Source organism: Salminus brasiliensis, chromosome 14, assembly GCF_030463535.1.
Source record: "Salminus brasiliensis chromosome 14, fSalBra1.hap2, whole genome shotgun sequence".
Taxonomy (NCBI): Eukaryota; Metazoa; Chordata; class Actinopteri; order Characiformes; family Bryconidae; genus Salminus; species Salminus brasiliensis.
Window position 1 is genome coordinate 27,462,957 of NC_132891.1, and position 72,089 is coordinate 27,535,045.

Here is a 72,089-nt window from a genome sequence, read left to right on the forward strand (position 1 = left end):
AATCTGATTGGCCACCCCTGACTTTCACGTTAACTGGCTGATTAGAATGCACCCACCCACACATCTTGGAGACAGCAGTTTAGTGCATGAATTAACATGCAGTTTGACACCAGCAGAGCAAAGCAAAAGTAAGTTTTGCAAAAAGCAACATTGTTACAATGATTAGTCCATTTCCTCCCTGAATGAATGAGAGATAGTATGAGAAGTAGTTTCTATTTTTCCCAATAAACTGTTGGAATTTTGCTTGTTATCGGCTGCCCTTTTAAAATATGATCTTTGCCACAATGTCACAATATATTACCTTAAGGTTAACCTTAATTAACCTTCACTAAAAATATGATCAAGCTGAAGAGCTCAGCTAGGTAGCTACTAGTAAAGGTTAGCCACTCTGTCAGCAGCATGTAGAGACTTACTGATTTATTTAGTTGTGTATGTGTGTATTAGCTGTGTGAAAGACAGAATATATGTAAGCGTGGATGCAAGTGTTGTGGATCATGACAAAGCTGACATGATCAAAACAATTTTCCCCCTTATTATTATTACTTTATAGGCATGTATAGGCAGAACATACCTGCTGCACCATTATAAAAGAGATAGAAGTAAAAATTTAGCCAAATCTCATTTCAGCTTTGGTAGATCATGTTCATAATTTTGTGTAGAGTGCTGTTTAAAAGTGTGTAAATGCTGTAATTTATGCTGTAGTATTAATTTCTGTGCCATTTGTTGGTTAGAATCCCCTACACCCAAAGGTCATCTCATTTACATTGAAGTACTCAATCATTTTATTTGACCTGAGCCTTTTTTATTCATGCTCACATTGTTTTAATGTATATTTTTCCAACCTTTTCTAACCTAACCCTCTACTGTAGCCATCTGCCATAAAAACAATTACTATTAGAAACTGTCTAGCTGGTGTGAAAATCACTTTCATATTGATTTTTAATTTATCATGAAGGAGGAGGTTAACACCGTTCTCTGAATGCAATGTTGTAAATGCCACAGTGAATTGATACTGTACAGTCTAGTGTCCATCTCCTGGATATAACTGCTTCTTGTCTGCAACATGCAGTACATCACAATTTAAATGTTTCTGACAGTTCCGGAAAGATGTGAAACAAAGAGACAGGGCAAATAGAAGTAATTGATGCAGATATAATGGTATACTGTTGGAACCATCTGCAACCTTCCACCTTTAAATCAGCTCCAGCTGAATGTCTTGTGCTGTTTTGGGGAAATTGTTACCCCACAGCTCAACAAAGTGCATGTAGTCACTTGTGCGTAATATTACAGAATGTATTAACATTGTTTGGGTGGGGAGGAATTCTGTATGCTTCATGCATTTACCATTATGAGTACCTTCCAGAAAGAAGTGGGCTCACATTAATTCATTTTATGATATTTCACAGTAAGGAAAGATTAATAAAGGCCTGTATGTAATTACCTCTAAAGCCTGTAGGGATATAAACTTGCTCAAAGCAGAACGGGTTACATGATGGATCATGACGTTCTTATGAAGTGTATGTTACATTCGTCCATTATATTATATAAAGCTAATAGCTGGGATGTCAATTTATTAGAAAATGGCCTATTTGAGATGACTTGGCTTGCACTGTCTTCTTGCCAAAATACCACAACCTACCTACATTCTATGAGTCAGACATTGTTTTTCTGCTTTTTCACTCCTATAATGAATTAAGTTGATTGGAGGACTTTATTCTACAGTTTTGTTTACGGTTTGTAATTCTGGGGTGCACAGTATATCAGTGGATGATATATGTTATTAGTCAATTAATGGCAAATGAGCATTTGCATTGTTTTCAAACTAAAAGGTTAACATAGTGGGTTCCACCAGAGGTCTATACACAGAATGTCACAGCTGTACTCCTTAGGAAGAAGTTCTGGAGATGAATGAGAAAAGTTACTAAAATCCACTAAGATCTTTTGAGACATAGAAAAGAGCTGTATAAGACAATGATCAGATCTTACTTTATGTATGAAAATATTCAGCTAAAACTACAGAAAGATATTCAGACGCTTAATTAATTAGTTAAACATTTTTTGAGACAATCTTTAGATAAAGTTAATAAATTTAAGGGTTGGTTCTCATCAAACAAAATCCAGAAATTAAGATTTGCTAAGAAAAATAAAGATGACTAAAAGGAGATCTTATTTAGAATATCTTTTTCATCTCGCAATGTATCTTTGACTATTCTGATTAAAACATCGCTGATTAGCTACTGTATGTCAATGTCATTATAGTATCCTTCTTCCTCACCCTACATTATTTACAGTTTTTATAAAACCTTTAAAATGAAAATCAAAAAACAATATTACAAAATACAAATCCATTTCAAAAGAAGTCCTGGAAGGTTCTGTAGTGGTAGTCACAGTCGCCTCAACAAAAGGCCTGCCGTCAGATCTCGCTTCTCCACTTCCCTGCCATCTCTCTTGCCAATGTCCACGAGTTCACAGGGGTGGAGTGCTTGTAATTGGCTTGGTTTACACCTCCTTAAGAACAAGTGCAGGCCAGACAGACAGCTGTGTGCAGAGTCTGTGTGTAGGTTAAAAGCAAAGCAGTCTGCTGAGGCTGCCTTTTTATTTTAAAATGCATAGTGTGAGCTCTACTGCCTTTTTCAGGGAAACTGGGGTGAAGGGATTGCTCAGCTGTCTGTTTGAACAGCTTTCAGAATCATTTCCCATAAAACCAGTGCTGGGTTAGATTAATGTGAACAACATAGATTTCCTGGGAACTCCCCAGATGCCAGTGAACAAACTGTTCTCTAGCCCTGGTGATATTTCCATAAGTCAGTGTATCTGTGTCTCTTTTTTAACATGAAAGGCTTAACATAACATCTTGGGAGATTTAAATTAATATAGTCAGGCAAAATGTTTTTCATTTAAAAAAAAAAAGACTTCTAGGCATAAAAGATATTCTGAATATTCTGATTTCCAAAAGTAAAAAAATAGCAATGGGTTCATTGCTGCCACTGTCTCTGTGCCTCTATCCATGATTAATGAAATCCATAAGGTTCTCCTGCCCTTTTGTATAGATTTATGGACTTCACGGCACAATAACTTAGTGTTTCAATGTGTAGCAGCTTTCTTTGCATTGATATTTGTTAGAAGAAGGGTTCACACTCTGCCCTTTGCCTGCCCTGTGTCCTCAGAAAGGCCACATCTTATAGACAATCAGTCTATCAGACTCACTACTGACTCACCCTGGGGTTGGCTTAAGCAATATTCAATGTGGATTAGTTTTACCAAAGGAGGTTCTGTAATGTCATTTGCAAATAATTTAACTGGCTAATTCATACAGCATAAGAAATATCAATTTTCCCAAATTGATGCTTTGCTGCATCTGGACCTGAATGCATTGCTATCACTGAAATAACTACAAAAATGCTTCATATAAAACTAAATCTTATTAAAAGCTGCTAAGGTGTGTGTGTAACCACATATTTAAAAGAAGTGTGCAAGCAACGTTTCACACAATATGAATAAGGTTTCTATAAAACATGTAAACTGTCTGTTACATAATTGTATTTTTGTTACCTCAAGGTCCCGTTTATGAAATTTTAGGTTTCATAAAATCATAAAATAAATTTCAGAAAATCAGAAAATTCATATTATGTTCATATTACTGTAAATAAAGTACAGCTGGGTTCTTCAGTTCCTTGCACAGTGTCCAGCACAGCTTTATGATTTCCCTGGAACCTATGATTCATTTATGATTAAACATGGAAATTAACAGATGGCTTGAACCAGGTGTATAATAATAATAATAATAACAATAATAATAATAATAATAATAATAATAATAATAATGACCACCAGTGTACTTTCCACATTTTCTCCACACTTTATATTTTCACATCTAGAAAAAAAGGGAAACACTGGATCTCTGTGTCAGCTATTTTTCCACCTTCCCCATGCAAACAAACGAAACATACACACACATGCAGTGTGGCTGCTGTCCTCTAACCCCTGAGACCAGCACTCCTATTGGCCAGTTTAGGAGCCAGAGGAGTCCCTGACTGCTCTGGGCACTCATCAACTCTGGTTAGTGTCATGCTTGTGTAAGAAGCAGTTGCATTGCCACAGGCGACAGTGCTTCAGTTCTTCTCCACTGTCTTTGTTTTCTAAGTCTGGAATGGTACGGAGAGCAAAAAAACATGTTTGGATTTTACTGGTGTGAGGACCATGCAGGGAATAGTGCACCAGCAGATCATTTGGATCCCCAAAATCACTACATTGCAATCCTATTAGTTGAAATGCTTCAATCTTATGTGGTTCGGAATACTACAAATGGCAGATGAATGCAGAAACAGGCAGAGTATTTTGGAATATATATGTATTGTATGTAGTATGTCCACTGGAATAATTTAAATAGTGGACCTACATCTATGAAATATACAAACTCAATCAAATGCATTATCTTTTCAATTAATCTTCATGTCAGACTCACCATAAAGTTGAGCAGACTAACTGTGAAATGTATTGGAACATATCTCATAGATTTACTGAAAGTAAATTTGCCCAAGTTAAAAACATGTTGAACAAGTTAAAGCCTCTTGAGCCAGGAGAGAATGCAATTTTTCCTGATACTGTCAGACACTCAGACAATATTGCTGGTTGCTTGGCCTTTAAAAAGAGGAAAGTAATGAATCATTTTTGTTTTTCCTTACTCAGAATGAAAGATATTTGGTTTGAAGTCTAAGGGGAACTTTGTTTCCTACCCTGGGATATTAAAGTAAATTTATGAAACTGACACAAAAATAACCCTTAATAGAAATCTGCTTGGGTTTAGACAAAACAAATTTGTAGAACATCCTGTTGAGATGAAACAGAACAGGATGTTTAAAAAAGGTGCATATTAATTACATGTTTCAGTGTTTACAGGGTAAAAAAGCTATAGGGAAAATAGTCCTTATAACATATAGTTCTCATACATAGATGGTGCACCTGCTTTTTTGTTTTTGAAAAATCATGGACACAAATTGGAAGCAAATTCCTGCTGTGCATATTGCTAGGAATGCATGTGAGGATTGAGGTGGAGACTATTTTTGTTACAGTGGACTATTTGAGCAATTGGTCCCCTTTGTAATTTCATTTTTTAAGCCACATATCACCATTTATTTTATTGTAAACTCTTGGTCAAAACAGTACTCCCCTGTGTTAAAATCACAGCTATTGGAAAATACACTGTGGAAAACAAAAATGTCCACCATAATTCATAAGTATCCATTGAAGGTTCATCTTTTAATATTTCATCACAACACACAAATATGAATATACATAGTTTCTGACTAAAACACAACTGAAAGTTCAGAACATTCTACCTCACGATTGCAGCTGAAAAAAATGCTGTAATGGTCATAGTATAAAATAGCATTTTCCCTTGAAATCTAAACAGCTTCAAAATTATTGTGAAGTTGGTAAAGCAGGCAGCATCATGCTTTAAGAACTGTATAATGCTAGTCATATTTGTGCAAAATTATGTAATATTATTCTATACCACAGTCTACATGCTTCTTTTTTTAATGGGGGAGGCTCAAAGTTTAAATTACACTCCCAGACTGTAGGGAGTGTGAGTCAGGGAGCAAGAAATACACATTCTCCATAATACTGCATTAAGTTAATGGACTAAGTTAATAGGATTATAGGTATTACTTGAATAATTTCCTTTATTAATCAATGTAAAACTTTGACTACAGTAGTAGTAGTTGAGAACAGGAGGACACACCCACATGTGTAGTTTCCCATCTACTCAGATTATCACTGACCAGAACCACCCTAACTGATACATACCTCAATGTGCGTCCAACAAGAGAAATCTGCTTTAACAACGAGTGAAGCAATTCCATCCTGAACTGCTCAACAAGATGAAAAGCCTTCAGTTTTGCTGACGACGAGGCCATACGCGGCCGAGTGCGGGTCGCTCTCCATCAGGGTGAGTGAGTGAGGCTGGCGCTCAGGCAGACACCGTGAAATGGGCCCAGCCGTGGTTCACAGCACTGGGCCCGGCCCATTTGCCAAGGGCCATTAGTGTGATCATGCCTTACCCTGGCCTGCTGCAGTCTGCCATTCAGTCCAGCATCCCCCCCTTTCCTCTCCACTCCGTGCCTGCAGCCGCAGGCACCTGGACCTGCGCCGTTGTAATAAAGAAAAGCTCTGGGAAGAGCTGACATGGAGGATTGATGATGTTTATTAACCCTGGATTTAAAAGGTTGGGGGGTGACATTCATTATATTCTCTAAAATAACCTGCAAAATCAGAACTGTACTGTGGAGCATGTTAAATTGGATATTTGCATTTTTTATATTTAGCATTGTTACTTGTTAAGTTCATAAATTTCAATAACATAAAAATAGAAAAATATAATGAGAGTATAATATAGTAAGAAAATCTGCAGTTTAGCACTCCCTTTGGAGGACCCTTAAATTGGTAGATTTCGACTGACAGGCACATCTAAAACACACACATTAAGTTCTACAGCAGTTGCACTTGACTGTCTGTCAGTACTGAATGTTTTATTTTTAAGTGCTAATAACATTAACACCTACACATTTTTGTATTTTAAACACATTTTGTCTTCATTTTTGTCTTGGAAATACATTTCTTTTCCAGTTATTTGAATTTTATGTATGTTTATATTTTAAGCAATATCTTTTTATTGTTGTATATAGATTTACATTGTTATGGTGCTAGAACATTGTAATTTTGTATGCTATGAGCTACATGGTATGTGCTAGTTGTGTGCTAGTCAAATATTAACATGAAATTGATATAAACATTGTGAAACAAGTGATAATTTACCAGAAAGACAACTCCTTAGTCTATGTTTGTTTGCATTTCATGTTGTCTATATAAAAATGGTACATAATGTTTTGATGTTTTGCATAAACATCCTACTATGGGAACTGAAAGGTATAGTAAAATAATCCAGGTGTTTAACATCTGGTGTGGTCACTGAGGCCTGTCAGTACTGATGTATTTTAAAGTGTCGAGCCTTCCAGCCAGGCTATACATATCTCCCGGTCCCAGGAGTCACACTGAATGCTCCAGTTACATCCATTATCATCATCCAAAACTACAGTGTTTGATTGGAAATAGGTGCACATTTAACATAAACAACCTACTATGAACAGCCAAAAGGTGCAGCATATAAACCAGGTCCAGTTATATAGAAGAAAGTCAGTTAAGGCCAATAAGACCTGTCATTTCTCTGATTTATTATAAAACCAGAAACCCGCCAAAGCACACATATCTTCCGTCCCCAGCATTCACACTGTTTAGCCCAATCACATCTATAATCATCTTCCGCAATATTGCTTTGTTCCATCTCACCACACACAGCTGACAGCGATAGATTTACTGGACATGGTATGGCTGAATTGTTGCATTAGAGGTCACCGTTTGGACTCGCAGGGTTAATATAGAAATAGATTAATCCCAAAAGGCAGTATTTTATAGCTTCAAAGTAGTGAAGCCCACGCCATACGTGTCTATCGACAAAGACGTGTTTGCATCTTCGCACAATGAAGACAGATTTGGAATCGATGGCCATGAGAGATGGATGTTTTGTTCTCGTCAACTTTCTAGCTGGCTAATGGTGTACAGTTCACTTGAGCTGGCCCATTTGCTCAAAGAGCTGAACTTCTCTCAACTCTCAGGCTTTTGTGTCTGAAAATAGTCACTGGATATGAACTAATCAGATGTGTGCAGAGCGTATCGGCAGTGTTCCGTGAAGAGGAGGTTGCATAAACTGGGTTGCACAGAATGCCTGTGTCTTTCAGTAGCCTCTGCAATGAGAGACAGTGCCATGTTAGTGTTAGTCATTTCTCAAAAATAGCCCACTCCACCTCACATTTTGGGATGACATGCACAGAGGTCAAGAAAAAGACAGAGCTACTGGGGGGTAACAAAACAGGCAGCATCGTTCTCCAGTTTTCAAACAGACAATGGTGAAATTCACTGTATGCTCATGAGTTTCTTAGCCCGTCAATAATTTAGAGAGGCGTTGTATTGCTCCATTGTGCCCCAGCGCTTTTCAGGCTCAAAATAACAAATAAAGGAGATTTGCATTTAGCGTGTGGGCAGTCTCCACATGTCGTCATTTCTACTGTGTGTGGATGCTAATGCCTAATAATCTGCCTAGTGAGGCTTAAGCAGAATTGAACCTGGCAGAATGTTCCAGTCTGATTGATTGACCCAGTGCAGAAGCCCAGGTGCAGCAACCCAAAGATGCATCCATCATCTTGGTTTCACTGCACCCACTGTTTTAGATTTAGATGGTTCAGAAAACATAATATCAAGATGCTTTGTGTTTTCTCTACATGTTAGACAGTGTTATTATTACAGTTTTATGCAACGGTTTGGCCAAAATTATACATTTTGTATTTGTTTTATTGAGAATTAATAAACAACACTAGTTTCCAGATGTTCTTGAGTTGGCTTGCATACACAGCTTATTTAAGGTTTATTATATTTGTCTATGATGTTTAGGTCAGGGGACTGTAAGGGCTGTTGTTTACTTGTATTTACATGCAGATAAGAAGTTAGCTGGAGACTGGTGCAGAAATGAAGTTGTTTAATTTGTCTGTGCAGGAGCTCTTAGTTCACAGTGCTTCCTGCAGGCAGCTCAACTCTAAGTTCCCCAAGTTCCCCCATATAGTATTAGATTAATAGTCAGTTTGCTGCTTTTGGGAGGGGCAAAATGTGTATTCTTTAAATAGATGGTCAATCTTTAGGAATTTTACAATCTAGGCAGTTGCAACAGGCTATATGACTGACCCTGAAACTTCTGACCCTTTAACCTATAGGCTATTATTATCTCCAGGAAGTCTGCATTCCTGGTACACTTAGTCACCTAGCACAACCCCAAAGCTTGATCGCCCCCACACTCATGTTTCATAGTTAGCAAAGTGTTTACAATGTAGTTCCTGTTGTTTTCCATGTAACTTTTCTGGTTGTGAAGTTCCATGTTGACTTCATCAGTCCACAGCACTTGTTTCTCATCTGATTTTACATCAGTATAAAAACTTAAATCAACATCAGGGTTTTTTTTTTTTGATGGGGTCACAGTTAGGCTTTTCTACTTATATACTCTTTCACAATGATTATGTTTGTGCAAGCAATGCTGCACAATGCACTTTCTTTACTCAGCTAAACCTTCCAGCAGATTCCTGGTAGTCATATGGGGTTTGGATTTGCCTGTCTTTTCAAAATATGAGCAACGTTTTCTGAGAATCTTATTATGGTCTTCCCCTTCCTTGTGGTCATGTGCCAGATCTTTAGACAGTTGCTCAAAATTGAAAAAAAAATATTCAACTATCATTCCCTTATTGCAAACTAATTGGTTACATGCCTCTGGTCTGATTTATCATTTAAGGTCTTTAATCTGAGCAATGCTTAGGGTTCCAAACCTTTGCACAGGTCACATTAGTGATTTCTTTCATTTTATTATCACGATTATTAAAAATATTGTTGGCCCTACATTTCAGTCAAAGTGGGTTACATGACTAAAATGCATGCACAACGGTCAAGGGAATAAGTTAATTTAGAGTTATGTGCTAGTTGCGTTGAAACAAATTATTTATTTGAAACAAATAATAGGTAACAACAGTCATACTATAAATATAGATCATCGCTCACTGATTGGTTGCATGCAATCCTAATATTTGTCTTGCTCTTACCTCCATCTTTTAAACAGTGATTTCTAGAGATGGGCTGATACTGATATCCAGTATTTGTTCTGTACAAATCTGCCAATGCTGATCTGTAAACATGTAGGAATTTTGACTAAATTAACTTCAGAAAGTCAGTTGTCATTTGCCAGTTCTCAGGCTTATTTAGGTGTCATGTGTTATAAATGGTGCCCTACAATAAAATGTTCCATTTTAAAAATGTTTAAAGGATCCATACATTCCTTTAAACAATTATCTGCCAGTATGATTCTGATCTCATTCCTTGCAATTCAGTGTATTGGTTACCTGAGGACGCAACATGACGGAATGCACATCGCCATAAAAAGCTATGCGAGACAAGATGAAGACTTTTTCTGCTTAGTTGTTTCCAGTGCTCTTGCTTCAGTTTTTGTATTTCTCTGGCAAATTAAAATTAATTTAAAAAATATGGCCGCTTCCCTGAATCTGCTAGAATTTGCAATAAAGGTACGATTTTCACTCAGATCACTTTCGTCTCTGTTTTAGGTGCCTTGTTTGTGTTACTAACTGCCAGATTTGCTTATGTGTGTTCTGGTTGAGAGGTCTAAAAAAAGTCCCTTGAAATCAATCCCTCATCAGGTCAGTGTTCCAGAAGCAATGATCTAAAGCATATGTCCTCTAATTACTCTAACGAGAGCTTGCTAATGGGCACAGAGTCAGCCCTCTGTGCACCGCAGAGGCTTGTTAATGTCACTGTCGCAACGTGGATCCCCAGGCCCTGAGATCAAGGCCAGGGAGCATGGATGATCCCTCACCGCCCTGGTACTACCCCTCCCCCGCACCCCAAATGCTGTACATTACACTCTCTCACACCCTCACAAGCTAATTGGTCTCTAAATTATTAACCTCAATAAAAGGAGGACAACGTCTCGCTTGACCCTGGTTATATGACTGAAGGGCTGGGACTGAGTTCTTCATAGGGAGGGTGTGCAGATGCATACATATTTAACCATCTGTAGAGGACTTGCCATTTGTGCAGGTTATTACTGATTTTGACCTCCTTCTGTTCCCTCCATTTTTTTTAGAGCTTCATCCACTCTGATTGAATGGAAACATTCAGAATGAGAGTCCCTTCCAACAAATTTAATTAGCTTGTGTATTAGAGTGAATTTGTTGCAGCTGTGTTTAAGTGAACGTATTGTGCCCACCCCACAGGTAAAGGGATTGGCTGTTAAAGACCGCTCGCCAGTAATTATTATTATTTCTTTTATCCTGTGTTTTTTTCATAATTGCCATTCTCAGCATGTCTGAACAAATGTGATTAATTCATATGTATGTATACATTTCATCATAGATTTCTTATTCTAAATTATTAAATAGGATATATATTAATAATAAATATATATCACTGTCTCTGTATTGTAAATGTCATGCACCCCATGTTTTGCAGGGCCTTGTATTGTCAGCATGCATTCTGCTACCTGGATATGAGAGAAACAAAAGAGTTGTGATTCAATGAACTGTGTGAATATTTGTGTGGAATTTGTGTGGAGCCTGTACTGAATTTTGTGCTATTGGTGAAATCTTTTTCTGTAACTTCCTGGCTTCCTAAGAATATGCACAGATGATTTACTCCAAGCTTGACTGTCCTGAGGTCTGACTGTAAAAAGCTGACCCCTAGAATATCTGGCATTTACAGAGCCAGGCTGGAGCAGGGCCAGTAAGAATAGTCACATTACAAATGTGCCTTCTCTGTGATAAATGTCCCATCGCACTCAGATTGACTGCCTGATACTCAGGCACATAGGGAGAGAGAGCTATTCATAGACTGACTCATGGACTTATGCAAGGTAGGGAACTACAGTAACTGCACCATTTTATCACCATTTCTGTCTTGCTTACTGCCCCATGCACCAGTGACTACACACTGCAAGGCTAATTGCAGCCATTCAGCTGAATGCCTTTGACAGAGAGAGAAATTTAAAACTTAATCAGGCTGTTGAAAAATTGATGGGGAGAGTACAGTTTCAGGATTGAGTTGAGCGGTCAGTGGTTGGTGTTTGTTTTAGCTGGCTTTCTATCCTAATTCAGGAAGGGTGATGAAGCTTTACGATGCCTCTTCATTTTCTCGTTGGTAATTACAAGAGAAAAAGCACTCCACTACGAATGATTATACTGTGCTTGGACAAGAACACTTGAATAATACCCCTGCTCTCTGCTTGGGCTTGTTTATGAATTAGCTGATCAATCTTGCCTGAGTGACCGTTAGTTGCTGAGTGTTTGGAAAGATTGGCTCCCTGCTTTATCCCTTTTGCTTAATGGTTTCTCTCCCTTACTTGAGAACAACTAAATAAATCACAGTTGAAGTGGCCTGTTCATTAGCAAATATAAATTGGGAGATGAATTGTCATTGACAACCAGCTTGTTTTGACAGAGATAATGATATTTGTTATGTAAAGTCAGTCGTGTGATCTATGTCAGTACATTCTAGTAGATGCTAGAGGATGCACTTAGAAAGTCATTTTCTTACATGGACCAAAAAATAGACTGGAAAACCACTTTTGTGTTCTGAACTGAAATGAAAGCTTTTCAGGACAGATGAATGTGGAGTGTAGCATGCTTTGTGAGGTGAAGTTTGTTAAAACATGTTATTGGTGGGTTAAAGGTAGGTTGTTTAGTTTTTTTTAAACTCTGCTCTATTTTTAATTAAAACCAATTATACCAAAGAAAAAAGTAGTATTCATTATTTCCCCACTAGGGACTCTTGGCCTACTCTGAAGTTACATTTAGCTGACTCTGCATCGGTCATCAGTGCCTCTGCTGCCCACACGTGTGAATATGTGGCCCCCCTGTGTCTAGGTACTCTCTGCAGCCAAGAGGTCACAAGAGGCCTCTAGGCCTGTATTGATCTTACAGCTGGCAGACGTGTCTGTAATTTAAATAGTGATTCCTTGTTCCTTGGAGCAGTATAAAATCTGTATTACGACCATAAAGAATTCTGACGTTGTCTCTACCAGCCTTGCCCACCCACTGTTTTATGCATGCAGAGGGATATTATTTGAGATGTGCTGCAGCAAGCATTTCTGCTTCCTGAAAAGGCCAGGTGGTAATATTAACGGGGGTAGTGATGTGGTATAGGTCCAGCTTTCTTCTCCTTCCCCTCCATACCTTTTGTCATCATGATCTGATATAAATGTTGTTTAGATGTTTGTTTACGTGCAAGTGGAACCAACAGCTCTCATCTCTAACCTTGAACTTTTTTGTATTAAGTGGAGATGGCCTAATGCTTAATAAAAAGCATTATAAGTATCAACTCCACTGCTTGAAAACAATTAATTAAATCTTTAATTATTGCCATTGAGGCCTTGATCAAGGTAAATAGCTTTTAAAAGAGTCTAGTCTAGTCTTAAAAAGTAAGTCTGGTCTCAGTGACCCTATTATGTTTTACGGTACCTGTTTAACGGTAAAAAAGTGTATGGGCGCAAACACTCATTTCCCTCTTATGTCATTATTAGTCTCCAGGCATTAGTGCCAAAGCATCTGTATTTAATGGTTTATATCTTGTTTTGACTTTGATTAGATGTGATATGATATGATAGATATGATCTCAGTAATCGTTCATTTGACCGTTATGAGTTTAAAGCAGTTCTGGAGGCTCTTTCTGAATATCAAATTCAGGCTCATGATGACTCATCAACCACCGCCTTCACGAATGGCTAGAATTCGAGTTTCTGCTCCATTCGTTGAGCACTTAAGACACTCCTCCCTCACCTCACTTGTTCCACTGCACACACCACCTGCATCTCCTCTAGTCAGAGCTGGTGAGTCATTAAGTGAAGTGGAAACACATCACATCACTCAGCATAATCAGAAGTGAGCCACAGTGAGGACCTCACTGATATTATTTCTGCCATTCTTTGTCCCCTAATTCACTGTCTCTTAGTGATGACAGAAGCATCCATGCTATTTTTCCAACCTGAGCTTTTGTCTTATAAATAGTGTGATGTGGTGTGACCTTTCTCTTTTTAGGAGTGTAGAAAATGGCCATGGAGTTCCACTGTTTCATTTCTTTGTACTAACATTATCTTAAAACAGACAATATTTCCAGCCACAAAACTTTGTAGTAGTTGCAGTTCTAAGGCAGAATGGAGGTGGGTAGTTCATTTTCTCTTAACCCCCCACCAACTCTTTCTTTCTGCTGTCTGTTGAGGTGATGATGAGAGGGCCAGGGGCACTTTTATTTCCTTTCAGATTGATATGACATGGTGTGGATAATGGACTGTTGGCAGGGAGTCTGGATGGACACTGATTACAGCTGCTCTGACACTAGGTTAATGGAGATTTCTAATGGCCCACGCACTCTAGCCTGTACCTGTCTCAGAACCTGCCCTTAAATACAATCTATCACTGACACACACACACATACTAAGCATCTACTAACTCAGTAGCTAGTTTTAGTCCCATTTGTGAACAGAAAATTTATTTCCCTTATGCACCAGACTGAACATCAAAATGTTTCATTTCAGCCAATTGTAAATTTGGGCACATATGATGTTTGTGGCTGTTAGGTGAATGGCAAAAATATTACATGCATGGACCCCTTTAGGCTTGGCAAAGTGGAAAAAAAGCCATCAAACCAGCAGTCTCTTTCTTGCCAGTCACCAAAAATGTACCCTAGACCTTAAAAATTAAGGTACCTAAAGGGTTATTTCAAGTGATGCAGCAAAAATGAACCCTTAATAGACCTGAACAACTTTTAATATTTTGGGTATTTTGTATTTGAGTGTTTGACTATTTTGTGGCTTTTTAACATCGGATGAATTTAGATTGTTTTCTATCTATTTTATGCCTAATCCTAGAACTGTTTAACACTCATTTGTTTTTAAAATGTAAGTGACTGTAATTCACATTTTGCCCTCATATTTTCAATCAGTAACTAAGCATCCAGATAATCACAATTACGCAGACTGCTTCTTGAACTGTTTAATTATACACCTGCTAAGATATCCATATACTCACACCTAGTATTTATTATGCTTTTTTACATTCTTCCCATAGAATAATTTATATAGCAATGGCCATATGTCAGACAAGATTGCTTCTAGACATCTTTGTAGGCCCTATAAAAAGCAGTATTTAGCTACCCTACTGCATAGTGCATTGTACAACCTTGTAAACCTGACAAAGGACAAAGTCTTATTTTCTGCAGCACTTACCAACTAATGCATTCATGGTTGTGTGTCAGAGCTCTTGTCTCATTTCCATGTTTTACACTGTAAAGTGTTTGCTGTTCACATGCCTCTGTAGTACCAGAGCAGTTGCTGCACTATATGGTATCTTGTGTAATGTCAGTTTAGCTTTCACTCACCGTTTTGATGAAGCCACAGTTTCTAGCTTCTGCCTGTGCCTGTTATTTATTTATTTTTTTTCTTTTTGTTTCTTTTGATAGATTAAAAGTGCAGCGCTAAAGACATTTTATCAACCTCAGAAGGAAGGGAGGTCACAGCATGCAATTGTTCACTTTTAACCTACACTTCCATTGCTCTTGCTCTACCAACTCCTAATTTATTTATTTCATAATGAACAGATCTTGCTGATTATAATCAGAGTTGAACTTATACAGACTGCATTTGACCACATCTGTATTTCTTATTTAACATGATGGTTTGGCCAAAAATCAATTTTTCTTATATCTTACTTAAAGTTTAATAAATTATCCAATGAAATGTTGACCATACTGTGTTTAGTTTTGCAGTTAGTTTTGCAGTTAGTAGTTTTGCACCTTGACTAATCTAGACTAATCTAGCACCTAATAGACACTGAGTGCCACTGGAGGAAAAACCACAACCCCTGTGAGAGAAAACATTCCACAAGTTCAAATAAAAATGAATAGGAAATTGCATGTCATCATGTCTTAAAACCCTGATACAAAAAGGGTACTTGAAGGGTAGAATAATGATCCCACAAAGTCGTCACATTTTTTTCTTATACCATTACCTCACGGAGTTAGTTAATGTTAGCATCAAAACAAAGTGCTCAAGTATGTAGTTGTTAATGTTGACATTTTATGCAACTATATTCAAATTTTATAAAGCTACATTCCCAAATATATAGTACTGAATCATATCCATTATTGTGAATATATATAGTTTATAATAACAATATAATATATACACTAAGTATATTAAAGTAACACTAAGTAAAAGAATACAGTACAGTATAGATGCATATACAAGTTGTGCGAGTAGAGTCGCATGTGCATGTGTAAAGTGCATTGTGCAAATACAAAAGTAAACAGTATTTGTAAAACAGTAGCAGCGATACATGTACTGAGCTTATATTAATAGGTGCATGTCTAAGTTCAGCCAGTCTAGTCCCCACCAGTGATCAGTTCGATGTCTGTAGTATCATCAGCAACTTGTTGATACTGATGTTGCTCTGGGAGTCCACACAGTCATACATGAAGAGTGTGTACAGCAGGGGGCTCAGCACACAGCCCTGGGGAGTCCCAGTGCTAACAGTTCTTGTGCTGGATGTGCGACTGCCAATTCTGACTGACTGGGGTTTGTCCATCAGGAAGTTCAGCACCCAGTTGTAGAGAATGGGTGTCAGCCCGAGGGTGAGGAGCTTTTCTGCCAGTTTTATTGGAATGACCATGTTGAATGCTGAACTGTGGTCGATAAACAGCATTCTCACATACGTGTCCTTGACTTCCAGATGTGTGCGGATACGGGCTGTTGAATAGCAGTGCTGACTGCGTCGTCAGTGGATCTGACGGTACCCGAACTGTAGAGGATCTAGAGTGTTGAGGGTGGTCTCCTGGATGTGACTCATGATTATTCTCTCGAAGCGCTTCATCACAATTGAGGTAATTGCAACAGGGCATTCAGGCAGGTCACAACACTTTTTTTTTAGGGAGGGGGGCGATGGTGCTGGCACAAAAGCTTGTGCAAGGGACAGGTTAAATATGTCCACAAACACGCCAGCCAACTCCAATGGGCAAACCTTGAGTGCACGCCCGGGGATGTTGTCAGGGGCAGCTGCCATGGGTTTATTCTCTTAAGAGCCTTACACACATCCACTGATGTCACAGCAAGTGATGTTTTGTGTGTGTGCTCCCCTTGGCCATAACCCCTCTCTGTCTGTCGGGGTTGAGGGCCTCAAATTGAGCATAGAACTCATTTAGCTCGTCTGGTAGTGTAGTGTGGCTGGTTGTGACCTCTCTGCTCCTTTGCTGATAGTCTGTGATATGTCTCAGTCCTTGCCACATGCGCCAGGAGTTCGCAGAGGTGTAGCATCCCTCCAGCTTCAGCTTGTACTGTCTCTTGCCTGTCTAATAGATCTTAGCAAGTTGTACTAATACTAATATACCACAGCTAATTTAAAACAACTTTTAACATTAGCATGACGCATGGTACTTTCTAGTCAGCCACATTCCTGCCATCATACCCTATTAGCCAAATTAGCCTCTTAACTTACTGTGACATCTTTTATATAGTTATTAGGTTAAATTAGGTTTATTAGCAAAATGTAGAAACTATCAGTCAAACAAGAGCAATTTAAATAGCTCAGCATAACTAATGTGACAAGTGTTTTCTTCACATTCAACACAAAATGTCCCTATTAATGATGACTGCAGTCTCAAAATTGTTAAACCCCTTCATGACAAGCATCTTAGTACTTAGTAGAGCACCTGTTTTGCTGTTATAATCTGCTGCAAAAGTGATGCACAGCCAGACATTAGCTTCTGGCATCATTCCTGAGGAATCAGTCCTCATTCCTCATGGGCAGGGGCTTTAGTTCACTAATATTCCTGGATTTACATGCTGCAACCACCTTCTTCAAATTCCACCAAAGACTTTTTATAAGGTTTAAGTTAAGTTACTATGATTACCACTACAGTAAGACTTCTTCTGAAATCAAGCTTTGCTGGACTTTAAGATGTGCTTGGGATTAAATGATGCCCAACCTTTAGCTTCCTCAAAAAAGGCATGGTATTTTCTCATGGGATTTCCTGATGTTTAATTGAATCCATCTTGCCTTGTCATGCTGCAGGTTTCCAGAGCCAGAACAGTTCCAGCCAGAACATAATTTTAAAGCATCTGCTTATTTATATTTTTTATTTTAAGCAAACTGGAGCTGGCTTTTCGTGTGCTTTTGGGTTAATAGGGACATATGGGCATTAAAACTTTCAGGGTCTTTGCTCTTTACTTGTATCCTTTTTTTTTGTCTGTACAAGGCAACTTTGACCATATTACTAACATGCATTGTCACAGTCAATAAACCTCTAGGTAGTCCATGTATTTGGTGTCCATTTTTTCTCAAGCACACCTAATGCAACTAATGAAGCCTTTTTTGCCAGCTGATTGGCAGATGTACTCTTATGAGGGATTCTGTTCGGGGGTTAAATAATTCTGAAACTGCAGCAGTCATTAAAAGTGCAATTTTGTGTTGAATTTGGAAAAAAAAACACTAGTTATATAAGTTGTGTTGAGCTATTTAAATCGTGCTTGTTTTAGTTTATTTGCTTATAATTTATTTGCTAGTGTATTTGCTAATGAACCTAATTTAATAAACCTAATGGTGGTTGAATCATTTTGATTTCAACTGTATGTGCTCTGGCACATTGTGTTTGAGTGTGAGGGATTAAGGATAGTGAAAGTGATGGTCAGTGACAGGCGTAGAGCCTCTCTGGGGAGCTGCTAAAGAGAACTGAAGGTATTTGTGTAAAGCTTCTACTGCCTTGCCTGTGTATGTACCTGCATAATGAGTGTCTAGTCTGGCCTCCTGTGAGACTCACATGGCCACTTTCAGTCTTTGTTATTCTGCCTGTGGAATTACCTGTCCTAATCAAACGCTTTCTACACAACAAAGATATACTAGCTGCTGGCAGCCAATTGTGCACAAAAGAGCAGATATTCTGTGAACAGTATATACCTGTCAAAATGTTTTATATAGATCAGCATGTTTTCTTTTTGGTCTGCAATTACTGTGAAAGACTAACCTGGTTTATTTTAGGGTAAGCACCAGTGCATGCTATACCACAACAAAGCATGTTGTGTGCATTCCCCTTTTTTTATAAACCAATCAAAAACCTTGAGGTGATTTTTCTGCCTCAAAACAAGTCTCTGTTTTTTTTTTATTTTTATAGTGTATATGTTTTAGAAAGCACACATTAACTAATACTATCTTTTGATTATAATAATAACGATGGAGTGGAGCATCTAGAAACTGTAAAAAAAACAACAGCTAATTAAAAGTAAGCAATTAAAACCAAACATTATTTTAAAATAGTAAGACATATAATGTATTTGAGAGAAACACATTTAACGTTTTTCTTAAATATATATATGGCTCAACAGCAACACTTACTTTTTTACAGGACCGCACTGTTTCTGACATTTCCATATCAAGCCTGGTTCCATGCTGAAGTGTGACATCACTGCCCCCCCTTTACACGCCCACAAATTCCTCTCTACCAGTCACTGAATGATTGCAGTTGGGTCCCCCTTCTTATTACGTAGAAGTGTTTGGGTGTACTTATTAAGACTTGTCAGAAGAGTAAATGGCAAAATAAGCAGAGAAGAAAGAGGGTGAGGAAAACATAGAAAGAAAAGCTGGGCTGGAGAACTAATTAGCATTGAAATTAAGGATAAATCTAGATGGCAGTTAGGCATATTTATGCAGTGATAGCACTTGCTTTTTTTCATTAGCATGCCACCTTACTCAGAACTGAGAATGGACTTGAATGGTTAATCAAATAAATTGAGTGATGCACAGCTATCCTTCTTCCAGTGTCTGCTTCTTCCAGCAAACTCACAATCTGAGAATTTCCCCACTGTGGGACTAATAAAGTATTATCTTAATCTCCTTCTGAGCCAAGCAAATTTATATTAACCTCTTGAACAAAAGCCTACTAAATGTAGGGGGTTGCAATATTTAGAGCCTGTCATATTTAAACCTCAGACATTTTGTTTGGTTTGCTCTTGATTGGTAAAATGAGTGTTATTACCATGTTGAGATTCAAAGAGCTTTCTGAAGTGTGCAGAAGTAAGGTTGTAGATGCAGATGGGATTTAAAAAGATCTCAGAACACCGAGAAATTAGCCATTCCACTGTCTGCAAAATAAAATACAAGAACAACAACTGCCAACATGACCAGGTCAGGCTGCCCATATCAACTGAGAAGCATAAATATGGAAATGTCATGGTTTGTGGCTGCTTTTCTGCAGTAAAGCTCACCAGCTCACCAAAATAGAATATACTAGGAACTCTTTATTGTATCAAAAGGCGATAGAATAATGTGAGACCATGTTTCTAAAAACTGAAGCTGAATTTAGTTTTTCATCACACAGATGAAAGAATTCTGTATGAAGGAGTGGGGAAAAAAAAACTTTCTCCCAGTTGATATCAGAGACTGGTAGATCATAATAAGAAATGTTGAAGCGAAATACCAGCTATTAAAGTACATAGTGTCCTGACAATTCATCACAAGAAAATGTAATTTATATATATTTAAAACATTTTCTAAAATACATGTATTTAGTTTTATTAGTTTAGTGATATTACCCCCATCCAAAATTTCCATATGTTTAAATATATTTAAAAATACATGGGGTATTATGTTGTCTCAGATTTCATGTTTGTAGCTAATACTTCAACTTCAACAATCTGTCACTTTGCATGGTTCAAGTGTTCTATTTCTGCAGCTCATGGACATAAATGAAATTTCACATTCCATTCTTGTTAAATTATAGCAGTGTTATTGTTTAGCAAAGCTTGACCTCAAAAATATTCTTTGCTCGGGACATCATTTTGTAGCTCAAGCCAAATAGTTTCAACTCAGTTATTTCAGCTGAATGCCATTGTAAAGAATACAGAATATGGATGGAGGAATGTCTTTCATAGATTATCAAGTGAAAAGCTGATCTCCACTTTTGTGTATGAAGCTCTAAAGAATCCAGTATCCATTTCTTCCCAATGCATTACATGAAAGGGCTTTAATCAGTAGCCAATTACTTAATACCATCAAGTCAATCAGCGCTCCATCAAATGAATGATAATTTAAATTGTTCCTAAGCAGGTAATACTGGCATACTGGTTTTGATTCTTTCTCATTAAAATCATTTCAGGATATTCTAACAATTTCAATGTAGCAAGATCTTTGCCTTGGCCAATAATACCTTTTTTATTATTTTTTTTCTTTTTGTACATTGCCCCAGTACATAATCGACCTGCCTGGTCTCAGTCGTCCTTAGACACTAAATGCCAACTGCTTGTGTCTAAGGGCACTGCTGCAATAGTGAGATGCCACCTGGCATTAAGGCTGTGTGCGAGTTTGTGGGCATCAGACAGTAAGCCTGTGCCTGAAGCGAGTCCCATGAGTTGGGGGCTTAACTCTAAACTTTTCCTCCCTGCAGAGCAGAAGCAGAGTGAGAGAACTCCATATACAAGGTAGCCTTAAGCATGGCATTTACTCTCTACGCTTACTCTTGGTTGGGCAAATAGAAAATAGAATATTTCTCTTTTTTAAGCCAGGTTATTTTAGTTTATGCTTCAACAAAAATCACTAGCTTCTGGTGGGAAATAAATTGTCTGGAATTGTCTTGGCTGCAGAATTGGAAGGCCAACTAAGCCATGGTCTACATTTTTTAATGTAGGAAACTGTATTATTTTTAATTATTTTTTACATTTATTTAAATGTATTTAATTGATGTATTATATTTATTTATTTTGAAACTTTAAGCTTATGCTTTGTGTGCTAAACAAACATAACACACTAGCACATGTTCAATACTTTCCACCAAAGATTTACTATAAATAACAACATTTGTTCTTTATTGATCCAAATTGGTAATTCAATAAAACCAAACAAAGCTATTTCCTATTCAAATGACATAATAAATAGGAAACATACTAGCAAGATTGATGGTAAGAGGCAACTGCAACATATCTGATAAAATCCAAATTATAATAGATTAAAAAAACTATTTGTATACTAGGTTTATTATTATTCAGCTATTAATCCTATTGCAAACTATTTTAATTATTTAGTAACTGTTTGATTTAACATATCTTGGGGAGTCCCACAGGGTTCTATTGTAGGGCCTATGAAACTGGGGTCTAATGCATTAATGCCAATTGTTTGTTTTGCAAAAACCTTGGCTAGTTCCAATACCCAGCACCCTTACTGTATATACACCAATGAGCCAAACCATTATGACCAAGCAAAAATGTCAGATGAACAATGGCACATGTCAAGGTCTGGTTTTTATATGTAGTTAAAGTAGTTTAATAGAATTCCAGGAGCAGATTACACTCACTGTATTGTCTTTATATTGCAATAAAAGTCACATACACTGATTGCTATAAAACAAAAGAGTTTAGTATGTTTAATATGTTATTGGAATGCTATGCCTAGCCCCAGGTATCAAAAATCCATTCCACAGTCCATGATTTTTGCCACCTCTTGTGAACTTCGCAGTACTATATGGGTCTGTTATTAAAGAGTTCCCAGGGGTAAGAGTGAGCAGTTGGAGGCAGCTTGGAGGTGTACTCCCTGCTCCTTATCTTTGGCGATTGATCTGCAACCTCCAAGCTCCCAGACAGGCTAACCCTCTTTGTTTAACAGAGTGTCTGTCCTCCTGTCAGGATTCTAAAGGTTATCCTCCTCACACTAGCTCAGCCCAGGGAAACAACAAAGAGTTTACACAAGGGGGAAGGTAAACTCTATTAGCTCCATTCATCTTAGACCCAAATAGGCTAATGCCTAATATGTTTTAACTCTTTTGTCGGTAGAGAACTTGCTTTCATTCTTTGAAGCACTTATGTTGCTACTTGTGCTTGTACCTCACTGGCCACCTGCTTTGTAGGTACTTGTAGATGTAGTAAGAGCATGTGTTGTCTGTCACAGTTTGTCCACCATCTATCTGACCATAGGGACTCTGTTGAAGGAACTTTCATGGTCCTGCTATAAGATTTCAATTGGGTTTAGGTTGGGACTTTGACTGGACTGCTTCAAATGCACAGATAGATGACCTGGATTAAATTTTCTTAAAGAGTTTGTAGCAAGGCATCCAGGCCCTGGTGCATCAAACCATTACACTCAAACCATCACACTACAACCAGCATGCTTTAGAGTCATTATAAGATTCTTTCTTTTCACTGGGAAGCAGTGCTGGGTTTTCTCCAGGCATAACAGGGTCCATGTTGGCCGTAAAAGTTCCACTTTAAATGATCTCTCTTCAAAGAATTTTTTATTTGTGGCATGACGTGCCTAAAAGTACAACATGTGTGCTGTCAAAATCACTTTCATGGCCCAAAGGTAGATTTAGGTAGATTTGCACTCACACTCGTGCGGGACACTGATCCAAATAGCTCTACAATATTGCTGCAGAATTGCTGATTGCATAATTGATACTTTGAACATTGCCAAACTTTTTATGTCAATGTTTCTGCCAGACTCTCTTGATATACGCTATTGATATACAGTCTATTCATATACATACCACAATCTGTTAGGAATGTGCACACAATCAGAAATTCAGACAGGGAGCAAACACATTATATTTGAATATCTATAAACAGTGTTACAAAAGAGCTTTGATGGACTGCAACCCATGTTGGGCCATCCTTTAGTAAAAAGCAGTGGCAAGTCTGAACACAATATGGCATTGCCATCTGCACAATTAGCATGGCACATCCTCTCGCTCTCCCCGCCACTTCTTCCTGGCTCTGCCGTGTCAAATCAATGTCAAATTTAAATGTTAATAGAATCTTAAATTATTCACTGTGTAGTTTAGCCCTTTTTGACCTATCTCTCAGCACGATGAGTCCCCTCCTGCCTTCGGAATATATCAGAGGAGGAAAACAGCCTGCCCTTTTCCCTCGTGTGCCTTCCTCGTTTTACCTGTTACTAAGCAGTGACAGGGTAATGGGGAAGTGAGGTTTAATTATGTATTGATGTATAGACAATTGCTCAAGCATTTACTTGCAGAGATCAGACTGAATTGATAACATGACATGACGTGCTCACTAACTGACCCTATGAAAATGCAGTTATGGACTGCTTCAGAACAATGGGTTACACTAGTTAGATGGTAGGAGTCAGACTATCATACAACATAGCCAACATGTGCTTAGTGCTAGTGTACATGGTTGCCATAATTTCAGTGTGTTAAGATGTGCTTAAGGTGGGGGTGGTGTATACAGTTAATAAAGGTAATGTACACTGGTTATGATTAATGCTGCTTTGTAATTGGCTTTATAATCTCTTTCATGATGTATTCAGTTGTTCTGGGCATACCCACAATGCACTCAGAAAATCATATTGTAACATGTATTTATCATGAAAATAACATATATTGCCAACACCTAGCTATGGGATCATTCAGTCTAATAGCTCCAATCTCTGCATTTCCAAAATAGAGGTGGGCACAAAGCAAAATTGGAATAATGAACATCCAGAGAGTGGCTGCTGCTGTGAGTGCTAGGAGTAATGAGGGGCCACAAGTTTTCCACAAAATCAAATTAGCCATTGTGGATGTGTTTCTGTCAGAGACCTAAGCGAACATTGAGAGCAGCTTCAATACCACTATCACCCTGACCTTTAGAAGAATTATGGCAAGATGTGAAAGGGCTGTCTCCTCTACAGAAATGCAACCTCTCCCCCCCCTCCCCCCCCCCCCACACACAGCACACACACTTTATCAAATACACTGCTGCTGCCTCCATGCCAGCTGTGGCCTTTCCAGCCTGCAGTTCAGCACTTGTTAAAGGTAATAGTGCTACTAATGTCTGGGCCTCCATCTGGCCCAGGTCAGGTCCATGACACTAATGGATTCCAGCTCTCATTAAATTTATTTAAATGGTTCTCCTCTGGTCTGGCTAACTGGTGCAGGGGGTAAGAAGCTCACCTGTGAGGAGGCCTGTAGACCACTGGGCTGTCAAACTGCCCAATAGGGTGGACCAGACTGCTTGGGGAGCAAGACTAGTAGCTTTGGGAAAAGATATGGAGGTCTGTCAAAACAAAGACCACCTTGAATGTTTGTGGTTTTGGCACAAAAACCTCATCAAAGTACCCTGTAACCTGCATGGAAATTGAATACATTGGAATTAGTTTCCATCATGCACTGGCAGTCAAGGATTGCACTGAATGTTTAAAACTGTTTTAAATATGTTTATATTGCCTGTTCATATAGCCTCTTAAACTCTTTTGTTTATTATTATTATTCAGTAATTATTCAGGCTGTGTAAAAACCTTTTGATGGAGTAGGTATCACGATACAAGGGTTATAATTTGATATATTGCAAAACCGGGTGACATACTGGGAATTTAAAATCTATTTTAGTGTAACAAAATCACATTTAGTCATACTATAAAAAACACACAATCATATGCATAAAATCTGAGTAAAACAAAAGTTAATAGCAGTTTATTTTAGCCATAGCGACTTTACAAATATAAGTTATTCATTAATATGTCAATAGCCCAGGTAGACAGCATCAAGTTTCATGCACTTTTCTGTTTTGTCATGGACCTTCAGTCATGAGATTTAATGTGAGAGAAATCAGTAAAACTAGAGTGAACTGCTACAAGAGTGGATGCTAATGAGGAATCATATATTTTCTTCTCAATAAACAATGTGCCAATATATTTTCATTGTTTTTGGACTGGATTAAATCTGGACTAGTAAAAGTAGTAAAATTTGATTGTTCAAAATATAAAATTAACATAAAAAAATAATATAATGAAATTGCAAGATATACTGTATATCCTAGTGGATTTGAGTATATATCCCATGTACATTTGTACAGGAAAGTTGATAAGTTCACAGTAAATTCACAGAATAGCAAAATGGATTACTGTTTATTTCAGTGAGATAATAATATTGATGACTTCACTTTGATACATACATGCATATGTTCACAGAGTGTTTCATCAGTTCTGATGCAGGAGAGACGTCTTAGGCACAAGGACAAACAAACAAGGATGTGTCAAACAAATAGCTTTGGTGGCACAATGATATCTGAATGCCTGCCATGTTCCATGACCCTCTCTGGTTAAGATGTTTAATAACATGCGACCCAGCAGAACACTGTCAAACACCGTTGTTTCTCAAAAAAAACAAAAAAAACAAAAAACATGTCGCCTGCCCCTCTAACCTTCCTGCCCCCCTGCTATACACACATGATTGATGTTTTCTTTTCATAAAGAAAGTGGATGACTGGGAATTAATAATAAATGAGACACATTAATATTCCACACATTCACAACGTTTATATATGATGTTATGGTAATGGGCTTTTTGACTGCCAGTCATTAGGCAAGCCATGTCAGACACATCTGGTTTGGACTGGAAGGGGGTGGGTTGGGGGTATCTTCACAGAGCCCCCCAGGGGTGTTATAGGTCAGGCTTTGACATTGGCACAAGCAGTCATCCCACTTAAGACCTCAGCAGACTAGGGTGTGTGCATCTTCAAAGAGGCAGAGCACTGTAGAGAGACCCAAAGTGTCCACACAGGAATTGCTCTGTGCCTTTGATCTGTCTGGATCTCTTTTACATGTGAGCAGCTGACAGTGATGTATTCATTAACAGGTGCAGAGGGTTGTGATTTTTGGCACTTTACTGCTGCTGCACACCTCCACTGGGAGACTAAAAATGTTTGCAAAATTGATTCTTCTTCTTTTAAAATATGCAATGCCAGTTTGCATTCATCCACCTATTATGACAAAACTAGGCAAATCAGGTGAGAGGAATTCATCAGAGTGGTATATCTGTCTAAATCAACCCTGCCCCTAGTTAGCCTGCTAATGTGGATTTGACCTGCTAGACAAAAAGTTGTTTAACCTCAACTCCTATTGCCAATAAGAGAACAAATGTACTTTAGATAGTGTTTTATTTTCTTCTTCTTCTTCTTCTTCTTCTTTGTACTATAATAATATTATTAAAACAATAACAACTATTATTATTATATTGTAAAATGTTTTCTTACATTTGTGTATCTTTACTTTTTTATCTCCTAATTCTGGGGCATTTATAAGTCTGTTTTATATCTAAACTTTTTCTCTTACTAATTAAATCTTAATTAGCTCATTTTATATGTGCTTAACTTTGATTGTTTTCTTATATTTGTTTAATAGCCTGATTAGAAGTTTTATTTTCAAACCCTGTTAACTGCATTGTTAACTAATGCTTGGCTACATTTAAATGCATAAATAAATGTTGATTGGTTAGTACTAGCACTAGTACTTTTATTTAGTACTTGTAGTAACAAATCTAATGTAACTAATGAAGCCCTTGAATTGCCACCCAATTCACAAATGTATTACTTTATAAGGGATTCTATTCAGGGGGTTGAATAATTCTGAGATTGCAGTATTGAAAGTGTCATTTTGTGTTGAATTTGGAGAAACACTTATAATAGTTGTGCTGAGCTATTTAACTTGCTCCTATATAGAATATACAGTGGGGGAAAAAAAAGTTAGTCACCAATTTAGTTCTCCCACTTAAAAAGATGAGAGAGGCCTGTAATTGACATCATAGGCAGACCTCAACTATGAGAGACAAAATGAAAAAAATTCTGAAAAATACATTTTTAAAGAATTTATTTGCAAATAATAGTGGAAAATAAAAATAAAATAAGTATTTGGTCAATAACAAAAGTTAATCTAAATACTTTGTTATATATCCTGTGTACCATTGTTGGCAATGGCAGAGGTCAAACGTTTTCTGTAAGTCTTCACAAGGTTGGCACACACCGTTGCTGGTATGTTGGCCCATTCCTCCATGCATATCTCCTCTAGAGCAGTGATGGTTTGGGGCTGTCGGCGGACAACACAGACTTTCAACTCCCTCCAAAGGTTTTCTATGGGGTTGAGATCTGGAGACTGGCTAGGCCACTCCAGGACCTTGAAATGCTTCTTACGAAGCCACTCCTTTGTTGCCCTGGCAGTGTGCTTGGGATCATTGTCATGCTGATTGTCAGCCATGTTTCATCTTCAATGCCCTTGCTGATGGAAGGAGGTTTGCATTCAAAATTTCACAATACATGGCCCCATTCATTCTTTCATGTATAGGACCAGTCATCCTAGTCCCTTTGCAGAGAAACAGCCCCAAAGCATGATGTTACCACCCACATGCTTCACAGTTTGTATGGTGTTCTTTGGATGCAACTCAGCATTCACTCTCCTCCAAACACAACGAGTTGTGTTTGTACCAAACAGTTCTACTTTGGTTTCATCTGACCATAAGACATTCTCCCAATACTCTTCCGGAACATCCAAATATTCTCTAGCAAACTTCAGACGCACCCGGATATGTACTGGCTTAAGCAGGGGAACACGTCTGGCACTGCAAGATCTGAGTCCCTGGCAGCGTAGTGTGTTACTGACGGAAGCCTTTGTAACGTTGGTCCCAGCTTTCTGCAGGTCATTCTCCCCCACATTCTCCCCCACCCCGTGTTGTTCTGGAATTTTTGCTCACCGTTCTTGTGATCATTTTGACCCCACGGGCTGAGATCTTGCGTGGAGCCCCTAATTGAGGGAGATTAGCAGTGGTCTTGTAGGTCTCCCATTTTCTGATTATTGCTCCCACAGTAGATTTCTTCACACCAAGCTGCTTGCCTATTGTATATTCAGTCTTCCCAGCCTGGTGCAGGTCTACAATTTTGTTTCTGGTGTCCTTCGACAGCTCTTCACAGGTCTTCACCATAGTGGAGTTTGGAGTGTGACTGTTTGAGGTTGTGGGCAGGTGTCTTTTATACTGTTAACGAGTTCAAACAGGTGCCATTAATACAGGTAATGAGTGGAGGACAGAGAAGCCTTTTAAAGAAGAAGTTACAGGTCTGTGACAGCCAGACATCTTGATTGTTTGTAGGTGACTAAATACTTATTTTCAACCATTATTATATTATTATATGAGTCTTGGGTTCTTTTACATTACATTACATTTAATGCATTTAGCAGACATTCTTCTCCATATTGACTTACAAAAGTGCTTCACTCAGAAAAATACCCATAGCTAGTTTGTATAGACTAGAATCAAAAACATCTAAGCTTAGATACTACTAAACACCTAAGTCACCACAATACACAACACTACACTTCGCCCATATCCTCTTGGAAGAGATGCTCTGCTGTTCGGTCACCCATGGGAAGATCATTCCACCACTTTAATGCCAGAACAGAAAAAGGTTTGGATGCTTGTCTTTCATGGATCTTAAGAGATGGTGGGTCAAGCCGAGCCATACTTGAAGCTTGAAGGGCTCTTGGTAGTGATCGTCTTTTGACCATTGCCATTAAGTATGGAGGGGCTGGTCCATTTCTGGCTGGTCCATTTTTATAGCTGTCCACATTAGATTCAAAACCCTGACGTTGGCCCACAAAGCCAGAAATGGACCAGCCCCTCCATACTTTAATGGCAATGGTAGCCAGTAAAGAGAACAAATGTTGAGAACAACCTGTGCCACTGCATTCTGAATTATTGCAGGGGCATGATGGTGCACAAAGGAGGACCAGCCAGAAGGCACTAATCAAGTCTTGAAATGACAAGAGACTGAACAAGGGTCTGGAAAAGTAAAATTCTCTGGATGTTTAAAAGGAGAAATCTGCATGACAAAGTCAGATTTGTGACATGACTTGAGAACGATAGCTGATCATCCATGACTACATCAAGGCTTTGTGGTTCTGTAGAGTGACCAGTGAGTTTTCAAAGGAAATAGCAAGATCATTGTGAAGTCAAGCAGTTCTCGGGGTGTACAGCAGCTCTGTCTTGCATTATTTCTGTCAATTGGATGGCTGGCTAAGCGTGCACTGTTTACCTGTGGAATGTGCTGAATTCACATCACATCCTCAGTGGATCCACATTACAACTGACAACTAACTTTGTCAGTTTCCTTTAAAGGATCTGACACACATATATTGACACATGCCAGATTCCACAGGACACCTCATAGGTTTTGTAGTGAGCTGTTTTGGTGGCATGCAGATGACCAACGACATATTAGGCAGACTGTCTTAAATATTTTTGCTTATCAATGTATCTTTAATTACTTCAATTGCATGGTAATTTGTCTCATAATATAAGAAAACTATTTGAGTATTTGTAGAATGCAGTAAACACGTGTGCATGCAATGGCTGTATGCAAAAACATAAGAATAAAGTGTTGTCAGCCAACCATAATTAAAAGTATCAAAATCAGTATTACAAAAGCAAATATTATGATATTGATTAACACAATGATACATTGTGTTTCACCAAAGTAAAGTATATTCTGTACGAGAAAACCTCTCTTGCCAATATCCATTTTAATGATGCTTTTTTGATTAAAACCCAGTGGATTATAGCTGAGGGTGGCTGAAAATAATATTTTCATAAAATGGGTAATTAAGATAAGCCCATAAAAGCTGTGTTCTATTATGCAAAAAGCAACATAATGACAGAAAATAAGTCTTATATTGTAAAATGCTCTGTAATTATGTTCAGGGATCTGTGGGGTTTGATTCCCTGTGTAAATTCTAGCGGAGGGAAATAATCTTCCATCCTAGGGCCAGTCAATAGAGAACAATTAATTGTCCAAATGAAAGGATCTGTTTAATAATTCAATTTGCCATTTGTATGAATTAAACAGAAGGCTATCTTGGCTGCGTCTGCGGTTCCATTGTTCACTGGAGAGTGAGGCATGGCATCTCTTTTTAACACACACTGGTTGAGCTCCAGAGACTGTTGGGAGGTTTGAAAAAGCTCTTTGTGATTGAGCCTCCAGTGGACTGAAGCCACGGGTGTTTATTTTTACCTCCTGATGTTGTTTACGCCGAGATCTTTTTTGGCTCATTGTGGTGAAAATCCCCACATTGAGCTATTCAATGGTAAAGTATTTTTATATTTCCAAGAAGAAAGTTGAGATTTATTTTCTTTTTCTTCTTTTTTTTAGTAGGCTGGTTTTGCTTTTTTATGTCAAGTAAAGAATAAAACATATTTAATTAGATTTTTAGCATATCATTACCTACAAGGTTGCATTTGGAACATTTTTTATATGTGAAAAGCATTTTCATGAATTATTTAGCCCCCGCCTTATTAAAATATCTGTACATTAAGACATTTCCCAGTAATAATGGAGCAGATCCTAGCCTAGCCTAGCATCCCAGATACACTTAGTCAGCAGGGATTTAATTTATTATTAGCTGACCTTAGGGCAGCTGTGGTTTGTTAGTAAGCTGAAATGTACTAGTTTTAAAGTCTACAAAAGATGTTTTTTGCTAAACATATAAAACTATGGTAACTGGTAAATGATCAGATGTGTCTAGATTGTACCATATTATTTTTGTCTGTATCAGGACAGTTTTTTTTTAGATGTATTTATTTAATGTGATACTCTCTGGAGCAGATAAATATAAAACTTTTGACAACCATGCCTAATGTCAGGTGTGGGCTAGAGGGGTATACAGCCCCCCAGTATTGAGCTGTGGAGCAGTGGAACTGCGTTCTCTGGAATGAGGGTGCACCTTTCTTTTCTTTTTGGGATGAGTTGGGGAGTTGTGGATAAGGTGGGTTGGTGATCATCCAACATCCTGACCTCACTAACACTCTTGTTCCTGCATGAAATTAAATCCTTGCTTTTTAATTTTAAATGTTGCTTTTGTAGTGGGTACAGTCACCTGAATCTGTGCATATTTCAAACTTAGAATGATATTTCAACTTAAATTAAAATCTAATAATGGTTTAAAGGGACTTTGAAGGAACAGAAAAACAGATATTTAAATTGTAACTGCCTCATTCCTCTCCCAATGCTGTGGAAGAATGTTGACTCTTTTTTTCTTGTAGAACTGCTAGAACTGACATTTGTAGGCCTTTGAGCATGAACTGGACATTATAAGTCCTGCTGCAGCACTTCAAAATGTACATTTTTAAATATTTTTAACCATTGTGAGGCAGATTTGCTTGCATGTTTTGGATCATTATCTTGTTACATGGCCTAACTGAGCTATGGCTTCAGCTCACAGACAAATTATGACTTTCTTTCCACTTAACCTGTCAGTGGTTATAATCTTATGACTGATTGTTGTACGTAGCACATTTCACATACTTTACAATGATTAAAAATAGAACACTTTCACTTTTGGAAATGTATTTATAGAATGCATTAATATGCATTAATAGAATTTGTTTTGAAATGTAAGGGCATTCAATGTTTAAAGTGTTTAAAGTGCAAACACTGTCACAGCCCTGTATGGTGTGAAAGGAAACCACATCTTTATTCAGACTTGCAATGTCTGAAAACGTTCTATAAGGTTAGAGAACAGTCATTGCGTAATGAAATTTTAACACAAGCCTCATGAAATATCTGCGCCTAGGTGCAAAGTCCTCACGTATACAATCTACATATGTCCTTTTCATAGGTAATCTTTTCCACCTGAGCTTCTTCCACCACACTAGCTTTAGGTGGGTTTGTTTGACAGCTTTAGAGAGTGAAAGATAAGAGGGAATAATTAATTTATCAGAGGGAACCAGGCTTTAATCCCTGGTGTCCTGGTGATAAGGGTATTTTTTCCTTTCCCACTGCCCCCCCTCAGATCTCCTCTGATGATAGGGCGCACTCCCTCGGCGGGCTGCTGTTAATAAGCCTGTCAGAGAAGGCCATGGAGGGCCCGTCCGAAGCGGGTTATCTCGCCGCCACACACACCCCCCTGACTCCCCCTGACAGCCGCTGGCTGCCCGCTCACCGGTTCTTTGAATCCACAGGAGCACCAGGCTGCTCAGCAAGACCGCGAGGCAGAGCTGTCATTTAAAGCTCGTAATTCAAACATCAGGCCAGTAAAGAGGCAGGGGGATCAGGCAACTCACAGATTCACCAGCATGCACAGCCGGGGAGAAAAGCAAGGGGCTTCGCGGAACCTTGCCAGGAGCTGAACTTTAAACATTCTCTTTTAAGAGAAATCTAAATGCAGAGGGATTTGTTTGACCCTTTTCTTTTTACCTTTTTTATTGAAGTTTATTTTACTTAACAGCTTCTACCAGATTCTAGACACTAGCTTTTTTCTTTGTTTGTTTTTATAAGATTTTCTTTTCTGTTTTGTGTAGGTTAGTCTGTGAATGTCTGGATATTGTTTGTCTTGCACAGCATGTAGGTTATGCTAAGTTTGTCTGTATGTCTGCGCAGTACTTGTTTCCAAATACCTTCAGGCCAAAAAACTCCATACTTTGTAGGAAAAACAGAAAATAGAATGCATTAGCAAAGCATATATTTAGATTTGTTTCATATTTGAACACGACAGTTACCCTTTACATACTTATTGGTCCAGTCACAACATTTCATTGTGACTGGACCAATACAAATGATCCAAAGTTGTTCTGAATAAAATCTCTTTACACTGACTTACATAAACAGTTAGGAACATTTTGCCTTCTAATGCTAACCATTTTGGATATGATTGTGTTGTTAAGGACAGTGATGATATAGGTCATGTACATGGCTCAGTGTTCTGACACTGTATAAAACATGCAAGCGTGGGTGTGTGTTTACATGTCTGGCCCTCACAGCTGGAGCTTTGTAAATGTTGCAAGATTTGTCTGCCATTCCCAGTGTGGTGGTTGTGTGTCAGGATGGGAGTGATAAGGTCAATAATGAGGCTTTCTATCATGTGGTAATAGCAGAGGACAGCCTCTTTAATAAATAATGGGCTGTGTGATTGAAGCCTTGGCAGCCCACATCCACAGGTGGACACCCTCATGCCTCGAAAATGTATCTACACCTCTTTTAAAATAGTAATTGAAAACCTTAGGACAAGATCAACACCATGCAGCACAGTGTAATCTTCGGTTTCTTGTTTCCCAGGGTTTTGGGTTTCTGAGCAGCGATTCCTATGAATATTTAAATAGAGGTTATGGAAGAAATCTATAAATAATGAAGTAGCTGTTTAAGGCAGCAGCTGGCATTGCCTCTCAGAATTTCTCTCTTAATCAGCATTTGAAATGTAATTTGCAAAACATGGAAAGATATTTTCTATCACTGAAGAGCTTTGCTTAGTGGTGTAATGGATATGTTAGGGTTCCCTACACCTTTTAAAATAAAGGCTCCCAAGTCCAGCCATCAAATCTTATCCATACCTATGACTGGGAGAACAGGTTCAGTTCCTGGTGATGTCACTGCCATTCGTACCTGGAAGTCCTAGAAAGCAAAACTGACCTCGCTCTTCCTTAATAGTATGGATCTCACTGTCCCCTATCATTTAGCATGGTGCTAGCCAGCTTGAGCATCTGTTAGCTGACATAAAGTAACAGGCAGTTAGCATTCTTCCTCAAGTGCATTCAGCTGTCCAGTGACCTTGTATTAGCAGCAGTTCAAAATACTTGGTCACTGCCTTCATGTGACTTAAAGCAGTAGTAATTCTAGAAAAACACAAGGGGTCCTGCCAACCAATGTTCATCCCCATGATCTATTTACATTTCTTTGAATAGGGACAATGTAATTAAACTATGTGCTGGAGCCTGCACTGGCTACTTAGGTTTTTACATAATGAAAATATGCAGTTTACAGTATCATAAAACCACTAAACCAACACTATGGATATGGAAAACACACAAACCACACTATATTATAGCGCAATAACTTACACCAATACATATGTACACATCATGTACACTTATCCAAATTTCATTGCATTTCATAACAGCAATCACCATGTCACGGCCAGCAGACCTGAACACTTCTACAATTCCCAGAATACCATGCAAATCCAACAATTAGGTTTTCAGACGGTATACAGCTGTATGAAATTATTGTATTACTGTAATATTTATTTCTATCTAATATTTATATATACCCACCTTAGGGAGTCCAGGTCTCTCCTACTGTCACTACAAACTTGCACATCACTGCTGCTATAGTTTAAAGTTTGGCAGCCCTCAGGTTTGGCGCTCCTCCCCCAAGCACAGGCAAGCCTTCTTGTTATATGGGGAGTCCTAACTAGTGGGCAAGACATGAAAACTACATTTGGTTGATATTTTGTAAAAAATAAATGAATAAAAACATATTAATTAAACGTATTTAAATTATTATAAATTATGCTTATTGCACTTATTTAAACTTAACTAATTCATATAAAACATACATATTGTGTGGTGGTTATTGTGTGGTAATTCTAAAAGAATTTATTGAAATGTTCAAAGTGGTTCATCTGAGGCAACAATTGCATGAGACAGTTGGGCTGGCTGGTAAAAGCAAAACTGACCTTCAGATTTCTTATTTCATACTAGCCTCTAGACCTACTAGACCAGTTTTAGATCTTTTCACTTCCATTTACTTTCCTTGTGTTTGACTTCTATCTTGATTTGACCTTTATGACTTCCAACCCTTGCATGACCTTAAATGTTTTGAAGTTGTAATCCTGCCTTACTGAACCTCTCACCTATCATACTGAACTTTTTACCAGCCATTTTAGGTCTAATGTCATTTTCAGAACATGTCAGACGCAATCAGTGGTCAGTCAGATCTCTTGCAGATTTTTGTTTTCTTATCATATCACTTATCACTTATTACTGTCCCTAAATTTAGGCATGTCACTCCACTGCTGCGTTCTCTTCACTGGCTTCCTGTAGCTGCCCGCATCAGATTCAAAACCCTGACGCTGGCCTACAAAGCCAAGAACGGACCAGCCCCTCCGTACTTGATGGCAATGGTCATGATTAGAGTACTATGGTCACCTTATTGTCTTGTGTTTAGTAATGTCTAAGCTTAGAGGTATCCTTTGAATTATTGGTCTATTCTAACTAGCTAAGGCTTTTCTTGGGTAAATAGCAAAGCACCTTGTAAGTTGCTCTGGATAAGAGCGTCTGCTAAATGCCATAAATGTAATGTAAATGTATCACTCAGCTCTTTCCTCTGTATAAGTTGCCTCTACCTCTGTTGGAAACTTGAATTCTGTCGCTTGGAAATTTCTACAAATTAATTAATTAATAACATAATTCCACTATCCAAGGGTTCGTCTTTTATTTATTGGTTCTTCTCACTGTTTCTTTTGTCCATTTTTCTTTCAGAATTTTTTCTGTAGCTCTGCCATGGCTCATTAGGGGACCTGCATTTCTGTAAAGCTCCTTTTTAATACTTGCTGTGTCTAAAATTCAAGCTGCCTTGTTGTCTTTCCATACTATTTTAAGTTAGTGTCTGTATATACAAGGAATTAAGTTTGAGATGGGCTCTAAAGTCTGCAATGTTAAAAACAACACAGCAGCATGTTGCCAAGACACCTGACAGCTAGCTGGAATAATGTATTTTTTTGAGAATGCATGGAGGTATCCTGGCAGAAAGCATTTAATTTGGACATGAGTTGATGCCCTTTAAGAAGATAGCATGGTAGTTTTGCCTATGCCCATTATCTGGTGGAAAAAGTGTTGAAATTATGAGCATAGCAAGATTTGAAAACAAAAAATCCCTTTAACCTTATGAGAAATGTTAGCACTTTTGTCCCTATGTAGTGCAGAATTGTCAGTTTGAAATGCTCCACCAAACGTGTCAACATTCTGTAAAGTGTATGCAACATTGCAACAGTTGTTATGAAAGAACATGAAAAGGTCAACTAAATTGAACCTTACTCCTAGAAGCAAAATTCATGCACAGACATTAAAAATCAACCTGCATTCATTACCATAGCTTGAGCAGTTCATACCAAAGCAATTCCCAGAGGCTGGTACCTGAGATTGTACTCTCAAATCTAGAGAAACAAGGATGGGAAGGCATACAAAAACCACTGACTGTGACATTTCTGAATGGATTATGCAGCATCAAAACAGACTTAGTCTACAGACTTGGGATGGAATGAGGTACAGTATTGCAGTCTAGGTGCAAGCCTATAACAGTCCTGTGAGGAGGAAAAAGAAGACTGTCTGTATATTGTTGTATGGAGTCTGTTATCATATCATGCTCAATCACCTTCACTGATCCTTTCATTGCTCTGCCATTGATTAGTTTTGTCTGCCTCCAGCTCCCTCTCTCCAAACAAGAGACAAAGGAATCCAGTGGTCAAAGATCAATTCAAGGTCAGCAAGTGATTCAGTCTTACTGTTTCCCGTCTTTTGGCAAACGCCAGTGCTTCTGCCTTGTTCAATTGGGCAACCAAAATTAAAAAAAAAAAAAAAGTAAAAAAATGGTGATGGCTGATTCCCCACCTTATCTTGCCAACTCTTTTAATCTCCCCAGGAAAGAGGAAGGAGAGACCTGTCATTGTCCGGTGAGGTGAACTCATGACCTTTTCAATTTCGCCCCATGCTTCAAAGCCCCACCCACCCTGGCGGCCACATGGGCAGGCACAAAGGTGCCATTTGCTTTTCATTTCCCGCCTGATAAGAGCGGGAGAGAAAACATTGTACATTGTAATACTCCCTCACCTCTTTGACATCAGTAAAATTGAAGCCTGGGAGAGAGATCGATACAAATTAAAAGCAAATACAAAAACCTCTATTGAGAGAAAGAACACTACAGGGTTAAGAAATCCATTGGTGTCTGCTGACACCTCAACAGAACATTGTATGTATAAGAAACAACCAAACTGAGGAGAATTTTAAAAGTCAAGAAGATAAAAGTTTCAGATAGAGTTTCTTACTGTTTATTATTAAGTTTGGTAAATCAGAATAAACATAATGCCACTATGTAAGTGTCATGGGTTATGCTGGCAGTCTAGATAATGTGTAAATGTAACTTCTGATTTTTACTCTGAGCACAATTAACATATACAACCTGAAATTAATTAGGTGTCACCTTGTGTAATACTTAATTATTACTGGATCATTTATGACTGTCTAATGAGGGGTCATTACCTATGAGTGCAAATGAAGATCCATGTAATTTGTATTTTTAGATGGTAAGCCCACAAAGCGGTAAGTATTAATTAACTATATTAGCTTCATTGTGCTGAATACTTAATTGACAGAACGTGTCTATGGTTAGATAGCATGATGTATTCTTTTAGAATGCAGTGTAATTCTTAACGAATTATGCTGCTTACATAATTCCAACAAGCCAGTAACAGAAGGCAGCCTATGTTGTACACATCTATTTTCCTTAAGCAATGAAGCAATCTGTCCACCCCAGATATCATTTCTAGAATAGTTTTTTAATCCAAACCCCAAACCATGATGATTCTGCCATCGATTACCTGCAGCCTTTACCTCATATCCTGCTGTCTGATAGAACGATGCAGCAATATATTTTGCTATTACCACTGCAACACCCATACAATGTTAAGGACATTACATCTAACCAAGTGACATGTTCCAGCATCTAGGTAGGCCATGAACTATGGCAGGTGGCCTCCCATCAATCAAAGCCACCTGCTGGTCAGATTATCTCAAATGGTTGCATGCTGTTTTTTCCTTCCTAAATTACACTATTATAGTACTGTAATTTTGCAACTGCAGTTCTTCCACCTTTTCTCCAATTAACACAGAAATTGCTTTGTAAAATGCATCTGTTAGGCTGTCTTTGTCTATTACATAAGTGGCCTAACCTGTTATTTTTGGTGATGAATCAAGAAATCACAGTTTTTTAAGAAAATGTCAAAGAAACAACAACAAAAAAAAAACTGAACAGTAATCATGTATTGCCTTTCAAAGATCTTAAAAGGATTTATTATAATAATGAAAAGCTAGAAACATTTAAAAAGGCATTGAATAAAAAAAAAATGCACATAAATGAGCAGTGGTGGATTTAGACATGGGCTACAAGGGCAGCCACTAAGGCATCTTGCTGGGGGCAGGGGACAGGTAATGAAAAAATTCACTTTTTATGAGACAAAGAACAACAAATCATTCAATAAAAAAGAGAAAATATCTGAAAATGTACAAGGTCATGAAGCTCTTTGTTGAGCTAAAATAAATGGTAAGATAAACGTACAACTACAGACACAGCTGGATCCCTCAAAAGCTGATATGTTTCTTGCTTCTTGAAACCCTGGGACTTTGTTGACATCATGACAGTAATACTCAAAATAGTCCTTACTATATCCAGGATAAACATTGGCTTCGCTTTAAAAAGGTGGGGAGAGCCCCATGACCTAAAAGCATTCAAAAGTGATACTGAGTTGAATTTATTCTTGCTGAGCAGGTAAGATATTTTATTTGTTCCTGTGTTACAATGTAGTACAGTACAGTTGTATTACCTGTATAGCAAATTAGACAGTTAGCTTGTTGATACAGTTTTAGTGCCTCTGTTGTTTGAAAAACATGGCTAATCACTATTCTCAGAAAGTGTTATCCTAACACAACCTATACAACCACCTAAATAGATACCTGACTGAGTGGATGCTTGAGATGCTACTGGACACATGCTAACCAGCTGTTGGATCTGTTTCTCAATTAACACAACTGTTCATTTATTTAATTAAATAAATTAATTAAATAAATACATTTAGTTTTCTATTTTTGTTGGACATATTTATATTGACATTTATATTTTGACAGTATTTCATTATAACTGAACAAAACAATATACTCTAAAACATGTACTACAACTTCACATGACAATGTATGTACATTAATCTGTATTAAAAGGTTTAAAATCCTTAAACTAAAAGGTTATTCTTTTGGATGTACGTTTTCCTCTGTAAACAGTGAAAGTATGTATCCATATTTGATTAGTTTCACACCTATAAACAATTATTATGCTGAGAGTATAATTATCTTACACTTTCTCCGAATACTCCACTCTGACTACTCTACTGACTGAATGAATTAATGCAAACTTGCAATCATCATATTCATATGCTCTAAAATGAGACCACACCACAACACACATTTCTTCCACATACTTAATTATACATTCTCACCAGACAGGTCTCTAAATCCCCAAGTCTCCAAGTAGGCACTAAGGCTTTAACAAAACTATTACTAAAAGTCATATATTATTAACAAATCAAACTATCAGAAGCCCAGTTTGAAAAACATAAAAGAAGAAAAATACAGAACATGGTATGGTATATGGTATATGGTCTGCTGTTATCTCTTTATTCTTTATGAATATAATATTATCAAGTAGGTAATTAATAGTTTAACAGTTTTGAGTCTGTGTTGTGTGTTATACTATTACAAATAGTATGGGTCAGTGAGACAGTAAAAAAGATTATTTGAAAATTGGCATCATTATTAATCATTGTCAATTATGAATAATTTACATTATATTTTTTTATTTAGTAATTAAGTTTAACTAAGCCATTGTGATGGCCTCACATGCCTTGCTCTCTTTTCTCTCTCTCTCTTTTTTCTTCGCTGACACAAATACTCAAAAGGTGTAGCTTGTCAGCCTACTGCTGGTGCCTTTCTTGGATAAAGTGCTGGCAGAAGCTCTTCTGATTAACAGCTGCTGTCCATCTTCCCTGAGTGCGGCAAAGAACAGAGGAAAAGAGAAGATGAGGGATGAGAGATCTCTGAACTGCCACAATTTTTGAAGTACTTTGAGTTCTCTAGGATCGATAAGGCTTCCACACCTCCCTCTCATTTTGCTCTATTTTTAAGGTATTAAGTATTTATAAAATGGTTTGCACTCCAAGTAAAACATGAACAAACACAGAAATGTGAAATGAAAAAGCGAATGTGGCTGCTAATGTCAGTGTATATATATATCACCCTTATCTTATCTTAAATTTGCCACACATTTCCATTCAGTCACAAACAGACAAAGAAACAGTGGAGTCAGCACATTTAGTCACTGTTGCATCAATACAAAAGTTAGTTGCTGATAGGACAAAAGTGAAACATTTTAGTGCAGGTTACTTAAAATAAATTCAATACATTTTGCTCTCTGAAATTTACTTTTCTTAATGTTTACTCATTATAGTTAAAGAAGCATTAGTCAAAATTCGAGAAACAAGACCTCTCACAGTTAAGAGATGGTAAACACAAAAACTTTAGATCCACCTTTCATTCCCAGGCATGATCACAAAGCATGCTCTTGAAATTTCTTTTCATGAGAAAATTGTCTAATGGTGCTACTCACACACTATTCTACAGACTCTTCTTGGCATCACACTCTTCTTGGCCTGAGCATACATTAAACTGCACTGAACATGCATTTTGCACTGATGTATGGGGTTGTCCACTACCAAATTTAGCTTCTTGATAGTGCAATTATTAACTTGTGAACACTTAATAATAATAATAATAATAATAATAATAATAATAATAATAATGATAATAATTACATATAATTTTACTACTGTGAGAATAGTTGAGTGTATTCACTGTCTTATAGTTATGTTCTTTCTAATGGTTAGCTAGTTAGCATCATTAGCTGCAGCTAACAGTATTATATATTTCTCTAAAGGAGGTTTACCCAAATCTTAAAGTCTGTCCCTCTGTCACTTTCACTTTGTACAGTGTTTACATACCTGTCCATGAGTTGCTAATGAATGGACAAATCAAATAATTAAGATAATAATTAAATAAAACAATATAATGGCATGATGGTCAGGACATCCAGTAGGGTTACTAAGCAGTTCATGCATATATTATGTGTTGGTTCATTCTCATTATGCCTGCAGTTGTTCAGTGTTCTAGAAAAACTGACAAAACTATGATCTACATAGAAAAGCATGCTGTGACAAAATTTATCACAATCACAATATCACAATACCCACCTCTATTATTCTAGGCTAAACAATCATAAACATTAAAGATATTTTAGATTGTGCATGGAATCAGAGTAAAACCATGTAGAACAAGAGGTTTAATCTGCCCCATTGGGGAGCAAGGTGCATGCTGGGGAGCTGAAAGATGTCCTTGAAACTCCATAAAAAAATGTGCCATTGCGGGATTAAAAAAAGAAAAAAAAAAGAAAAAGGAAAGAAAGAAACTGCTGGCTCACATCTTTAAAAAGCCGCTATGGCAGCAAGGCTCCCGGACAGATATTGTCATGTTTGTAAATTAGTGCTCGAATGCAGAAATGCATGGGAGTAATCCTCTAATCGCGTTCATTTTGGAGCGCTGCAAGGCAGCTGCGGCCTACTGCTGAGGATTACCGGAGCTCATTAAACACACAGATGAATTATTGAAATTGTCAGAGGGCTTTTTTGCTCCTGTCCAAATTGAAGACAAAGGGAAGTGAGAAAACAAATGCTTTATCAGGCATGGGCAGCACTCGCTCGCCCTGCAACTCCTGGACACAACATTAACGCTATCGACTACTCCGCAGCCACGAGATTAAACGGTTTATTGACCGGCACGAAGGGCATCAAAGTGGACAGGCTTATGAGAGAACTCACCTTCAGATGTCACCTGTGTGGACACTGTCACATAGGGGGGCATGGGTTTGATGTGAGAATGTGTCCGTGCTAGCTTCTGTGACTTTACTGGGAGTCATTTATGAGGAGCACTTGTGCAGACAAGGTTTGAAATTCAGTACCACAGCTTGTGTACATCATGCCATACATCTTTGCTGAACAGCTGACTCTGTTTCACTCATATACAGTGCTTGAAGTGGGGAAAAAGTGCTGGTACTCCCCTTATTTATTGGCAGTTTAACCAATAGTTGATGCATGTACATGTATTGCATATATATACATATGTATATATGTGTGTGTATATATATATATATATATATATATATATATATATATATATATATACATATATATATATATATATACATATATATATATACACATATATGTAGTGGCAGTGGTGACTCAGCAGTTAAAGCAATAGGCTATTGATGACAGGGTTGTGGGCTCACTGTGTGTATTTACTCACTAGTGTGTGTGTGTTCACTGCTCGGATGCGTTAAAGGCAGAGGCCAAATTCCATTTGTAGACAACACAAATGGTGTTGTTAATCACTTACCTGAATATGCTGAACAGACAGACTTATCCATACCATACAGCTTGAAATTATAGCTACACAGCCATTTAGCTCACACTGAAACATCAATAGGAATTATGCAGACCCCTGGGATATCAAAATGTTTTACAGTAAGCCAACACCTGGAAAAAACACCCGAACCTTCTGTATTTATGGTATGTACAACACATGCTAAATAACCTAATCAAGTGTAGACAGTTTTATGGACTACAGTTGTGTTTTAAACTATTTAAAGTCTGTGAAGTCATAGTCATTACTAATAATGACAAAAACATGATATAATTTAATATTAGTTCATCATATATAAGTGAAAAACTTCTGTTAGATATGCAGATCCTTTAATGCTTCAGCAGTTGGTGTAGTGTAGTGGGTAACAACACTCTGACAACCCCGTGACAGACTAGGGTTTGATTCCCAAGCTTTATGATGGAATACACATTAATTACATAACTCACTATGTTTAAAAGTACAGCAAAACTAAACTCTAACCAACATATCAGAAGGTGATCTGAGTAAAATGAATGTTTTGAGGAGGTTAATCAGATCAGCTGGAAAGGAAACATTACATGTCCCAGCATGCACAGAAATGGCTATTTTGAACATGTGAACTTCATTATTTTTCTCTGTCTGTGGGCGAACTGCTGTTTCTGAGAGGGCGCACAGAGACACTGGTAAAGGGCAGAGCCTGATTGAGCTGTAGAGGAGGAAAAGGCCAGACCAGCTGAGAAGCGATCGCAGATGGGAATTGTTGCTCTCCTCTGCCCCTTCAAATCACGGACGTTACTCCCTCAAGTTAAAGTTCTCAATACACTTTTACGGGAGGGCACACAGTTTAATAATTTATAAGGCCGGCCGACGTTTTCATGGTGGGAGAGATTGAATTTTTCACTTACTGTTTATCTGGTCCTTGCAGCTGGGGACGCCTTTCTCTCCCCCACTTTTCCAAGGTGCATTCAGGGCCTTGTCAATACTCTCTGGCCCACATTGGCTGTGACATTAAATTAAATAGGTTATTGACTGGCCGGCAGGTTGGAAATGAGGCTGCTAGAATTCACGCTCACTGCCTTCCTGACCCAACCAGCTCTGGGTCACCGCGCCAGAAATCAAAGCATAATGGATCCTGATTTCCTGGCATTGCTTTCATGCACACTTCTTATTTGTTTTTAATTTGTATTGATGGTAATTCCATTGCTCCTGATAGATGAAAAGTGACTGCAACAACAACAAAATGCCCAAAGCTCTACTCACACTTTCTTAGTGTCTTTTATTTGCTGATGTGGTCAGCATGCGGTTATTAGTTAGTATAGCCAGTGCCACAGGATGCTGTAGATTAAGCAGATGGCCATTTCCAGGTCAGGTCAGACCATGGCAGCGAGACGACAGCTCCAGCATCTCAGTGTACTACAATTCCTTGGGTCCGCGAACCCCTGGACCTGCAACCTTTATCTAAAAAAAACTTTAATTACCAAAAGCTAAACAGATGAGTTTTCAGCTTGGATTTAAAGATTGAGACTGTGTCTGAGTCCCGAACATTATCTGGAAGGTTATTCCAGAGTTGGGGGGCTTTATAAGAAAAGGCTCTTCCCCCTGCTGAGGTTTTCTGAATTTTGGGAACTAGTAAGAGTCCAGCACCCTGAGATCTAAGTAGTCTTGATGGTTCGTAATATGTAATAAGATCGTTTGTAATTAGTCTGTCCACCGTAATTGTCAAATAGCTGTAAACAAGCCCATACACTCTGGTTGGTCCTTGCTTGTATCTCAAGGAATTTGCGGTAAGAGGCTGATGCATTGATATGGTCCTTGCCAAAAGCTGCACCACGGGCTCATAGATGGCACTCAACAGCACCCCTTTGAACAAAATGCCTTGCTGTCCTCATGTGTACACACAAGGACCTCAGAACCACAAGTGTACCAATTAAGACAGTTTTTGTAAAAAAAACAAAAAAAACAAGATAATACATCTAGTGTCTTATTGAATAGAGGACTAGAGTGTGCATTCAGAGTTAGGGCCAACGACCTTCTAGTCTATTATTTGCATAACTACAATTGAAGTCCACTGCTGCACTTGAAATAATTCATGGAAAATAAGATTTTTAATTGTATGAAAAATCTTGTAAAATTAATTAATTAGGTAGAAATTATTTTAAGATGTACAACCCAATTGCTATTTTAATGATTATGCCTATAATTCCTATCATTACAAATTATATTTATTTCCTTTTTTATGCAGAAAAAAACATAAATTTTTACAATTTATTTTTATGAAAATAATTATTTATATAGTACTTTTCTGCTTTCCTAAATTACAATCAATGTATGTAAAATTATCATAATTAAATTATATACATTATAAATTAAATAATATAATAAAAAATGCAAATAATATGATTTTGATTATATTATTTTACATACTAACAATTAATGTTTTTTCTTTGTAATTTTAAGGTATATTTTTGTTTTATATTTACATGTACACTGTAAAAATGTCTGTCTACCAATTGCTATAAAATTAAAGTGAAATGTGCAATATTCACATCAATAAACAAAGTGTATTATAAGTTATTTTTGCTGCTGAACATTTAGCAATGTCACTTTACTGAAGGTGTTCAATTGTAATACTAACAGTATTTTTCTGCAGAAACTGTAATTAAATGTATTTGTTTTTGTAAAATCATAGTTTTTACCACTAAATTAGACCATTTTTCTTTACTCTTTTTTATGACAGTGTGTCTACTTGGCTTTGGAAGACATATTATACACTAGGCTGGCATCCAAAGAGCTCTTTTTAAGCAGTCCACCCTCATCCCAGAGGTCAGGAGCATGGACATATCAGCCATAAAAATGAGAAATTAAACCTTTCTTTTCCAACATTCTTACAGAAATGGTCCACTAAATGTTCTGTTGAGAGAATAAAGTTTTGATATCTGCATAGATTTGCATTTCATTTGTGAGCCTTAGCAGGCAAGACATAAATGCATAAATCCATGCATAAATTTGGGCACCCCAACAAAAAAATTACATCAATATTTAGTAGATCCTCCTTTTGCAGAAATAACAGCCTCTAAACGCTTCCTACAGCTTCTGATGAGAGGTAACTTCTGGATGAAGGTATGTTGGACCATTCTTCTTTAGAAAACATCTCCAGTTCAGTCAGGTTTGATGGTTTCCGAGCATGGACAGCCCACTTTAAATCACACCACAGATTTTCAATAATATTCAGTTCTGGGGACTGAGATGGCCATTTCAGAATGTTGTACTTGTTCCTCTGCATGAATGCCTTAGTAGATTTTGAGCAGTGTTTAGGGTAGTTGTCTTGTTGAAGTATCCAACCCTGGCACAACTTTGTCACTGATTCTTTATCTCCCACAGCATGATGATTGTTATGTCCAAATAACTAAATTTTAGTTTCATCGGTCCACAGCACCTTATTCCAAAATAAAGCCCTTGTCCAAATGTGCTTTAGCATACCTCAAGCGACTCTGTTTGTGAGTGTGTGCGCAGAAAAGGCTTCTTCTACATTGCTCTCCCATACAGCCTCTCCTTGTGCAAAGTGCGCTGAATAGCTAAACAATGCACAGTGACACCATGTGCAGCAAGAGGATGTTGTAGGTCTTTGGAGCTAAGCTGTGAGGGTATAATGAGGGGTGCCCAAACCTTTTTATACCACTGTATATAGTTCCACACTGCAGAGGTTTAAACTGCTCGCTGTTGCTTTTGCACATCTCTGGTACTGGTTGATTAGTAATACCTGTTCTAGCAACTCTACCACAGATGTATAAACAGGGCATGAAAAAAAAGGATCAAGTGAATTCATCATTATAAAGTCAATATCTGATCCTGAGGATTGGATGATGACTCTAGAATTAATGTGACAGTTGATTGAAATGTTAAATTAATTATCATTATTATTTTTATTAAGTAAACATAGAATTCTTTGGCCTCTTCTGTGGAATCCAGTTCTCCCCAGTGTTCCCAGTATTGTCACTGGATATCGTCTCATTCAGGTCAAGTAGTGGATGAGCATTGACAGTGGTAGGTTATGTCTGTCTACAGTATTAAGGTCAAGAAGGAAGCAGAAGCTAATTGTTGAGTGTATGTTTGGTAGTAAACAGTGTGTTTGGGGGCTCTAGTCTCTCGTCCTCAGGGTTTTTGCCACTGACTGTCCCTCTGAATCTAGTCAACCACCCGAAAACTCTGCCTCCCAAGGCTACAGTGACATTTACCACATAGATGCCACACAACACTACAGCCAGCCACACTACCACCAGAATACTGGAAACTACACTCTTAAAATGAGATGTGGAAGTACGTAGAACCTTTTCACATTCTAAAGGACATCAACATAGTGAGAATTAATTCTATAACAAATAAAGATTTTCTTAACTGTTATTCCAAGAAAATGTTCATTTAGAAACCTCAATTTTAACCATGGGCATTGGATTCATCTTTATCATCTATTTCCATTTTCTTTTTAACTGCTGGATCCATTCTGATGCACTCATTCTTACATAAACCATGTGTTTGTTGTAAAGAAGAAAGGCAATGATGCTAATCATGTTACCTTTGCAGATAGACTGCTGTAGGCTTCCATAGTACTGTGGCATCTAATACTGACGGTAAAGCCCATTTCACATTGTAATGAGTATACAAGCTTTCTATCGTTACTGTCCATGTATTGCTTAAGTATATGTTATGCTTGTTAAAATGCATAGCTTTTTAAATTAGCCACATGTTTTGATTTTGTTAGCTGGCTTTATAGCTAGCAATAGAATAAATTTTATGGATGTAGTGGTTACTGGAAGCTTGTCGCAATTAGTGAACTGGCTATGTGTAAATGCTTTAGTTCATACTTAATGAGTCACTGTAAAGTGGAACAGTTGCACTTTAATGATCAATGTCTGTCAACTGTTACAGCACTACAGCACCTTTCTTTACTCTTTTTTTTATTTTGTATAGTTCCAAATGTTTTGTTTCCCTTTCTTAATAATTGGACATGCAGAAAGCTGAACAGAACTTCTGCTGTGCTGTGAGGCAGACAGAGAGAACAATAAATGGTAGCCTTCAATCTTTCTTACATCAACAATGGAATTTGTTCATAATGTGCTTGTTAACTAGACCTTGACCCTGACCACAGACTTTTTAGTCCATAAATAAGATATAATTTTAGACAGTTTCTTTATGTTAGAAGATGAATTACACATCAGGCAGAAACGTAGGTGTAGGTAACTCAAATGGAATCTTTCATACTTATAGACTCTACGTGTTAACAGTCCAGCCTGGTGGAGGTGATGTAATGGTATGGTAAATGTTTTCACACTTTGAAATGGAAGCTTTCGTGTACCTTATTGACATTTTTAAAGCCCAGCCAGCCGTTAATACCAATCAATCATCACCTAAATGCCAGAGTCTATTTGATTATTGCTGCTGACCATTTGCATCTCATAATGGCCACAGTTTACCCATCCTCCAATGGTTACTTCTAGTAAGATAATTTACATTGTCATAAAGACAGCAATGTATAAGTAATGAATGAGTGGGACTAGAAAAAAGTAGTTCCCTTAACAAATTTAAGAGAGGTTATTAGACTTCAGAGGTTCTTTAAACAGTATGTTTCATAGTTACTGCCACTTTGCCACTTCTCTCTTTGTTTTAATGAATTGACTGACTGAACCTCAGCCCTTGATTCTACACAGGGGTGCTGTCAGGGATTACTGGCTTCCAAAATTTTTAATCAATACATTTTAGTGCGCCTGTCTGTCACAGCTCCCCCCACCATTACACCCCTGATTGTACACCACAATATATATGTGTGTATACATATCCCCTACCGTAGCATGTGGTGGATCTGGATAAGCAGCACTCTCTGCTTGCTTTTTGAGTAAAAACACAACTCTGTTAGTCTATTCTGAACAAAACTCATCCCCCAAAAAGTGCAGTATATGTTTATATGTGTGTTTGTGGTAGGTGCATGCTCACTGGTGTGTGTATGCTGAGCGGATCTGTCACGGCCAATCACTGGAGAAGAGTGTGTGACAGATGAGGCCACCCCCCCCCCCCAAGCATATACACACACTTACATGCACACTCTTAGAGAAGTGTAGGATCTCACTCACACTTGTGTTGGCAATCATGTGAAGCACCTTGATGAGTGACAGGTCGCCGGCTTGACTGACAGGGCTGCTAACAGGAAGTGAAATCAGAGATGGGCTGATACAAAGAGCAGAGGCGTATGTCCCCAGCCATGACATTGAGGCAAACAGACACACACATACACACACACACACACACACACTCATAAAGCTTCGCTCAAATCACATAACATGAAAAGCTATCCTCTCTTCTGCTTGTGGCAATTGAATGTCCATCTAAAAGAATTAAGGACTTGAAATGGTTATCATGACACAAACATAAGTGTCCAAACCTTTGACTGGTACTTTATCACATGTACCTGACTCTGGAGAATGTACCACTGTTTCTCTAAATTTAGCTTTTGTGTCGGTGATTATAGCCTACTTAATTTAATGCCATCATTAAGTATTTAACCCTGCACTGTAAATGACCGTGAATGACCAATAAGGGCATTACCTCTCAGGGTTTATGGATCCATGCTAAATACACAAGTTCAGCTAAACCAATCAATCATTTGACATCTAGTATAAATGTTTTCTTTGGTTTTTCACAAACTTCTGCACTGCATCTAACAACAACGGCTGGGCCAGAGGCAGTGCTGTAAAACTGCATTTCTAGCAGTATTAGCACTGCTTCTTTTTGATGATTTTGATGTGTTAATTACTATGAATAACATATGTCTCTATGTGGGAACAACTGCTACAACATGTCGAAGTGTCTACACAACATAGGGGCCAAGTTTAAAGAGACTACAGTGTACAGGTGGTTTTTATAAAGCTCCCTTCCCACACTTCTAGAAAGAACACACAGACACACACTCATATACACCAAACATCTGTGACCCTTGGATGCTGTTCTGTGTTTGACACATTTCCTGTCACACTATGCCACTCGGAGCTTGGCCAGAAGAGAGCAGACGTTAATTAAGAAACACAGCACCTGACAGACTTACAAACACAACCATGTCTGTAAGTATATCAACCAAACATACAAAAACATACACACAGTATATACATTTACACACACACAGATTTGCAGCTTTTGTGCAGATGTTTCTACATTCCTGAACATTGTGGAGACGGCATTGCATATTTCTGCACTTTTTCGTGGCATTCCAAGCACTGACTAACAAGTATCCGCAAATAAACAGTGTTGATTAGGAGAGCACCAGGCATATGGGGGGATATTTATACCCCTATCCCTCCTGCCCAGATTCTCTCAAACACTGTGGAATTGCACTGTCAATCAACGGTTCCTCTGCACACACCTGCAGCACAGACTGAGTTTACTGTATATGTTACAGATAGCACTGACTTTCGGAACGTCTTCTGTGGCACACAAGTTCAGGACTAGCGCTGTCCCTGTCCTCTTATATGTCCTCTTATTACGTTTTTTAATACACAGTAACATCCTGTGATGTGCTTGCTTACACCTGTTTTGAACATGGTCAAGATCCATCTATGACCACCTCAAAATGTGATATGAGTGATCGGATTGTAATTGATTTGACGTGATTGTCCTAGTTCATATCAAATTAAATTCATTTGTATAGTGCTTTTTACAACTGGTGTTGTCACAAAACAGCTTTACAGAATCAGTAATCAGTAAAAAAAACAAGGAATCAACGACATGTGAGCTAATTGAGCAAGTCAAAAGTGACAGTGGCAAGGAAAAACTCCCTCATAGCTGGAGGAAATGTACTTTTATGTATATTTGTTTACACCTGGACATCCTTTAATGTTTGAATGACTATGAGATTCTAGAACAAAATTTCTAGAGCAGGGGTGTCCAGTCTTATGCACAAAGGACCAGTGTGGCTGCAGGTTTTATTCCACTCAAGCAGAAGACATCTTGATTCCACTTACGTATTTAACCAGTTAGTCTCAGTCTCCACACAAATGATTAGTTATATGAAGTGAGCTCCTGCAGTGTTGTCTACAAAACCTGCAGCCACACCAGGTGCCAACCGTAGATTGGACACCCCTGACAAGAGCATGTAGCAGGCAGAAAAACATGATAAAAATCCTGTAAAAAAAATCCACACACATTTGTTCCACAATAGATAACAACAGTTGTCCACAACAGTTTCAATTATACACTTTTATGGAGCACGTGGCTGTTCCTGCAGTTCTAGACAGCCCTTAAGGCATGTCATCCACTCAGTAGACTCAAAAGAGCTTCCTGGCACAAAGTGTTGCCCTCATTGGCCCGTGAGTCGTGACTCAATGCTCTTGATGCTCTTTTCTTCTCATCTGCTGTTCATTTGCAGACTGGCTTTGTGTCCTTGTCCTCTACAGGTCAGCACTTCTGATAGGGAACAAAGTGCCCTGGGGTTTCGGAGCATTCTCTCGCTCTGCCTGTGTTTTACATCTCTCTCTTCTGCACAGCACTGTTTCTCACTCTCTGCCTTGCTGCCCCCTGGGGTATGGGGACAGAGAGGGCTCACTAACCATTTACCGCTGTCTTTTCAGGGGATACCATTAAGGCCAAGCAAAGCGGCGTTGTGTTTGCGCTGGCAGCCTAGTTTGCTGTTTCTCTGTATGCTTGGCCCACTTCCTGTGGTGCATCCTTTCAGAGCCAAAGGGAGTTTCCTGTTGGAGGAGAGAGAGAGAGAGAGAGAGAGAGAGAGAGAGAGAGAGAGAGAGAGAGAGAGAGAGAGAGAGAGAGAGAGAGAGAGAGAGAGGGAGGGAAGAGAGCAGAGCTTTGACATTCATCTAGTGAGTACAGATGAAGATTAGATATAGTTAGTTTATGATAGATATATGTTTTGGAATTGAACATTTATGCACTCATTATGGACATGAATGCCATGCCAATATTGGGCTTGATTTCTTATAACTATTTGTTGCAAAAAGCTAAAAGTTTGCAATAAATCAACAAAACAATTTTAAAAGCTCAACACAACTACTAACTGCAGTCTTAGAATTATTCAACACCTTCATGACAAGCATCCTTAGTAGAGTCTTTTGTTGTAATACATGCTGAAAGAGCTTTCTTCAAATCCCACCAAGCATATACTATGGGGTTCAAGTCAGGTCACTGTGATGACCACTCCAGAATCATCCAGGACTCAATCAGGATTCAAGTATCAAGAAATCTTAGGACAAAGTCTTCTGTGAGAAAGCTGACGCTTGGGCATCATTTGGACCTTCCAACAGTGCTATTATCACAAGCATACCTCAAAGTCCATTATAACTTGGTTTCAGAAGAAGTACAGGAAGATTCTGGAGTGGTCATTACAGTCGCCTGACTTGAACCCTATTGAACACCTATGGAAACCCATAAATACTAGTGAACTGGAGGGCACTGCCCATGAGGAATGAATTAATATTCCCCAGGAATGCTGCCAAAAGCTGGTGTCTGGCTATGCATCACATCATGAAGGGGCAGAATAACTTATATTTTATGTTCCATTTGGAAAAAACACTTGTTAATTTAGTTGTGTTGGGTTATTTAAATTAGTATTGTTTGATTAGTTAATTGCAAACAGCTTAAAGTTAGTACTTTTTGCTAATAAACCTAATTTGCAGTGGGATTGAATAATTTAGAATACACCTATACATGGTTTTGAAGGATAATTTAAAACTGGTTCACCAAAAATTATTTCACTATTGTTACGGCAACCCTTATCAATCCTATATAGATCTGATTTTGCTAAGAGTGTAAGGGATGTACTGTTTTTCTATAAGGGTTAAAACTTAGTTTCAGTTGCTATTCACAGTACTGTTTATGGAACCTTTATTACAGCAAATCAAGATAGCTGCTGGTGGAAAGTTCTTGTTCTTCTACCTGTAATCCTCTAACCAATACATCAATAGGTTTACTGACAAACAGGAACGTGTAATTAATTTTGCTGCAATTTTGTGTTTTTAAATAGTGCAGTTAAATAGTGTTGCAGACAAAATCACACTGCAGAGATGAATAGATCTAAACATTAATCATGGAGATCTTTTGCACAATATTGGGCTTATTACAATATTTTTCCATGTTTTGCCCTTGAACTTGGTATTTTTGACCTTGCTGCTCTTCAGGAATTATGTATTTTTTCTAGCTTTATGTGTTTTTTCCCCTCACTCATTTCTCACTGGCTGCCTTTTATTAAAAGCACAAATGCCAAGGGATGCTGTGTGATGGATTGTGATTGGTTGATTGAGCTTCTATGCAGATGCACAGCATCTTTTCAGCACATCTGTCTGGGTCAGCATGACACTCTCTCTCACTTTCTCAGTGTGTGTGTGTGATCATGCAGAACAGAAGAATATTCCACTCTCTGTATCAACATTTCTTAGCAATCAGAATTAATGTGAATCTCTTGAGTTAATATTTCAAAGTGTTTAACTTTACTTTAAGTAGCCTCACTATATTTATTCTAAAGAATATGGGAGAAAAAAGGCCTGCTGCCGAATCATAATGAACTTATGAAGTCATTTAGACAGACGAATAACAAAGTCACTTGTAGTGTGATTAAGAAGAGGCAGAAGTATCCCATGGGAACCTACAGGAACCCACTATTCCCTTTAGGTCAGCAGGTCAGTAACAGCTATGTTAATTATTTTGGTAAATGGGTTTTCTCCAGTATAATAACCAGCTTACTGTACAGGATAAGGAAGGTAGTTTGTGCTTTGGCTCTGTTCACTTTCTGTTGCGTTGTGGAGTTGAAGAACTGAAGGTACAACCAGACGTTTCGGTTCTTGGACCCATAATTACCTCTATACCTCACACCTTGCTGTCGAGAAGACACTGTGGTACCATGCTGTGACAGACAAGGGATATGTACAACCGTGTGTGAGTGTGTGTATGTGAGTATCTCTGCTTTGCCTACTGCTCGCCCACACACACACGCACACACATACAGTACTCTCACTTCTCCCATCTCTGCTCTTAATCAAGCTCTACAAGACTGTCAACGCTCCGCACACACAGGAGACAGTTGAGCGACAGCCACAATACGCCTCCGCAAACATGTTCAATACCGCCACTTCTCTCTGTCTCTTTGTCTCTCGTCCTCTATCTCTCTTCACTTCCATATCTATCTTCTTCAATACAGAATGGGCGCCAGGCTATTTGTCTCTTCTTGACTTTATTCTGTTGCTTTAATAGATTTTCTCTCCAGACTGGTTTCTGAATAGTGGCCACCCCCCAACAGGTGAGCCCAAACTTTGCAAGCTTTTAAATTCTTTTTTTCCCCCCTCCATCTCCTTGCTTCGGCTACTGGAGAGGGTCCGAGGTCACTTTAAAGGAGAAAATCCCCCGTCCCCTTCCGTCATGCTTTGCTGAGCACCCTACGCTGCTCTCTGACAGTGTGTCTCAGTGACTTATTCATAGTGGGTTTTGGGCTGCGGATGTGTCTCTGGCTGTTTAACCTTGTTCTTTGAGACTAGGGTGCTGTGGAAGAATTTGACATTCACCTTCTTGCATCCTCACAGACTCCACCCTCCCAAAAGACTCACCTGGTTTGCTGGAGATGGTGGAGGAAGCCAATAAAGATGCTAATAAAAATGCTTTAAAAAGTAGTTAGGATAGAGTAACCTCTAAATACATGATCATTTCTAATTACTTTGCATGCATAAAAAAACTGTGGCGACAAGTAATGGAATTAGCATTGAAATCACAATTTACAGAAATTCCTGTATACTATACTGTATATTTGATATCTTGAAAACTGTAGAGCTGGGATATTCTTCAATCGTTTAATTCCACCCAAAGAAAAAAAGCTGTGTCAGTCTGTACTTCTGTAATCCTTTATGTTTTAAGAGGCTCTTTCTAGCTCTGTGCGATGGTATTTTTCTCAGCGATGCCATGTGTAAGTGCATTTGACTGCTCATTTTTTATAGATTGTTATCGATTAGGCCTCAGTAAGAGCACGCTCCTCTCCAGAGAGTAATCAAAGCATGGCATCGCTGGACTCCCACTTCCTCTCCTGTTGTCAGGTGGGATTGATTTTACAGGTCCAGCATCTTTCTTCCCTGAGTAAGCTTTAAAAAACATTTCACAGTGGTCTCCTGCAGAGGCTACAGCTAGAGCATGTAAGAAACTATTGGCGACTGCAGCAGTAAATCGCTTTGCAGAGGCTCTGGTCAATGGCATAGTGTTTTAAAAGAATTTGTATTTGTATGTGTATTATAAGTTACACCATATGTAGTGGAGTCCAAAAATCTGAAGCCATTTGCTTCCCTTTCTAATTTTACAGTTTCTTTTTTTACTGTTTTATATTCTGCATCAATCCTTCAGCGCAAATTAGAATCACTGAAGTATTAATATAAGTTTTGGAAATTTGAGTTTGGTGTGTTACTTTAGTAATGCTGTGCGTTCATGCTGGCATAGACTCCAAGGGTCTGTGCAAAAGCCTCTGATGAGCAGCCTCTGATGAGCAGATCCAATTCAAGCTTCAGTGAAAGGAAACAAAAACTGCATTTTTGCATAAAAGCCTTTATGTGGTCTTGGTCACAAATTTCCCTAGAAATAGCACAGTAACCCTTGTCACATTTTCACACTGATGCCTCATTATGTCTATGAAACCACTTACATTTCCAGTTTAGAAATAACAAACACCACAGTAAACATTTGATCACTGAATGAGTGTTGAAATGAGCCCAAGTTTGTGATTTCAATGCTAATTCAACAGCAATTGCTATAGTCAGTGTGGGTGTAGAGTGCTACAAAACTTCTGGATTTGTGTTTAATATTTGTGCTATATTTGCAGAGATGAAAATGAATGGCTCTCAAAGATATCTGAATAAACCAACATATAATGGTGCTTGAAAGATTTTAATATTAATAAATTATATATACATAATAAATCATAATAAATTATATATGTTAATAAATTACCAAGTCTAAAATGTTGTATCTTTTGTTTAATTTGATTCTCTGTATCCAATGTTAGGACTTTGGATAGGGGTTTACAACCTTTCAAGCCCTACTGTGACTGAGAACAGATTTTGTGTGGAAAATAATCAATAATCAATTTTAAGTGGTCAATTTTAGAGTGAACTATACTCCTGCACATAATGCTAGCATTACACCACATAGTTAAGTAAATATATGAAACAGCTAAGCTTACTGTTTTATATTATTTTCATTTGAGAGTAAACCAGGAGAGGGGAGAAGAAAAAGCAGGGGCCCATAACCAATACTAAAGGCTGTGTTATTGTTATGCCAGAGCAGCAGAGCGCACTAGAGTGACGTCATTGCCACATGTGCCCATCTGTACCCTAAGCCAAGTTAATATTATTGTTAATAAGGTATTGTCTTTTCAGATTTTTTATATATTATATTGTTTTCTTAGATATAAGCCCTGCTTTGGCTCCCTTTTAAAAACCTACAGATCAAACTAACAGCATCTAAAATGATCTGTTGGCTTCAATCAAGTCAGAATATTTTTTGAATAAAAGTATTGTCAAACATACTCTTTTGGTGCTATTAACTAAGCCTGCAGCTATGAGGCACATTACTAACTGCCCTTAGTGCCACCACTCAAAAAAAAAAAATTGCCGTACCTGATATTTCATCCATTTACAACCAATCTCACATAATGTTTATCTTAGTCTAAGCTGTTTGAAGAGCAGAGGATACTGATTTTAAGGTAAGCTGTGTTCATTTCTGCAGCTGTCTTTAAAGCTAATAATGCTGTTACTGTGCTGTCTGAGAACAACTAATTAGTGTGATTCAACCCTTTTTGGACAATTCAGAGTTCAATCTGTTAATTAAAATTACCATGTAAGACTTCAAGTTAATTTGTATTTGCATTATACATTGCAAATAATTTAACATTTATGCTTTAGAGGGGAACTGCGTTATCCTCAAAAGTACTGTATACGACTCTGGAGAATGACTGGTGATGTTTGAACTCAAATGCAAAACACACCTCTGCGCTTTTGCTCAGATATTTTACTGACAATGCATGTAGTTCAACATGTAGCATGCCAAATACACATTCTTCCATGTTGTTTACCTTCCCCAGTCCTGTGCACGAGCATGCTGATGGCTGCTATAGTGTTGTGTGTTTGTTTCCTATTTACAGAGCTAGGACTGAGTATGAACGAGTGCAAACAGACCGAAGAGCTAGCAAAACATGAGGAAACAAGTGTATTGGATTAAAATCATATACAGTGTCTTTAAATGTGCATCTGCAGAGACATCAGCAGTAATTTACTTGAAATAAAACTAACCTTTGATTTTTCAATCACTGACTCATATTGACCATCATGTGTACTCAAATAAAGCCCTTATGTATAGGAGTTTTTGTTTAAAATTGCTTCTGACTAATACAAAAGAATGCCAAAACACCCCCAATTTTAGTGACAGTGATGCATGGCTCTGGCAAGTGCCCATTTTCATTTTTGCAATGGCTTTCTTACGCCAAGTCTTCTCTTCACAGCTGAAACTGGGACTTGAATTGTAATTATAATTGGAAACTGGAATTAATCTACTTCCATTGCTACAGACCAGCTTGTTGTTAACCAATGACATGAAAAAAGGGAACCCCCTTTTTATAAAAATGTACATTCATTTAAAACTTTAGTTCAGTTATATTGTATCATTTGAGATTATTACCTGGACTTGAAGTGCTTACATGTTAAAAAAAAAAAATTTGGGTGATCTAAAACCTTTGGCCAATATTGTGGTTAGTTTTTCAGAAACCAACATATGTAAGAAATCTACTTTTTACTTTAATTACATTCCAAACTATAGATCTGTTGTTTAGCCAGTGTGGGTGTGTAACAGAATTAGACAAGTAGTGTTTGACTCCAAACCTGTTGGGCCAGCCAATGTTGTTGTGTCAGCAGCAGTTTAAAAAGATGGGAATTGAAAATAAGGTAAAAAAAAAAAAAAAAGAGTTTTTATGTAGAGTTTTGAGCCCCACTGTATCTGTCCATCTTTATTCATCAGCCACCCTGTACTATATTCAACAGTCAGTTTGAATATCTAAAATTTCCAGACAAAACTGAACATTGACGAAGGTCTTAAAAAGAGCTAACACAAACTGTGCATCAGCAGAGAGCTACAGTTTCTAACTGTACACCAGCAAGGTAGCCTATAAGTTAGATGTTTCGAATAAAGTGGCCAGTATTGTATTTCTATCTAAAGCTTGGAGGTTTTAGTTCATAGAAATCCAGTAAGGCAAGGCTGCATTTCACAGTGTATAAGGTCATATGACGTGTTTACATTTTTAATCATAGCATAGGTAGCATAACAGACAATCAAAATGAAAGGACAAAAGAACCAGAAAGGAAATATGAGGAATGTGAACGTTTATTTAACCTTTCACATTCCTCATATTTCCTTTCTGATTCTTTTGTCCTTTCGCTAGTTGCCTATGGAACATTTATTGCTAACATTGTTGAAAGTTATTCAAATAATCATGTCTTTCTTGTGTGGCCAAAATAAAAGAGATGAGAAAATCAGCTAGTCAATGCAAACAAGCTCCAAACTGAAAATAAAAATATATAATAATCGTTCTAATCAGAAAATGGATTTTGTTTTATGGGCTCAGCAGCTGTCCTCAATAATGCATGACTATACAGTACTAATTCGTGTGTAAATCCTCTGCAATCCGTCACCTGGAGTCAAACGCATGTGCTCGAGGGGAAGCTTCCTCCAAGATCGCGCTGCATGACTTGCTCCCTGGGGGCTGTTATAGGATGTGCTTGGAGAATATTCTGCTTTCCCTCTGACAGAGCCCTTAAAATATTCAGTGGGAGAGCCACCATTCTCTCTCTTTCTGTCTCGCCTTCTCTCTCTTTTTCTCTCCCTTTTCATTAATAACAGGCTGCTGGTGTCATCACTACAGCTCCCAGCATGGGGCTAATGCAGAGATGGTGCCGTCGTCAGGGGAGATGGCTCGCCCTAGACACCATGGAGCGTATGCCCCCCTCCTCTGTTACTGCCAGCCAACCGTCTATCCAGCACGCTGCTGAGGGAGCCTGGTATCGCTCTGGATGGAGACATGGGTCAAGTCAAATCCAAACATGCACTTTGGTGGGGAATAATATGTTGCTGCTTGCAAATAGTATTGACACAAATGTACAGTGCAAATAATGCAAAACTCCCTATACTGTTATCTCTCAATAGTATTAAAAATGTTTTTTAAGCTATCTTGTGTTAGGCCACAGGTGCACAGTAATATCTCTTACACAGGTTGTGTAAACAGAACACACTGGTTGTGTTAAAACATCTATATACTTACACTTGGGTAAAGGTTGCATTCTGTTTGGCCTTCATTTATTCACCTTCCCCGAAAGTTTATGATTTTATGAGTTCATAATCCTGATTGTTGACCAAATGCTCTTATATATTTTAGAGGTCATACAATTTTATCGGGAGTTTGTCTATTTCTTAATAATACAACATTATAATACATAATCTCTATCCAAGGTTACTGAAAGTGTCAATGAAATGGTCATAAAAAAAATTAAAAGCTTGAGATTTCTAAGATGAAAAAGCATTAAAGATTTATTGTCATATGCATAGTGTGCACAATGCACAATTTCTCATTTGTCTTCCTGCAAAAAATAATATACAAATTATTATTAATCTTAATGTGCATTATTGTCATTGACCAGATCAGAGAGAAGGAAAGTGTCTTGTGCAGAATGTGCATAGTGTGTAGCAAATGCCAGTTTATGGTAAATGCATTTCTGTCTTCATTAATAATAGTCTGATACTGCTGTCATTTCACCTGATTACAAAAATATTACTTTTAAAATACACTGTTGTTGTTGATGGTAACCTAGTATTTTCAGGTCTGCTCCTTACTGATAAACTTTCTCGCTAAAGTGAAAACCTACTGCCACGCCTTTTCTGATTAGTCAGGTACAGATGAATTAGGTATAAGATAAATTTTGAATATGGTTTATGAACACCTGCATCTTGTTCAGGCACAAAATGCATTAGAAATTCAGATGACAAGATTAGTATAGCTCTTCTGAATTAAATCACCAAATACATCCTGTTCTGTATTAATCCTTTACAACCTGCTTTTTAATATCTTTCCGTCAATCTTCACCTTCCATTTCAGTTGTATTTCTGCTAGCTTGACGACAGACGCGATGAAACTCTAAGCATTGCAAATTGCGTACATGCATTCATCAAGAAAATACATAATCAATGACTGCAAAAATCAGCCAGGTACAGTTAAGCTGCTGTGAAGATTAATGTGGTAATACATGTGTGCATCTGGTTGCATGTCTAAATATCCAAATGTGTGATGCTAATATATCCAACCATCCACATAACAAACACCCCCCACTTAACCCCTCCTAGGTACTATTTGGCATACATGACTTGAAACACTCTTCATACATTGCGTTTATTATCTTTCTATCTTGTAGCTTATTTAAATAAATGACACTCGTCTGAACTGTCAAACACTACATTTGTGCTTGCATTACACATTTTTGTCACATCTTAACACATGACAGCATATTAATGAAATGTAAATGTGATATAGTATGTAAATAATGTAATTATTTATGCAACTTAATGAAATGTATAGCAAAACTACTTTAATTAATATTTTAAACTTATAAACTATTTTAGTTTAAGTATTATATCTTGATATAGGCAGTGTCTTCTTAAAAGACTGTTTGACTATATTCACTAAGACAGCAGACATCAATTTGCACTCACCCTCACTCTAACACCCCAACAACTGTTAATGCTCCCTCTCAATCAGGGGAAACTGATTACCCACTAACTTCTCCTGACATGCCATAATTACCGTTATCCCCATTAGGAGAAGCCAGGCACAGATCCGTAATGGCGGCCGCCGGGACCACTCCCACTGTGCAAGGGGTCTGCATAGAGCAGGATAAGTGGGGGGCTTTTGGAGGATTGCTGCCTTAATTGCAGAACACATCAGTCAGGTCTATTTTTGGATAGCCATGTTGTCACCACTTAATTCGCAGCTTAAGTGCTAGTGATTTTAGATGACGGGAGTTGAGATTTTGCCCTCCTTATTCTATTCGTCAAATATGGGCACTAGCATAGCTGAGGATAATTTCATGGTGCTAACTTTACTGCAGGTCAGCGCTGTTTGTAAGGTCATGGCTATGTAACAAACTCTCATTTTCACTAGATGTGTAACAGTGCAACAAAACATTATGAGATTGTAATAAAGAGTGCATCATAGAGATGTGAAATTGTTGATTCATGAAGAATAGCATTCTATTCATTTTACATCTAATGCAGCTGTGTTTTTTAAAAACCAAAGTTTGCAAACAACCAGCAAAAATTAACTAACCAATATAGCACTTCCACAGAACACTCCTCCTGCTTTCCATCTGTAGTTTCATTATCAGGTAATGCAATAACATACAGTCAAGGCCAAACATATTGTAACCACTGCACATCTTTTGGAAAATGCATTACTTCTCCCAAAACAGATGTGCAATTACAAATGCTGTAGCATTCACACTTAATTATTTTCTTTGCATTGAAACAGCAAAAAGCTACATTCCACACAAAAATAGATTTAACAAACTAGGTTGCCACTTACTACTACATAAAATCTGGAATTTTTTTCTTTTTATCTCATGACCAATTGTGCAAAACTGAATTGTTAACCACTTGGGGCTGTATTACCCATATTTGGAAGAGCAAAAGTGTAATAGACTCACTCACTATATACAGTCATGCCCGAAAGTATTCATACCCCTGGCAAAGTTTGACTTAAATTTACTTTTATTTAACCAGAAGTTATATTTTTGCCTTGAAACGACACAGGCATCTCCCAGGAGATAACACGATGATGTACAAGAGGCATCATTGTGGGAAAAAGTATTTCTCAGCTTTTATACAGATTTGAACAAAAAGTGGCATGTCCAAAATTATTCATACCCTTTGAAAACTGTCACAGTATATGGGAAAATCCAAAGTTCTATACCATTCCAAATAGTCCAAGCTGTTTTAAAGCATCCTAATTACCCTGATTCATTGGGAACAGCTGTTTTAATCAACTCAACAGGAGAAAAACAGCAGCTCTCTGCAGTTGGTTTGTGGACAGTCATGGCTAAGACAAAGGAGCTCACTAAGGACCTGCGGCTGTGCATTGTGGCCGCTCACAAGTCAGGAAAGGGCTATAAAGCCATATCAAAATGTTTTCAAGTTCCAGTGGCTACAGTGCAAAGTATTATTAAAAAATACAAGAAGTTCCGCACTGTGGAAAATCTCAGAAGATGTGGTCGGAAGCCAAAAGTGACACCTGTGCTGGCCAGGAGAATAGTGAGAGAGGTGAAGAAAAATCCAAGGATCACCACCAAGGCCATCCTGGTGAATCTGGACTCTGCTGGTGGCGACATCTCTAAGCAGACAGTTCAACGGACACTGCACACTGCTGGGTTCCACGGACGCAGGCCAAGGAGGACACCACTTCTCCAGAAAAGGCACACAAAAGCCCGCTCGACCTTTGCAAATGCTCATCTGGACAAAGAAGAAGACTTCTGGTGTTCTGTTTTATGGTCAGATGAAACAAAAATTGAATTGTTTGGCCACAATGATGTGTGCACCATTTGGCGTAAAAAAGGAGAAGCCTTCTACCCTAAGAACACCATCCCCACTGTCAAACATGGTGGTGGGAACCTAATGTTTTGGGGGTGTTTTTCAGCCAATGGACCAGGGAACTTGATCGCAGTAAATGGCACCATGAAAAAAGAGCAAGATTCTCAACAACAACATCAGGCAGTCTGCAGAGAAACTTGGCCTTGGGAACCGGTGGACATTTCAGCACGACAACGACCCAAAACACACAGCCAAAGTGGTGAAGAAATGGTTAGCAGACAAAAACATTAATGTTTTGCAGTGGCCCAGCCAGAGTCCTGACTTGAATCCAATTGAGAATCTGTGGAGGGAGCTAAAGATCAGGGTGATGGCAAGGAGACCCTCGAACCTCAAAGAGTTGGAGCTCATCACTAAAGATGAATGGGCAAAAATACCAGTGGAGACATGCAAAAAGCTGGTCAGCAATTACAGGAAGCGTTTGATTGCTGTAATAGCCAATAAAGGCTTTTCTATTAATTATTGAGAAGGGTATGAATAATTTTGGACATGCCACTTTTTGTTCAAATGTGTATAAAAGCTGAGAAATATTTTTTCCCACAATGATGCCTCTTGTACATCATCGTGTTATCTCCTGGGAGATGCCTGTGTCATTTCCAGGCAAAAATATAATTTCTGGTTAAATAAAAGTAAATTTAAGTCAAACTTTGCCAGGGGTATGAATACTTTCGGGCATGACTGTATATATATATATATATATATATATATATATATATATATATAAAATGCATAAATTTTTTCTTTAGAGGGAAGGAATTTAAATTAAATGGATTTAAATAAATACCAGAAACATTTTATCATTACAACATCTGTAAACAAAGTCTCAAAGTCTCTTATGCTTCTTTTTTTAATTTAGGACTAGTGGAGGTAGTGGTGGGCAAAACCATTTATAAGCTGTGATACTTGCCAAAGGGGGTGGTACTAAGTAATGACTATGGCCAAATTTTAGCTTTGGGCCATTTTCCCTTTTTTTGTTTTATTTTGAAACTAATAAAACAAAAAAGTAATCTTTCTAAAATATTGAAGCGATAAACCACATTGTCCTTCACTCAGCTATACAGAACAGTAACAGATAATTTAACCAAGTGTGGCCAAACTTTTGCATTGCACTTTGTGCCTCTTATACGTTGATGGGCTCAATTATATTGGCAACCATTTTGTATACTTCTCTCATTGCTGCTCTGATATCACAGGCTGTTAGTGGTCTGCGCTCGCCAGAAGTTCTGGAAACTGGAAACAACAGGAGCAAGGCCAAGACTTTACTCTATCAAGCAGCATTCTACACACCCTAAACCTATACAGAACCCATCTGCAGCTTTTCAACATGGTTGGCACAAACCAGGGTGCTTTTGTTTGACATTTATGCCCCCCCCCCCCCAAACCCCAAAACAAGATCTGCCAAGGCCATGTGAAGTCAATTTGAAACCAGCTGCTTGAAATCCAGTCAAATGTTCATATTTATGTCCATCTGGAGGAGGTGAAAACAAAGAGGAGACATGTGACATTTCCAAACATGACTGTAACATCTTACAGCAATGGCCCACAAGCATAATGTTCTTCTTTATAATGTTCAGAAGGATTTTATCAGTTAATGTTTGTTAATGTCATGCCAAAGATCAATGATGCACAAATGAAAGGGCCGCAACCTTTACAGTCCATCAAAGCAGAACTATGTCCTCTGATATCTCTTTTCCACCTTCACTTTGGTCATCATGGGTTTGGTGCCACTATTTGTCACCTAGAGTGAAATGACAAACAGAGACCATTTTGTCGCTCAGGCGTGGTACTAAAAGGGAGGCTTCTTAGCTCAGCACGCAGACAGTAGCTAATTTATCTGTCACGATGGAGGCATATGCCGCAATTAGAGTCATTTTCTCTCACACATATTGTTCCAGGTGGCTGTGAGTAGTCCCCATGCTTTGTATGGTGACTGCTCCCAGACAATGGCACATTTTTAGACCATTATGGCTTCCTTTAGAGTACACTGAATTGAATCCCTATTGCAGAGCCTCTTACATGGGCTGGACTAGGAGACTGTTGGGGTTAAAGTTTACATTTGTAAAATGCTTTTCATAAGATTATCGTGCTGTATTCTGTTTAACACTACTAAAAACCAAAGATTGGTTTAGGTTTCAGTGTCTTTATTTCCATGAAGAGATATGTTTTGGAGATTTGGAGATTTAAAGACCTCTCTTGAAAGAATGTGTAATTGCACTGAGAATGTGGAAGATAATTTTTAAAACTTACATTGTGGTGCATTCTCTGTTTCAGAGTGTATGAATGTGATGATCGCAAGCTTACATTTAGTCAGTGGAGTAGTCAGAGTGAAGTATTCAGTAAGAGAGAGAGAGCTCAGTCAAAACTTGGTGAAAGATGTTTTATGAATTATATATGGTTGTCATTCTTATGGACATAGTAGTTGTATTTAGGTTTTACACAAATTAAATGCAGACACTTCACTTTTCCATTAAGGACCATACAGAAATAAACAATTCAATTAGCAAAAGATAAAACAACAAGTACAGCTAGTTAGCATAGGTCCAGCACCTATAAAAAACCTCCACTTAGTCAGGTATCTATTTAGGTGGTGGTATAGACTGTGTTTACAAAACAACAGTCAGGATAGCAGTCACATTTCTCTGGGAATAGTGACCAACTGAACTGTACTAGAACATAACACAGTCACATTACATTACAAAATCCACAGCAAAGACACCCTGCATGTTCTAGTAATAACTAACAGAGACCATAGGGGTAGTGGTAGGGGCAGTGGTGGCTCAGCGGTTAGAGCGCTGGGATATCGATAACAGGATTGTGTGTTCGATTCCTGGGCTCCCCTTTACCCTCTCTGCTCCCCGGGCGCTGGAGTTGGCTGCCCACCGCTCTGGGTGTGTGTGTGTGTACTCACTGCCCCTAACACATGTGTGTGTGTGTGAGTGTGTGTTCACTACCAGATGGGTTAAATGCGGAGGACACATTTTGCTGTACAGTGTACAGTGACAAATACGTGCACCTTTACCTTTAATAGCTCAGCAAGGAAAAAAGCCAACTTTGTATCACTTTTAAATGCTTTGAGGTCACTGCCCTAGTTTAAGAAAGGACTTTGTCTTGCTTTCTTTTGGCCTGCCAGATCTCTTCATTTCTAATTCTACACTTCTTTGGTTTGACAGTGTGAATGAGCAGATGAAAACTGTATTTGTCGTTCTGATATCTCTATGTCTGCAGTAGCACTTCTATTGCTTTTTTGGTTAAATCAGCACCATTAGCAGCACCGGTTGTTAAGAGAAAGAAAGAAAAATCAAGGAAAGAAACTGGATCTTCTTTTAGAGAAAACCTCTCAGACCACTCTGTTTTTAGAATCAAAATGTTGCAGAGATGGTCACAGAAGCACATTGATATCATTTATTAGAATATTTTGTCCCCTCTTTTTTTCATCCAGGAATACTACTGCTTTCAATTAAAAAAGATATATTAAGGAATATTTGGGTCTATTACAGCATCTCTCAGTGACTGCCATGCTTTATTTCTCTATGACATAAAAGATGGCAACCTGCTCAAGCCATAATGAGCTTCTTGATTAAGAAGGATACTCTGCCCAAGGACCAAAAACGTGCGATCCGAGACATGCAATTTCTCGCACGCTTTACCGACACGGCTGCCCGCCCATGAAGGGAGAAGGAAAAAAAAATAAATGTCACCCAATGGCAGCCATGATTCCAAAGCCAGGAAGCCAGGACAGCAGAGCTGTGCTATTAGGCAAGCCACACATACATCTGTGTGTATTGTTATTCAGAATGAGATGGCCATGCTGGAGCTGTTTTCCCTTGATGTGCCATCATTATTGGACCAGAGAAAGGCTGCTGCAGTGAAATGGAGGAATATATACTTGCTGTTTGTGGCCATGTGCTGGATGAGCCTGAATAGACTGTGGAAGGAAAAATCTACAGTTTGTGCTGGGTGATACATTATCTACACCATAAATACTGATATACACACAACCACACACACACACACACACACACACACACACACACACATAATAAACATATATATATGTATATATATACAAAAAAGATAAAGAATTAAAGTGCACCTTATGTAAGTGTGTAATTATTTTCAGCTTATTAGAGTATTGAACATTATGATGCAAGATCCGAGCCAAAAAGCTGAGCTGAGGTTTGTCTCAATCTAACACTCTAGCCACAAGCTACCATTCAAACATGAAACAATAAATATGTTTTTTTGCTAAGCTTGATTAATATTTTTAGCAAAATATGTGCTTGTGTTTGTGTGCCCTTTTGTTTGTGTTTACCAGTAGATATGACCAGTTCTACAGTGTTAGTCAGTGTTAGTGTCAGTTCAAAAAGTCTCATTTTTGAGAACCATCAATTGTTCCACCATGTCGTAGAACCCCTTACCATGACTCTGAACGGTTCAGTCTCAATTTTGATGAGAAACCAATTTATTACAGAACGTTAAACCAAAATAATGCATCTGTGTGCTTTTTATGGAGTAAAGTAAAAAGGATGCTCACGCTAAGGATGCATTTTAATCAAAAGTGTAAATGTAACCTGGTCAAAGTGTATCCAGATACTATCTGGATTCAAAACACAGGTGTAAACAGGTTTAAACTTCTCCAGAGAAGTTGAAAACTGTGTGCACAGTAGAATGCATGTGTCCCTAAGGTGTGCTCTAATTAGAAATCTGGACACTTTTAGACATATTGTATTGATTATATCAACGTTATGATTATACTATATACAATAAAGATGCAGAAAAAGGTTCTTTGTGCAATGCTAAGGAAAAACTATTATTGGTTCCATAAACAACATGACAAATGTAAGAGTATAGAACCTTTTATAGATTTCAAGAACGTCAAGAACTTGAAAGGGATTTTTCACAATCACAGATCTTTTACAAGTGCACATCTACTTCTTATTCCATTTCTTAGAACCGTATTCTTTCTTTTGCTTTCTCTCTCTCTCTCTCTCTCTCTCTCTCTCTCTCTCTCGCTCTCTCTCTCTCTCTCTCTCTCTCTCTCTCTCTCACTCTCTCTCTTGTGATAACTTTTTTTCCTTTAAGTTGGTGGAGGAATGCCTACCTGATGTGTTGCCATTAAGGTCTAAGAGAGATGCACAATGTCATGCTTCATAATACTGAAGGTAAGTATCACAATCATTCCCAAAGGTCACATTTTTAATTAACATTCCTTAATTATCCTTTAGAATAATAGCTGGATTACCTAAGGATCAAATAAACTGCACTGGTACATGCTTATAGTCCAGGGAACAATGAAAAGGAAAAGAACAGACAAATAGGATGTTCAAGTATGGAACAAAATTTCTGCTTCTCTCCTTCCAGAACTTGGATAATGACAAAATCCCTATTTGGACAGGATTAGTTTTAGGCAGGGAGATGGGGTAATGCATCATTATGAGTGTGTAATCTCAGTGATTTTAGTCTATTCAAATCCGCCTAGTCAGTCATTTTACAAACTGTGCGCTTCAGAATCAGTAAAGATTCTGGCACCTTTTATCTTTTATAAAACAACCCATACAAATCTCAGGCGAATTGGATGTTGGTAGTTATCCTATTACATCCTGGGAAAAAAAACTTGCAGGTTTGTCCTCAAGTACGAAGGGGTTTGATCAGGGAATTAGTTGTGCCATGTATGTGTGGCAAAGGAAGCGCTTCATATGATACAACATTCAACAGTCTCAGAATGTTTTAGCATCTGTAAACTGTTAACTATTTTGGTGTGACAGTGTGTAAATCAAGGAGGAACTCCCCTCTCTGTAAATGACTGAGATTTATTAGCCCATGCAAATCAATTATTAACATTATAGACGCCCTGTACAGTATTTGAAGGTTATTTAAAGTTTATTTAAATGTACTCCTTTCTGAGTTTGCCTCAGAGTTTCACTCAATGCTGTCCTCAGTTAAATAGAGATTGCGATTGGTTCTGCCTTTGAGTTTTCTTTGTGTTGCCCCTTCCCCATCTAAATTTCTTTATTTACTCTTATAACTTACTTGTTCCTCTCTTTATGTTTCTCATTCTCTCTTTCTCTCTCTCTCTCTCTCTCTCTCTCTCTCTCTCTCTCTCTCTCTCTCTCTCTGTTATTCCATATCTTATTCCATATCTCTTCTGCCACACTCTATTTCTGATTCTGATCTTCTTCTCCTCATCTCCCTCTCTCTTGTCTGGTAAATTATCACTCTTCACCTCAGGGGGGCACTGTGACAGTCTGTGGATTCAGTGTAGTGTGTGTTCAGCCTGGCATATTAGTGCCCACACACTCAAAATATTTCCCAGAGATTTGAAGGCTAGATGGGACAGATTCTAATAAGACAAAATATCACCTTTTCAACCTTCCCAAGACATTCTAGAAATAATAATGAAAGACCAGCTTTAATTAGGGAAAGTGGATATGCTAAACTTGGCTTGACAGTAACTGGACAGAAGCAGCAGTGGCATGTTAACAGGTTCTGGACACCTCTGTCTGTCTGTCAGTCAGTGATATGGATAGTGAAGTACATACAGGCTCCCAAGGCCATCATCAGGAGAACAAGGTAATATGCACCTTTCACGTCTGTCTTTATTCTACTTGCTTACCATGATTTATCCGATATGACCATATAGCTGATAGATAGAGAGCGAGACAGGCAGAAAAATAGTGGGAGAGAGAGAGAGAGAGAGAGAGAAATATTCATTGAGAGGCTGAGGGGGGCTCAAATGTCATTACCCACTCCAATGCTTTAACATGTTAAATGAGCAGCACTCAGATACTGATTACATGTTTTCGGAGTGTAACTATGGCTTCGAATCCCAGCTTTGCTCTCACAGTCTGGTGATTCTGCCGATTCTTGGGGCGCTCCAGTCAGCCCACGGAAAAATGCACAGCTTCTTCTTTTTTTCCGTTTGAGTGTCTTTGCTCAGCAACCATTTGTACTCTGATGGAGTGCATCGCTGCATGAAGTGCGTAGATGCGTGATCAGGCTTCAGCTTGGGTAAGTGTTTTAGTGCACAGACTTTTCTGCATGAAATCTAAGCACTAGCCTGTAAGGAGTGTATAATCAGCTGCTGCTTGACCTTGGCTCCTGCCATTTACCCACCAGCAACTTCTCCCACCGGCTGTGGTTAGGAGTGTGACCTTGCGCTAGTGAAGGTCGGACACACTCTGCTCTCTCCACATTGAGAGCACACACATGTTCCATATACCTCTCTCTCACACACACACACACACACACACACTTGCATGATATCTCAGAAAGCAGGCAATCAGTGCAGTGGATGTGGAGAAAGAGGAATTCTGAATAGGATTTATTGGATCTCCATCTGCAGCTCTGAGATCCTTACCCATCTATCTGTCAGCTTTTCTTCCTTTTTATTCTTCTATCAGTCATTCTCACGCTCTTACTCTAACCCGTATAAGACTTCTTTTCTGCTCTTTTCAGATTCTCTGCTCCATCTTTTACTGTTCCTTCTTCTTTCTTACTTTCTTTCCCCTCTCTTTTTCTCTCTCTCTTTCTCTCTCTCACTCCCATCATCAATCTCTCTTCTTCAGTGCCAGCAGACTGCAGCCTCCATCAGGCTCTTTTCGTGTGGGTGCTGTGTGAAAAGCAAAGATGGCACCTTCAGTGTAACAATAGGAGCTGGTCAGAAGATGAGTTAGCGGCTGAGGGAATTCAATTAGGGCCCACTGAGGTCTCCGCCATTCACTTTCTACTTAAAAAGCTGCTTACAAAGTCCTCCTGCGCACCCAGATAAAGCTGCAGGCCACTGCCTTTTGTTAGACCTCGACTACATGCACACACACACACACACACACCATTCCTGCAGTACAGCCAAATGAAATGAAAGGCAGCCTTTCTCTGCCCAAGTTTTGTCTCAAAATAACAATTTCCGTCAACCTCCCTCCCCCACCACAAAATTTCATTAAGGCCTCCTCTACTACATTACCCATCCAGCAAATCAAATTGCCATTCTCCAGAGGGAGAACTGGGGTTAAATGAGCCTTTCAGGAGACTTGGACCAAGCTTGGCTCTTATTAGCTCTGCCAAGCGGCACACTTCTTCTCCTTGGCATGCCCTCTGGGCCCAGGGACCCTCCCAGCATCCCTCCAGTGTAACGATTTCTCTGCCTCTCAGAGCATCTGCATGAACTCTGGTGTAGCACAGCCCTAAGTCACAGCATTAGATGGAGAGAGAAGTAAAAGTAGTTCATGTTCCTGACTGATTCCACCATAATGTTATTCAATTGTTCTGGTGCTGGTGAACAAGTCAAGTTCGAGGAATTTTTGCTGAGCCAACACTCACTAAGTCACCAAGTTAACTTGCTACACAGTTATAAAATATAAATATATAAATATAAATTCCTATCAGTTGTTAGTTTATTTATGCCAAATATTATCCCAGGATTGTTTCCCAGGATAGGGTATGCTAGCTAGCCAATTAATAATTAACTAATCTAGTTTCATAACTATTTGCCAGGATAAAGAACATACACTGAATAAACCTACCTTTGTGTGTCTGTCTGTGCTTTGGTCCCACAATTTTTCTGTTGTTATTTTAAGAGAAACAGCAGTTTGGGACAAGGCCATCTCTTCTCTTAATTTGAGGCATTTGACATCTCATGGGTTTTTATGAGTATAAAGAAAAGAATAAATGGGCCTGTCAGTTTGCAGAGCAAATGGTTCCACTTCTATGTGTGCTGTGGATTGTAACTAACAGAGAATTTGAAACTGGATCTACATGTGCGAAAAGGGGCAGCACTGAAAGTAATGGCAGGCTTCAGGTTGGAAAAATAGCAGAAAAAACAGTGCCAGTTAAACATTTCGGTAATGGGTTTATGTAAACATACATAACATTTCAAATATAACATTTAGACACTGAGGTTTCCTATTACATAATGAAATTCCATTTCCTGTGTTTGGTCAGCTGAATTAGAACACCAGTAACGGCAAAGACACCATTTATTTTCCAGTTTGACAGTATAAGAATAGCTTATTTGAAGTGATAATTAAGGTGAAATTACTTTTTGGCTGCACAGGATTGGGTTGTGTGTGTGCACACATGTGTGTTGTAGATTCCCTCATGCTTAATGTGAAAACAGGATCATCTTGTAGAAGCTCATGCTGCAGTTATGAGGTATAACTCAGTGACCCGCATCAGCAGGTCAGGGGCCCCCAGGCCGCTTATACTGTAATTAGTTTAATGGCGAGTGAGGACGCAGTTAGCTGGATTAATTAAGGGATTTGGTTTCACACCACATTAGCCGGAAAGGTGAAGCTGGTGTAGCATAGACCACTTTGGGGGTCAGGGATAAATAAATAAATGTGTCTATGGGGGACTGAATGAGATGTGTGTACACATACACACATACCCAATGGTGTGCATATCTTAAGCATTTGAAGTTCTTCAATCCTTACAGTCAAACCGAACATGTTTTCTGCACAGCTTGCATATTCAAATGCATATAAAAAGTATAGACAGCATTCAAGTCTGATTCTTCTGTTTGTTTTTCTTGCTAATCTTTTTTAATAGATAACAAAATAACAAAATGAGGAGTTCTTTAGAACAGTGCCATAGAATGATCACTTTTGGTTGTCTAATAATAATGGATGGTTCTTTTTTTGTAAATAAGAAGACAAGAATGCATATAGAAAATATATATTGTGTGAAACTTTAAATCTTTAAAGCCCCTTTCTACTTTATGTTATGATTCTCCTCTAATTCATCTCTGTAGTTGTAGTGATGACTTTACTATGAACCTGAGTTCAGCAGTTAAACGGGACTAAATTTGACCCATCTGATTGGCCAAAAAAACTAATCAGAGCTAGGAAAGTGTTTGTCACCTGCCTAGAATCCACTAGATCCAGTTGTTCATTCAACCTGCA